Source organism: Ammospiza caudacuta, chromosome 1, assembly GCF_027887145.1.
Source record: "Ammospiza caudacuta isolate bAmmCau1 chromosome 1, bAmmCau1.pri, whole genome shotgun sequence".
NCBI classification, from domain to species: Eukaryota; Metazoa; Chordata; class Aves; order Passeriformes; family Passerellidae; genus Ammospiza; species Ammospiza caudacuta.
Window position 1 is genome coordinate 149,199,155 of NC_080593.1, and position 72,089 is coordinate 149,271,243.

Consider the following 72,089-nt stretch of genomic DNA (forward strand, 5'->3'; position numbering starts at 1 on the left):
TGCTGCTATCTCTCTGTTTAAACAAAAGTATGCAAATATTTGTGTAATGACTGATATGGCTTTTACTAGATGTTTCTAACTCTTTCAGCAGCCTAATTGCAATGTGATTTTAACCTAAAGTAATTAATTTCTTATGAATAACAAATAATGATCTGTGATGACTTAGCTCTATTTCATTAACATTTGCTAAAGGACTTTCAAGTCCCCAGGTGGAAACTACCACAGAGATTTTATAAAACACACATTCCAAAGCAGTTTTTCTCCTGTACTGAACTTCCACCTACATATTTACACTTACCTCATGCTGCTGTTTACATTTTTTTCTCTAAGGCAAGCTGATATTTTAATGACCTGAATTCTAGGATTACATTTTCTAATAAACATTTGATAAAGATTGCATTCCTGGCACATCTCCCTTCCTTTGTGTGCTTTCCCTGGGCTGCTGGGAGGGTTTCTGCACCAACAGGGCTCCCAGGACTGCTGGGGAATGATTCCTGCTCCAAACCTGCAGCCCCTCCTACAAATCTCCTCTTTCTGCAGCCCCCCTTGGGTCCCTTTGCTGCTGCTCCCTGTTCAGCTCCTTCTCTGCCCCCACCTCCTTTGGTTTCTCAAGGAAATTTTCCATACAACTGAAAAACCCGATTTGTGTCACATGCCAAGTCATATAATCCATCTGAAAAAGCCACTTCTTCATTGCCTGAACTTCAGAGATCAGAGAATGGTTTGGGCTGGAAGGGACCCCAACATTAAAATTATAGAATCTTGAGGCTGGAAAAGACCTCTGAGGTCATCAAGGCCATCCTGTGGCTGAACACCACCTTGTCAGCTAAACCACAGCACTGAGTGCCACATCCAGTCATTTCCTGAACACCTCCAGGAATGATGACTCCAGCAGTGACTCCCTGTGCAGTCTGTTACAAGACTTGAAAACTAATTATGTTGTTCTGACCCATTCCAAGATTTGAAAACTCTAATTATCTTGTTCTAACCCCCCAACCATGGGCAGGGACACCTCCCACTGGATCATCTTGCTCAAAGCCCCATCCAACGAGATCAAGTCTCTCCAGCACAACCCTGACTTCAGGTGTTCCACTGAGCCAGCTGACTTCAGTGGAGGCCAGGAACAAGATTGGCAGCAGAAAAACACCTCTCTGCTAGAAGACACAAAAGAATATGGTGGAATTGGTAAATATGACAAATATTAGAATCTGACGCTTGCAACTTCTTGCTCATCCTGTGGTGATGGTGAAAGGTTTCCATCGTAGGCATCACCCACCAGGTGGCTTGGAGGGGTTGACAGAAAAACCTGAGCCCCTTAACTGTGCTAGTGCTTCTTGAAATGGAGAAAGTCCTTGGGGTAAGATAAAAGTAAAAGAACTTTTGCCTTTGTAGAACGATGATAAGTACAAACCAAAGTCAAGCCTTTAACATTTGGGGGATGTCGATTTTGAAGGCAATTCTGTGACCAATTTTCTAGAAACATATGGTGTATGAATGCCTCAGAGAGGATCTAGGCAGACATTTCAGCACAGTTGCAAATAGAGCTTCTCATTATCACTTACAGTTTCACTCACTTTATAATTGTTTGCATTCAGTGAGGTGCAACTTGGGTGTACGTCCCTACTTTTCCAATTAACAAAGTTTAAAAAGTTACAAAAGTGTGTATGTTTATTAAGATATTTCTTGTTAATTAAAACTTGAAAGTGAAAGCTTGTTTTGCTCCTTTCTTCTCACATTTTTAGCAAAAAATGGCATAAAAGGGAACACATAATATTTTTCCTTTGTTTGCTTTGTACTGAATTTTGTAATGTTAATTTTTCAAACAGGTTTTATATTTCCATTTGTCTTTCATGCATTTATTTTTCTTTACTATTCTTTATTTCTTTCTTTTAGAGATCAAAATGAAAAGAAAAAATATTGGAAAAAAGGTGAAAATAGAATATTAAAAAATAAAAAAGAAGTGATACATCAGCACATAAATAAATAAAAACATTCAAAATGGTATAGATAAAACACACTTTTGAGAAATATGACACTATGCATATTTCAAAACTGGGTTCTGCACATTAAATATACAAAAAAGTTCTCTACAGAGATGCTAAATACACCTAACTCTGATATGAGTGTACCAAGTGCTGGAGGTCATGTTAGCTTCTAAAGGAACATTTTTCATCTTGGTTATGTCACACAATGTAGCCCAATTAAAAATAATAAATTAATTTTAAGAGGTGCTCATAAGCAACCAGGTAAGGCAATAGTTATTGGTGACAGATAATAGAAATAGAAATAGAAAAGGTGGTTTTCCTGTTTTCCTGCTTTGTGCATATGATTTTTTTAAATTCTTTTTTTTTTTTTTTAGAAGGCACAATGTTCAAGAGCACAGAATCAGAGTGGTTTGGTTTGGGAGGCACCTTAAAGATTATTTTGTTCCAAGGCCCTTCCATGACAGCAATAAACTCCCCTAGAGCAGGCTGCCTAAAGCCCCATCCAACCCCTGGCTTTGAGCACTTCCGCAGATGGGAAATGTTCTTCTTATGGCAATTTCTCTGGGCAACATCCTTCAGTGCCTCACCACCCTCACAGTGAAGAATCTTTTCCTGATTCCAATAAAAATCTCCCCTCTTTCAGCTTGAAGGTATCCCCTTTATTCTAGCACTCCATGCCCTTGCCAGCTGTCCCTCCCCAGATCTCTTGGAACTCTTTTCAGGTACTGGAAGGCGCTAAAAGGTCTCCCTGGAGCCTTCTCTTCTCCACACTAAGGATGAATAGTTGCTACTTCAAGTTCATGACTTTGCCTGCACCCTATCATGTCCATTTAATAAACCACGTGGGGAAATAATCTGTATTAAATTTTGAGAAGAAAAAAACAACCTTAATATTTTATGTTCAGTGTAAAATATTAAATGCATCTATAAGTTTGTTGCCAGACATTCTCCAAGTGGTTTGTACTACCTGTACTACATACCAGCGAATTGTTCTTTTTTGCAGCTTTCCAATCTCATTAAAAGAGCAATTTTGGGGTTGAAGAGCAGAGTTTTTAAACACATCATAAGGGCAAAAGTAATTTCAGGCATTCTGTGTATATAACTGAATTATTTAGTGCTCACAAAGCAGCCTTCCCCTGCCCTATTCACCCCCATAGCTGCAAGAAATATGGGGATAGGTCAGAAGAGAGAGAAGAGGGAGTGAAAATGCTGTTATTACTTTAATAGTCCAAAACAACTCTGTAAATGCTTCCCTGGATCTTCCTGCTACTGGTCTACATAGCAAATTCTCCCCAACAGGATCTGACATGCTGTATATTGTCTCTTTCATTCAGGGAACTCAAAATGCTTTAAAAGACATCAGTTTCAAGGCCCATTAAAATCAGTGTGCATCTTCTCCACTAATATCAAGAGGCTTTTAATCAGACTTTAAATTACCCCCCTGTTTCAACTGAGTTTTGAGCTGTTTCTTTCCCACAAATACAGTTTCCCTGCTTGAATCTCATTTCCTGCCTCTCCTTCTAATCACCTTTTTAGGGCTCTTCTGTTTTTTTCTCTCTCCTTACAGTATATTTTGAAACATTTTCCACCATAGTGTCAGCTACAAGGCCTGCTCTGTCTTCCAGATCATTAACACTGAGAATAATCCCAGGTGGAAAATGCCCATAGCCACACTGTAAGGAATGACCTGCATTCCTCTATTCCCCAAAGGATTATACGGGTTCTCCAAATTCCTCACTTGTAGCTCATCAAGCTCATTCAGGTCCTCTTTTCTCTCTCCACAGGAAGATCTGTACACACAGAGACTCACATAGATAGGCATATCTATATTATATTCAAGAGATGAGATATGTTGTATGGCAGAGCTACATAAAATTCATTTTTTCTTCTGAATCCAAACCACAGCTCTGTGCCAGCTACCACAAAGCAAATTAATTATATCCCAGTACCCAGGATGGTAATGCTGGTAGAGAAGGCTCTCTTTATGTTTGGTATTTATATACTCCATATTCACCTTTAGTCAGATAAGAAATCACATCATTACTTGCCATGCTCCACAAAAAAATGATCTATTTATCTATGATACAGATAAAACACTGCACTTTATTTTCTTAATTATTTATTTGAGTGGAGGAAATTTATCTGTTATTTTGCTGAGGAATATCAATGCATGTGACCCTCAGAGCGCCCTAACATCATGGAATAACTCACACCAGGGAGGTTTGGGGGAGCAGGGATGGTGTTTTGGAGGCACTGTGTGTGTATGTATTTACTGCCATATAGATATGCAGGCACAGAGGGGCCTCTGCAGGGGTCAGGAGCATAAACCTGGCAGTAGACCCAGGATCCTTCACCTGTACTGCTGGCAGAATGGTGTGAATAACTGATTTGCTCATTTTCTGCTCATCTGTGTCTGCTCTGAGCTGAGAGCAATATCTCCTCACTAACTCTGTTCTCTTTATTCAGTCAGTTCTGCAAGAACTTTCTTCATGCCATCAGAAAGGGGTACATTTGGATTTAATCTCCGCTATCCACCTCATCCATTTCTAATTTAGTTATATGGCTATTACATGGGTTGTGTAAGTAAATGGCAGCAAAGTATTCCTGCCATGTAATTATATTTTAAAATCCAAGTAATAGCAGTTACTTTTATTAGCAAAAACAATTATCATCCCTCCTAGCACAGTCTCAGATAAAGAAATTCCTTGTAATGATCTTGTAATGACAGTCTTACATCCATGTCATATTGACATGAATAATAGATTTAATATTAAAAGAAAAATTATTAACTCTTTCTTCAATAAAAGAGCAAGGATTTTTATACAGCTGTGTACTTACACTCAGCTATCCTGTCTCAGTAGCTGTGAAATATATTAGAATAATATAATGATTAACAAATTCCAGGTTTTAGGCTTTTAATCAATAGAAGTTCAGAAGAGATTTTTTTTTTTTTAATGAGCTGAGTTAATAGGGGTTCAAGGCAGATTTACAGAGATTGTGTAGAAGTAGACATTGAGTTAACTCCTAGGAAATTGGTATGTCTAGATTTATGAAAGGCTGCTGGGATCCCAAAAGCAGCAGAAATGTGCCCATAAGGGCTTCCTAGCATCTAATGAGCCTGTCTCTCTGTGCACTTAATTAACTCTGGCACAGCTCTGTTTATGCAGCTTGTGGTGGCAGAGGCAGCTTCCCCAGCAGGGTTTTGGGAACCTCAGTGGCAGAATCACCTGCCCCACATCACCTTGTTCTTGGAGCCAGAGCCGAGGGATGTGTTTCACAATGCTGTTTGCATGGAGTTTGTCACACAAAAGGGGCAGAATCTGGTCCTGACATGAGGGATGCAAGGGGAGACCAAGCTCTGACTGTTTAGAAGCACATTTCAGAGATGGGCATCCATGGGAAAGACAAACAAATGGTGAAGCACCAGTGTGGAGTTCCAGCTTAGACAGTTCCCCAAAGACACCACTGGAAGTGAGCTGGGCAATCTTCCTGCAGAGCAAACACTGATGTCACAGCCCCATGAGCAAATTTGGTGTGCAACAGCCAAACCTTGGATTTGTCCCTTTGGACAAAAAAACTGAAGTTAGTATTGCTCTGATTCCAGCTCAAGAAGAGTTATTAACCTCATGATTAGCTATCAATATTAACTGTGAATTAGTGAATAATGTGAAAGTGCTTTGTCCCAGAATTGTATCCTGGGCTGTACCAAAGGCCGTGTGGGCACCAGGGAGGTGATCAAGGGAAGAGATTCTACCCCTCTACTCTGCTCTGATGAGACCCCATCTCCATCTCCAGTGTCCCCAGCATAGGAAGGACATGGAGCTGCTGGAGCAAGTCCAGAGCAAGCCACCAAGTTGATCAGAGGCCTTTTACACTCTTTAGATTGTATGATTATTTTGTTTAGCACATATCAAATACATATGAGCTTCTATAACTCAAAAATCCCAAAAGTTTTTGGCTAACACAATCAGTAATATTGTAATAACAGGAAAAAGAGATGCCTGTTTCCTATGAGATATATCTGTGTGTACATTAATGCAGAAGAAAACTCACATAGTTTGTCTCAAAGAATAGATAATCTAATACTGCATAACTCAAAGTAAAACACAGTATATAATTTCTTAAAAAACACCAAGTTTAAAATTGGAGCATTTAAAGAAAATTAAAGCTTGCAAGTGCCACTATTTTTGTTTCAAGAAATTCTTGTTTAAGTTCTGAGCCACATTTTTAAATCTTTGGGGCAATTTTTCATTTAGGAAATACTTCACAATCATCGCACATAATTTCTTCATTGTAATTGTTTTTATAATGGCAACATTTGAAAAAAGCTGTAAGATGTAGTCACTTTTTTATTAGAACTGCATACATGCACAGTGCATTCACAGTCAAGAGACAGGGAATAAGATTAAGTGCATAAAAACCAATATTGAAACATTTTTCCATACATCACTTATCTGTTTTATTTAACCTACAGCGCTAAAACTTAGAGAAAGGAGTGCAATATATCTATGGAGGATAAGGTACAGAGTTATTTTAATACATTTTATTAATACTTCAATAATAAAGCTTACTGTGGAGCCAGCATTTTTGATAGATTTTTCCTCATTTGAAGCAAAAGGTGAAATCCCATCCAGCAAAGGTCCCACTCCAACCTGTGCAACACATTTTTAACTCCCTCCTTGATGTGCTTGCTTGGGCAGTCAGCTCCCAATGTCAGTGGAAGTTTGCCTGCTTGTGTGCTGGGAAAGAAAAGAGGAAAATCTTCAAGATACGGTCTCAGGTTATCAGCAGCGAAGTCTCTGCAGTACCTTGGTGCCTCTCAAGTCTAATTATCCTGAAGCTAAGCAAAGTTCACAGATCTGGCACTGGAGCTGAGCCAAGTCTAGCACTCCTAACCTTAGCAAAGTTCTTGCTGAGGGATGGGAGTTCCATTGGATTAAAAATTTCAGGGTCTGGCCTGATCTCTTTTAACTTGGTGTGTGTTCACTCACCTGCACTCAGGAAGCAGAGGGCTGAAAGATCTCAATCCCTTCACGGAGCTTCAGTTGAAATAAATGTGAACAGCTCCTGTGGCTTGAAATATGGGACATAATTTGAGAGATGCTTTTGAATTATTCTTTTAAACAAGGTAGCCCAGCACTGCAAAGATTTGGAAACCTTCAAATGGGAGCTATTTTTAAAAAAGCTGCTTTCCTCTCTGTTTGGGTTTAGATCTGAATGCTCTTTTTTGAGAAAATAATGAGGTTAATCATGTCCAGATCCTCGGATCACAAACTCCTGTAAAGGACAAATCAACTGGTGATGAGGTTTTCTTTCTAGGGACACGTGTTCAAATAGGCTTTAGTCAATGTTGCTTCAGCAAGTTTGTTAAATGCAAAATGTTGGAAATAGCCTTACTGTTCCTCATGGAGGGATGGGGACACCAAGGTAAAAAAGCAGAACAACTGGAAATCTTTTGAATTTTGAAGAAATGTGAGTTCTGCTCTCATTACTCTTTCAGAAACCATCTTTGTCTTGGTTTTGCTTTGGGATTTTCTAAAAAATGTAGTTTAAAAGTATAAATTAAACATCTTTCCAAGGCACACAAAAATCTTCTGCATATTATTTGATATTATCTATTTAGGACCCTATACTATACCCAATTCACTTTTCATCATTTCCACATCCAAAAATATATATTTAACAGCTTCCTGCAGTCCTTCAAAGGATTCCACCCTCTCCCTGTTTTATGCATCACCACCAAGGCTTAGTGGTGTGTACTTTCTTGTTAACTAGACCTTGATTGCATCCTTCCATCTTTTTCTTGATTTCTGTCTGTCAGTGATTGATCTGTCATCTTTATCGGAGTGTTGTTACCTGAGATTTTCTCTTGCTCACATGATACTTTATGCTTTTGTTCCCTCTGTTTTATTCTTTGACCTCTTGAAATATTTTCTTTTTGTATGCATGAATTCTTATGGCAGTTTGAAATTAAGCGTTTTGCCACTTCAGCATATTATAATCTCTTGTTTGAATGCTGATAGCTTTTCTTTTATTTTCTATTGCTTTCTCAAACTCCTTCAGATCTTTCTTAAGTCCTTTTTATGAGTTATCCTCACTTCATTGCTCTTCTTTTTATTATTTGCTCAAAGAGCTTTTCAAAATGCTACCCAACTTTTCATTCAGAACTGAAGATCAGATGGCCTAGAGCTCCTCAGACACTGAAACATCATTCTCAGAGTAGCAAGAAACTAAATTTTCTCTCATTCTTGATGTTGTAAAATAGAAAGGAGAATTATGTTTCATTTGAATTGTAAAAGGCCCAGTTGCAGTGATCAGTGTCATTTGTAAGCTCACGCTTTGGCAAACAGTAGAGGACATGGATACCAAACCTTCAGTCTGTTTAAATATTAAACAGTTTGAAAAGTAACAGAAGTGTGCAAACAGTATTGTTACCTGTCTTCTCTACATCCAAACACACATTCATTGAAATTTTCCCACAGTCCTCCAAACATCAAAATCCAGTCTCATAAGTCAGCACAAGTTATAGTTATACTGTTGATACTTTAAAATAACAAAGAAATCCAGCCTGTCTTCTGTTGTTTTCAGCATTTTATCCTACGTGTTGAATTTTGTTGTCATTCTTTGCAGAGAACTGCTGGACGTGGCTTGTAAAATTCATGAGAAACAGGTTATGTATTGCACAATTACAACTCTAAAATGTTATTTTCAATAAATAAATATTATTGATATAATAGAGTAAATGTAAACAAAAAAAAATCCACAAGAAGATTAATAGAGCAGATTCAACCCAGCTATGCCTCTGGTCTAGTATTTCATTATTGAGTGATACATATTCATATTTTATATTTAAGATACCATTAAATTTTAAAGCAATTTAATGAGTTCTTTACATGGCACACAGATATCTTCTGATAAGATGCTGTTTTCAAAAGCATGAGACTTTCCTGACTTTAATTGTTAGCTATAATCTGATTTATGATTCAGTTGAAATGACCCATCTGTTTTTGAGAGCTAAACAAAAGAAATGCAAAATAAAATAAAGCATAAAACAAAATAGAACTCTTACATCAGCTGTAATAAATAAGAACTTTATGTTTTGTTGGGTGCATTCTGGAGATAGTGAAAGAACCTTGAATGTCTGTGAAAATCAACTTAAAGTTGAGTATGTCATCCTGAAATCCCTCTTTGCCTGTGTTTGCATTTGATGTTTTTCACATCACTACATTAAAGTTTCAGTGCATAAGGAAGCTGCTACAGATCTAAACCACCATGGGAGGTAAAAAAAGCCATATCTGCTGTTGTAACCCTCTTCTGGCAGGAGCTCCAGGAATGCTGAGAAAAGGGAATGCATCCTCAAGCAAGATGACAAAGATGGCTGAAGAGGAGTCAGGGAAAGGTTGGGAGCAGAGATTGGACTTTGCTGAAAGGATGGCTCTCTCTCCCAAGGCTGCACATCTGCACATGCAATCTGCATCTGCTTTGGGAGTCCAAGCCCCCACTGCAGCCAATCCGTGCTCAGTTCAGCTGATCACATCTCAGGGTTTTCTGCCATTTACATTCTCCAAAGACATTCATGTTAGCAATTCAGGCATGCCCAATACTTGGATCTATGTGGTAGTTCCATGTCTTTCTTGGATCAGCAAAATCCAAGGGAAGGATACCCTAGAGCATGTCAAATGGCCAAGATGAAAACTGCTTCATTTGAGCAGCTAAACCATCTTCCTTTATTAGGAACTGGAGTGTTGAGAACTGCTCAGCTGATTAGGCAAAAGAGTTTGGACTTAGCTGCCAAAATGTAGACACACAGCACCTTTTGAATCCTGTAGGTTCCACATGATCATAAAATGGGATATCCATAAGGGATCAGAGACTCCTGTGCTTTTGGAGCCGCAGTTGAATGCAAAGAGGAGCTCTGTAATGTGTCTGAAATGTGGTTAGGTGCATCTCTTTAAATAATTTATTGGGGCATCTGCCCCATTCCTGGACATTTGAGCTCAAATCAACTGTATTCACCACCAAGCCTCACTGGTTATATTCCCACTGGCTGTAATGACACCCTCCTTGCTCGCATCTGACCACCAACACAAGCATGCAGCAAGCCAGGTGCTTTAATCTTTCCAGAAGACTGACCCCAGAAAATCTATGTGGTTTCTGACTTTGGAGCCCCTTGAGAAGCTCTAAGGTATCCAGGAGGCTGAGAGGGACATGCACATGAGCACGAGGTGCACTTTCTCACTGGTATGTGCGATAGAGGATTGTGGGGAGAGGCACAGGTGTAAATAAAGCTAAAGAACTTGTATCTCAAAACAGAGATGGGTCTAAATGGGGACCTGCCTTTCAGAAGAAGGGATGCTCTGTAGCTCACACTGGCTGAAAAGAAACTGGTGTGAGCACAGTTCACTGTGTGTACTGGCACATTGAAAGGTGTTCAGGTATGTACAGTTTTATGAGCAAATGAGTTTCTAATATTCTGATTCATTTGTTACATTGCTGTTATTGATCCCTAATGTCTGGTTCACTGTTTGTGAGTTAACTAAATATTATTAACAGATAAAACTTTTTTAAACCTGATTCTGCTAGAATTCCATGAACTGAGCAATTTTTCCTTGGTGCAGAAACTCATAGTGGGGCACGGTACTGGTCTGAAGGACAAAATCTGTACCACTGTGCATATTTATTCCATAGAAGAGATGCTCAGATCTTCATTGTTTTCCTGTATAAGTTATACCTCTGCAGCAGAAGAAGGTGTAAAAAGGTGTAAAAAATGAGTTCTTGAACTATGGGAAACAAATGAAAAGAGGTTTTGTGGGGCTTTAATTCAGTTCCTTTTTAATTATTTTGCAGTATGATGATATTACAGCGACCTGAGTGGGCCGCTGCTGGTGAGAGAGAGACGGTGAATCTTATATCTTGATCAGAAGACTTATTTATTAATATATGATATATAATACATTATTACTATACTAATAGAATATAGAGAGAGGTTTGCAGAGCTGCTAGCTAAGCTAAGAATAGATAGAAAAGAATCCACAACAAAGTTGTGTCCAGGGACTCAGTCCCCTGGCTTGCACTGATGATTGGCCCTTAATTATAAACATAGAAAATGAGCCAATCAAGGTGAATCCTATTGCATTCCACAGCAGCTGATAATAATTGTTTACCTTCTCTTCGGGGGCCCCTGGCCTCCCGAAGATGCAGAAATCCAAAAGGAAGGATTTCTGTGGAGAAATGTCTGCGACATGATGATAGAGCTTTTAATTACCCTAAAGATTTTCTGGAATACAGAGAGGTAGATACTCAGCTTGTTTCTCAAAAGTGTGTTTCCTCTTAAGAAAATCTAAATCAATGTTCCTAAATATCTCCTAACCTGGCCCTGTGAACTGTCAGTGTAAACATCTCAGTGACACAGGGGCCAGGTCAAAGTGTAAATGCAGACAGCATCAACATTTCTGGAAAGAAATTTCTTCCTCGTCTGAAAACCTGCAAGTAGAGCTCTGAGTTCACACAGAACACTGAAGAGCCATTTGTGCACTTAATCTTTTATGATAAAGCACTTTTCCCTATCTTTTATTTTTTAATTCCCACACCATTCTTTGTCCTTACTGTACCTGGTGGTGGTGCTCTCATCAGGGAGCAGAAGATTAGAGGCTGAACATATGTCACATTTTACATTAATAGCTGAGGTCTCCTTAAACAAAGCTGGTATGTGTGACTTTATGTCTGCTTTTACCTTTGCTTCATACAGTGCAAAAATACCCAGGATACCCACAGAGCTTTGCTGTGTGTAAGGACTCTATGTTCTGTCAAAATAAATGCAGAGGAATTGTGCAAACTTCTGAAGGATAAATCAGAGCTCTTCTGAGAGCTGTTTTGTTTCTAACTCTTGATAATTCCCTCAGTGGTTACCAAAGTACCTAAATGAATGAGAGCTATATTGAGACATGTCAGTATTAGCTGTGGAAGGTGGAGATTTAATCCAGGAATAAGTGGCACCAACCTATACAGGATTTAGAGGTTCTGTTAAGGATACACCAGCTAATCTATGAATAGCTCCACAGGAATCACATTCTAGATGGACTCCAGGGAATCAACTGAATTGAGTCATGTTCCATTCAAACTGAATTCTGACAGAGCCATGTGAACCCTAGAAGCAGAAAGGATTTTTTAAAAAATAGCAAAAGGAACCACAGGTTAGCTGCTTAATGCTTATATTTCCAGCTTTCTGTCATGTAGCTTCTGCATTTCTCCTAGGAAGGGAAAAGGGGAAGGAAAGAGGGGGCAGGGAAGCTCTCTGGAAAAGATGCCAAAACACCATTAGACTTTATGAGATGTCTTGACTCCCCAGTGGACTCTGATGGTAGTTATGGAAAAGACTACATCACCTGACCTTCTGTTGTGTTGAATAGAGTGACCTTGAAAAGTCTTTGAACCAGACACTCTGTTGACTGTTTCTTGCCTGGAGAGATTCATGGTTTCTATGAGAAAAACTATAAACCTGTCAAATTCAGATGCAGAAGTGCTGGAGACATATGATGGGATTTAGATAACATTCCTGCTTCTCTCACTGAGTGCTTGTGTTAATGTAATCTACCTGCTGAAATGTGAATTGTAAAACAAGAGATGCCAAATAATTTTTTTTTTTCCTTTTTTCCCCCTTTTTTTCCCCAAGGTGGAAATACAAGATCAGTGAAAGGATGTAAATTTGCTTCATTTGTAAGTAGTGATTTCTTGGCTGATATTACCTAGCTTCTGCCTGTGGGAAACAACATTGGTGTGTTTTGGGGCTTTTTTTCCCCAGTTGTTGTTCACATATTGCACAATATTTTGTTGATGAAAATCTCAAAGTATGTTGTACAGCAGAAGATTTGGCATTAACATACCACTGAATGCTGAGACTATCTCATCTAAGGATATCTATTTCTAAAAAAAAGGCTGTTTGAATCTATAGTCAATCAAGAAAATGAGCATGTGCATTTACCAAGGAGTAGGAGGATGTTAATCTACAGTGAAGAAATATAATTTTCAGTCATTTAAAGCCATACATCTGTTCTGTTTAGCTATGAAGGACTGATTCCCTTCTTACTTAATAAGTAAGTCAGGAGTGTAAAGGATGAAGTCTTTTGGCATACGTTGTAAAATCAGGATTGAGGCAAAAACATTCAGGGTCTCCTATGCCATGGACACAATCTTCCCAAAATGCATCATGGTCAATTCTTAACCAACTATTTTATGTGAAATTTATGGCTATAGATACACTTGCAATACAGCAGATGCTTAATGAGAAAAAACCTTTTTCTAACAAATTTCTCCAAAGCAGTGGGCTCAGTACAGGATTGCTGTTGCCACTGTTTTTTTCATGGAAGAGACCAGTAGGTATGGTCTGAATTTAGAGACAAGAGTCTTTAGATGGCAACATTTGCTGAAGGAGATTTTGAAGAATGAATTTCATTTTTCTAACAGCATCAAAAATGTATTTGAAATAAGAGATTGCATTGCTAATGTTCTATCATCTGCTTTGCCTTGGTTCACAGAATCACAGGATTTTTAGGGAAGGGAACTCTGGAGTTCATCAGGTCAGAGCCCTCTGGCAGGGTCACTTAGAGCAATTTGTAAAGGGATATGTCCAGGTGGGGTTTGAATGTCTCTGGGGAGGGAGACTCCATGACTGTTTTGTGGAGATAGCTAAAAACTCCACAACTTCGTGAAAGTTGCAAAGCCGGTATGTTTATAATTACAGCTCCGGATGCATGCGGACATTAGTCTCCTTAAAAGGCATGCGTACCTCTGGGAACTTCAGGTCCCTTTTCATCCCCCTCTCAGATACATATGCATACAATTTCACAATAGGTTCATACATATTCATTTTTATGAATTTCGCGTGACATTTGTCTCTAGTTCTTCTTTATCAGAAAGAATTCTTACGTCAGGTTGACCTGCTCTTACAGCAGTCTCTGTCTCTCTCTATCACCCTCTGTCTCCCCCCCCCCCCCCAATCTCTGTTCTTCACTGAAGCAACTTCACTAGGTTCTATGAGCCTAGGGTCTAAATAGCTATGGTTTCTAACCACAGACTCAACTCAAAAATGTGCATTTCACCTAAATCAAAATGGATTTCTAACCTAGAAAATTTCTACTTTGCCTCATGACCTCCCTGACCACCTGTTCCAGAGCTCTGCCACCCTCAACAGGTCCCTCAGCCACTGTTGGTGTGTCCCATCAGTCCCTGTGGATTTATGGCTGTTACATCTGTCTAGCCAGCTCCTAACCCAGCCCTCTATGACCAAGGGGAAGTCTCCCTTTCTCCAACCTCCTTCTCTTACCTCCAAGGTTCAGGATTCCTGAGGAGCAGTCTAAACATTAAAGTTTGAGGCAAAGAAGTCTTTTAGTAATTCTGACTTCTGTTTTTCATCACAAGGGCACACATTTGATTCAGAAGCAGCCTCACATTTCCCCAAATGTGTGCTGACTTCAGTCGCAATTTCTCTACTTCTTTACCTACAGTGGCAGAGGGAGATGGGGAATGAGGACTGCAATCAGTTCATCACTCACAAGGTGTCTCTGCTGCTCCTTCCTGCCCAGGGTGAGGACTCCTCACCCTCTTCTCCTCCTTCAGTCTGGGGTTCCTCCATGGGAGACAGTGCTCCATGAACTTCCCCAAAATGAGTCCTTCCCATGGACTGCAGGTGTTCACAGGCTGCTCCAGTATGAGCCCCTCGCAGTTGGTGCAGTCCTTCAGGAACCAGCTGCTTCAGCATGAGTCTCCCATGGGGTCACAGATCCTGACAGAAGACCTGATCCAGGGTAGGCTTCCAAAGGGTTCCAGCCTCCTCCAAGCACCCACCTGCTCTGACATGGATCCTCCATGGGCTGCAGAGACAGAGCTGCCTCACCATGGGCTGCCCCATGGGCTGCAGGGGAATCTCAGTCCTGAAGCACCTCCTGCCCCTCCTTCTCCACTGGCCTTGGTGTCTGCAGAGCTGTTTCACTCACATATTCTTCAGCTCCCCCACAACAGTCCCTATCCCCACTTTCTGTCCTTAAATATTCCCTTCCAGAGGCACTTTCTGCCATCCCTGAAGAGCTCAGCCTTGGCCAGCAGCAGGCTCATCCTGGAAGAAACTAGCATTGGCTGTCAGACATGATGGAAGCTTCTGGAAGCTTCTCAGAGAAGCCACCCTGCAGCCCCCAGCTACCAAACCCTTGCCACACAAACCCAATACAAAAGATATTTTTCTCTTCATATGCCATTGCGGAGAAAGTTAATCCTAGGTTACATGGGTAGCAGAAAGATGAAAATCTGTTTATTGCATGACAGATTAGGGTTGGAAATATTCATAGTAAATTTGTTAAGTGTGGTATGCTCTGATTAGAAAAACGGGAGAAAATTAATTTTAAGCAATCATTTCTAGCAACAGACAAGGCACAGTTCTGCCTTAGCAGGACAGCTGGCAGCTGGGACGATGTCAGTAATTCAGTGCCAGTCTGTAACAGCTTTCTTTCATTGAAATAAAGGTGTTACAACCAAACTGGATTTGCAACAGGGAATGCAAAATATGAGCATGTCATTGTCTCTGTCAGCATCACAAATGGAAATGGGGATGTGTTTCCCTCTTATTGTTGATTTCTCATCACTGAAACCTTTTTCAGGAGGTGAACCATTTTAGCAATCCTATCTGGAGGTCTGTCTCTGGAATATTCTCAGTTTCTTTTACCTGACAGACCCCATAGCTCTCTGTTCAAGGTGATGCCCATCTTCTGATGGTTGTTACTGCAGCTCTTCTTTATCCCACGCAGTGGAACTCTTTTCCATCAATCACTGGTGCCATTTTCTGTTCATAATTTCAACACCTCATTTTCTCCTTCCTAATTATCTGAACTGCCATTACGAAAAGATGTCTTTTTGTAAGCTAATCAACTGGCAGTACTAGTTTTTCTCCAGCAGATAAACATGGTCATTTTTGTTCTTTAAGAATCATGTTGTCTGTCTCAGGGTTAAGGACTTCTTACATGTATTGTCTTTCATCAATCAACTAAAATTTTCATTGCTCTCTGTTGTACCCACTCCATCAGGCTTTTTTATATTTCCATGGAGATTTTCTTTCATATATTGCATATAATTAATCAGTCTAACTTATTTTAAATTCAAGAAAAGAACTAGCAAATTGGTTTGTTTCATAAAACAGGCAGTGGTGGGGAAGGTGCAGGTCTTTAGAAAGTGATTCTACAAGAAAAAGGTAGGAGATTAATTATTTCTATTAATGAAATCTATTGGAAATAATTTATGAATAATATTCATAGACTCACAGAATCATAGAATGGTTTGGGTTGGAAGGGTGAAGCAAAGTGAAAATTTTCCAGGACAGAAATCCATTTTAATTTAGGTGAAATGTACATTTTTGAGTTGAGTCTGTGGTTAGAAATCGTAGTTATTTAGCCAGACTGCAAGGCCTAAGTTCAGTGAAGTTACTTCAGTGAAGGGGAGGAGACAGATGATAGAGAGAGACAGGGACTGCTGTAAGGGCAAGTCAGCCTGACCTCAGAATTCTTTCTGATAAAAAGGAACTAGTGGTAAAAGTCACACGAAACCCATAAAAATGAATATGTATGAACCTACTGTGAAACTGTATGCATATGTATTTGAGAGAGAGATAAAAGGAGATCTGAAGTTCTCAGAGGTACTGTCAGGGTCCATCCTAGTGGACAGATGACCTGATGGTTCGTAGGAATGATCTCAGAGTGCAAAAACCAACACGGTACAAGGGGGTTTGCAGTGATAATCAAATCAAATGTGGTTTTATTGAAATAACTACAGCAAAAATGTGATAGAGGGATTAAGGGAGAGAAAAAGATAGAGAAAGAGAGAGAGAGAGAGGATATATCTACCAAAGCAGAGACAAAGTCCTCTGGTGCAGTCCAGCCGAGGGTCCGCCTGCTACACTGGGGAGATCTCAAAGGCTCTAGCTAACTCAGAGGCTTTTATTACTGAAAATTGTGAGGGGGGGGGAAACAGATGCAATAGGGAACAGATGTAACAGGTAGTCCATGCTCTCAGCAGTAAATGAACTTGATAGATGTAACAGGTAGTCCATGTTCTCAGCAGTAAGCGAGAGCCATTGTATTCTCGGTCCAGTGGTCACAACCTGCAGGCAAACATCTCGCTTCGGTCAGCTTGCCTCCCCACACACCTCCCCCGGGCTGGGGGTTTCAGTCCCAGTCCTTGGAAGGAGCAGAGGGGCCTTTTAGGAGTTTCACGTCTCAGTCCTTGATGGAAAAGCTTCTCACATTTCCGTCTGTCTGTCACGGTGGTTGTAAAACAGATGAGGGTCTTCTGTGGGAGACCACCTGAAACTCAGGAGAAGTCCAGCCAGGCCGAGAGTGGGACAGCTTCCAGAGCTGCTACTGTTGCAAACGGGGCATGGTGCCCGCTTCTTAGCATACAGCAAACACTCCTGTGAAAACAGTAGCTCAACACTGAGCTCTCAGGTCTCAGGGCCCATGGCGTGTGACTTTTCTCCTTCAGAGCCAGATATAGACGGGGGGGGTCTTCTCTTCAGTGGTCTCCCAAAGACGATCGTGAGGCAGATGAGGGAAAATTCTGACAGACTCTCACAGGTACGCATGCCTTTTTTGAGGAGGGCAATCTCCGCATGCGTCCAGTGCTGTAATAAACATACCAAGCCTTACAACTTTTTACAAAGTTGTGAGGTTTCTTCTTTTCTCTGCAGAGCAAGGGGTATGAAAGACCATCTAGTTCCAACCCCCTGCCATTGGTAGGGACACTTTCCATTAGACCAAGTTTCTCCAAGCCCCATCAAACCTGGCGTTGAACACTTTCAGGGATGGGACATCCATGACTGTTTCACTGCTTCACCACCCTCCTAGGGAGATGTACATAAGTGTTACACTTTGTAAAGAAGCAAAGCATAAGCCTGTGTTTACATCCAGATTTTGTACAGCGGACAAATGCAAAGGTGCATCCAATGTTATGCACATTAAGTCCTTTAGAAGATTATCAACCCAGTTTAAATCCTCTTTTATCAGGGTTTTTACTCAATTTTTCGTCTCTGGATTTATGTAAATGTAATGGTGAGTGGGGTTTTTTTTTGGAGCTGATTAAGGCTGCCTTGAGCTGAACAGAATTAACTGTATGATCACTGGGCACAAATGTCATCTCAAAATTAACATTGTTTAACTTTTGTTTTTCTTATGAAATATAGAATGCCATTTTTTCTAGTTTCTCCACTACTCAACTGCATGTGGGAGAAGACCTCTAGTAGCTCTATTATCAGTTAAAGTAATTTAATTCATAGTGCTTATCCGTTTGATTTTTTAATAGGTAAAAAAATTGTCATGGATAAAGTAATTTTTCATTGAACGGAGAGTAATTATTTTATGTAAATATATGGATTTAATATATACAGAATACGTAGCATGCTTTTGTTTTAAACAAAAAACAGATGAAGAAAAAATAAGAATCAAGGAAAGAACTTTAATGTTGAAAAGAAAGTGAGTTTAGAGTAAAGCTTCTGAGTATTTCATACATGATTAAGAAGAAATTATGTAATTCACCATATCCTTGCCAGATATAAAAGACATTCAGGGTAGATCAATATGTCCTGGTGTGACCATCACTGGCCTAATGAGAAGGTTGCCATTTCCAGCTTACCTGAGCAAGTGTCATCTGTAGTTTTGCAGTTTTAAATCTGCCTCATGCTCAACAGCCACAGAGAGAATCATTAAATTTTGAATACAGTGAGTTTGCCAACCAGATCAAATGGTCACAAGACCTTTGATGTTTTCACTAATACAACTACATTTAATTCTGACTGTTTTGTTTGAGTCAAGCCTAAATACGCCCCTAAAATCGTAAACTAAACTGACTGTGGGGCCTCACGGAGTAATTTTCAACTTTGCTTTGTTAAAAAAGGCACAGCAGCATCACACTCAAATTCTGCCACTCCCTGGCTGGTTTAGCACCACTCACTGACAAAGCCTCAGCATGGTGATCTCATTGCACACTCAAAAGGAAATACAATGATAATTTGCTTCTTATCATATGCATTGCTTTATCATTTCATTTCCATGGATTCTTTTTCAAAATTACACACCCAAATTCTTCCTTTCTTCAAAAACTAAGTATCTCTCTATTTTTTGAAAACACTGAAGAATAACTGGAGGGCAGACTGTTGCAGGCAGCTTTTTCTTTAGTACAAATATGCATAGCTGATTGTAAATTATGTCAAAAATTACTACAAATTCAGGAATAAAGGTGAATGATCTATCAGGATGTGGGCATTTTTGAAGTCCCATTCTCTTGATCTGCAGCTGCAAATCATGTAAGCTTGACTCAAATTTTACATTTCTCCTTGTTCTTCTTCATTTTTCTTCTTATCTGGAGCTTCACAAATGGGTTGTTCTGCTTCAGCCAGTATGGCAAGAGACCAAATGAAAGGTCCCATTTGATGGGACAGTTCAAGGAGATATCACATCCAATGTAAATAAATAATGCAGTGCAAGCCCATAGCTCCTGCTGGACTGAAACTGAATATTGCTGTTATCCCCAACCTCTTTGGCAGCTCCTCATTTAATTAGTAAACAAACTCTTCTGTTTTCACCCCCTTGACATTATTACAATAAGGTTTGATTTTTACAGATGTAGCTGGGAATAGAGTTTAATTTAAATTGATAGTTCCCACTATGTTTTTAATTGCAAAAAGAAAGTCCTTGGTGCTTCTTTCTCAGCTTTTTCTTAAAGAATTTAAATAAATGGATCTAAATACTCATCTCTGCTAATCAGAGAGTCCAGATTCTTAAATCTTAGACTGCTGTATGATTTTTTTTCATACAGTTCAAGTGTGTGGAAGCAATTGTTAATGAAAATGTGATTCATGCACTCTTGTTAGTGTTTAAAATATTCTGTAGTTGCTGGATGAAACCTAGAAACATCAGGTGAAGAGTAAATGGCAAGGAATCTCCAGCTTCATCTAGTGAAATGCTTTTTTTCCTGATGTCTTGCTAGAAATAACACAGACTAAAATATATTTTGTGTGTGCTTTTCTGTATCTATTCAAATATAGGGAAGTAGTTTCTATTCAGATGTATACTAAACATGCAGAGAAGATTTTGTTCTTGTTAGTTGATTATTTGCTGTTCATTAAGATTTTAATGAAAGCTGAATATAAAATAAATTGTTTCACCCTAAATGGACTTTGCTTCCATAAATAGTCTTTTTGCTGGGCTTTTTGAGGCTGAAGAAGAGAAGGCTCAGGAAGATCTTCTCAACATGTGAAAATATTTAATGAGAGGAATAAAGAAAATGGAGCCACATTTTTATTAGTGACAACCCATAAAGGTACAGTAGGCACAGAATGACACACCAGAAATTGTACCTAAAAATCGGAAAATAATTTTATTCTGTATGTGGTCGAACAGGTTTTCCAGGGATGCTATGGAATCTCATAACCAAGATATTGAAACCCACCGTGGCATGACCCTGAGCAACCTGCTCTAGCTGCCTCAAAGTTGAGCTGGGGGTTAGACTGGATGACCTGCAAGTGGTGCCTTAAAAGTGAAAAATATTGAAAAAAAAAAGTCTGTTTTGTTAACATAAAGTTTACAAAAGTTGAAGTTGCCTCTGCAACTTCCAATACTAGAAGCAAAGGCATGGCTAAGACAAATGTCTTTTAATAACATTACTTTAACATTGTTGTCTGGAAGAGGAACTCATGTCTGAAAAGGCATAAAAAGTAATTATCTTCTGACCACTCCTGTTTCTTTTTTTCTTTCAACAACTCATCATGATATTGCATATACCCCCACTCCCATGGAGAAACAAAGCCTGTCCTTGTTCATTTAATTAAATGTCATTTTAAATGAAGCAAACAGTGAGAGAGAGAGCTCAGAGAGACTGGGGAATCCTGTCTGGTAAGTAAACTTGTATTTTAAAACAATTGTTTGTGAACATATGGGCAGCCTAGCTTACAAGGACCAGAAAATATGTCTGGACATGGTGAGAGACATGGAAAGCATATTTAATATTCACAGCTATTCAGTGACTATGTCTCTTCCACTCAGAGTGCTTTCTTCCCATTTTCCTTTTCTTTTTGGTCTTCTTCAGGGACACAACAACAATAGTGATATTCTACATTGTACAACACTTCTCCTGTTCTCTCAGGGACCTGTAGAGATGTCTGAAGTTGGTTGTCACCGACATCTTTTCGTAAAAATCCTTTCCTTAGGATTTTTCCCCCTTCTGAGAAGCTGTGGCCTCAGCAACAAAATGTAAATAATGGCTATCTGCTGCTGTGGGATGCATCAGGTGGATCCGTGATTGGTCTCGGGTGGATGTTTGGATTTACTGACCACTCACGGCAGAGCTGGGTCTCACTCTCTGCTGAGACACAGCCCTTTGTTATTCATTCCTTTTCTATTCTTAGCTTAGCTAGCCTTCTGAGAACTTTCCTTCTATTCTTTTAGTATAGTTATAATGTAATATATATATCATAAAATAATAAATCAAGCCTTCTGAACATGAGGTCAACGTTCTCCTCTCTCTCTTCATCCTGCAACCCTTGTGACCACTGTGACAGTTGGTGCCATGGGTTAACCCTGGCTGGTAACGAAGTGCTGGCAACCCTCTCACCCCCTCACCTCCACACCTTCCAGTAGGGAATAGAATCAGAAAGATTAACCTTTTCAAATCTACGGGTTTAAATTATTGAATTGCTCAAACAAGAACCATTTAATAATTAAAACAAAATGTAATAGTGGTAGCAGTAGTAGTAGTAGTAGTAGTAGTAGTAGTAGTAGTAATAATAACAACAATAATAATTTAAAAAATAATAGAAAAAATAAGGGGAGAGAGAGTACCAAAACCCAAGAGTAACAAGTGACACACAGTACCATTGCCCAGTGCTCACTGACCAGTGCCCATCCCATCCCTGAGCAGTGACCAGTGGCTCCCAGTCAACTCCCCCCTGTTTCTATACTGGGCATGATGTCCTGTGCTATTTAGTATGCCTTTTTCCAGTTCAGGTCACCTTTTCTGGCTGTGCTCCCTGCCCTCTTTTTGGTGCACCTCAAGAATAGCTAAGTTTGAGATACTGGAAAGTCCTTGATTTAAAGTAAAGAGTACTTAGAAACAATCAAAGCATCACTGGGTTATACTCAATCCAAAACACAGCCCTGTACCAGCTACTAAACAGAAAATTTATTCTGTCAATTCAGAGTTGGTAATACATATTCTCTTTCCATAATGGTTCAGAACACTTGATGAAGCCCACGTGCAACCCTGGAACCCATTCTAAAGCCACTGTTTTGAATTTTTTCTCCAATTTAGAAGTCCTCAGCTGCTTCAGTGATGGACAGAAAAAAAAAAAAAAAAACTAATGGAGAAATAACTGTGCAAGTCTCTGATATAAATATCCCACCTAAGACAGTGATAGCTGTACAGACAGTGCATTTCCAAGTTTGATGTGAGTTTTAAAAGAAACCATAAAAATAGAAGGAACTGCATTAGTAACACTGAAGAGTGAAGACAGATAGATAGATAAATGACATATTTCCAGAAGAGCAGCAGTTGTTCCTTTTGACAGAGGCGTGGACATGTCATCAGAGACCACAGGGTAACAACAGTTCAGCATGTGATCTGTCCAGATCTGATGCTCATTTTTTGAAATTACTGTTGTGGATCAATACCTTTTATGATTGCAGATTACAAACCTTACTTTGCTTTGGCAGCTCAGAGTTCTCACCTCCAGCTGAAGGTAGGGGGGAAACTGCTTCTCTTCTCCATTAAACCACTATTTCTTGATACTCATCTGCCACCAGGGTAGTGAATGACACTGAAATAGTTGAATGCTGTTCACAGAACAGGTGGAAAGCCAATATTAGGACTAAAGCTGAACTGATCAGAAGATTGTTCAGCATGATCCATGACTATCAAGTTAAACTTACTGAGGATTCGCAATTAACTTTCTCACCCACCCAAGCAGAACACAGGTAATTTTGAGCTGCTTGTGTTAAGTCTGTCGGAGCTCCTTTGAACAGGTTGGACTCAGAGACTTGGAAAATGTTTTTCCTGATTCTGCTGTAACTTCTGCCACCAAAACTGTGCTGCTGCTCCTGCTAATGCAGTACCACATGTTAGTAGATAGATGTAGTTGCAGCCCTGATAGATGGGAGAAAGAAAAGACTTGGGTTTTTTTTAGTTCTAGCTGCTTAGAGGGTGACACAACATGGGATAAATAAATTCTGTGAGGCCTGAGAGGAGGTGAACTTGGAATGGTACAAAATTACAGCAATTTGTTCAGTGAATCCACGAGGATTATTTCCAGTCACACCATGACACGCTTGCATAATTTGTGATTGAGCATAAGCTGGCAGTGATTTTTATTATGTTTTTTGAAAGGGAGAAAATGTCATCACAGTAGGACCAGTGCAATAGGATTGTAGATGCAGACATGCTCTCTGTGATACAAAGGACTCAATAAAAATGTGAATATGGATGACTTAAGGTACTGCTCATGCATATGAATGAAGAGCGAGAAGAGGCAGAGAATGACACAAAGAAGCATATTTTTGTCCATTGTGAAGTCAATGGGAACTTCAGTGTTGTTTTCAAAGGCAAAAGAAATCACCAGACCCTTTCAAATAAGAATTTGTCCTGTCTATCTGGATTTCCACAGACTTTGTTTTCCTCTTCCATGTTACAGATCTTGGCTGAAATACAGAGAAATGGGTAAAATTATTAATTCCACAGAGAAATGAATAACAGAAAAGAGTGGCTTGGGTACAGAGCACAGAGCATTTCCTTTGGAGCTCAATATGTAACAGTAACAAAGCTGCTGTTCCAATCTGTTGCTGCTCATAATGACATTTTACACTATTCCTAGTGCACAAAATAGTAGCGCATTAGGTAAGTAGTTGCATAACACAATACACTGCTTTGTTTTAAAATTTGTTTGTTGTCATGGGCATACCCATGGCCTCAAAGGAAGTTCCAATGTCATCAGGGAAGTCAGGTTTTGAAGCAGGTCTTTGAATTTAACCTGAAAGACCTTATGCAAAGTAAAGGGATAAGCAGAAAGATTACAACTATTTCTCTAAATGTATATTTATTATATTTTTGAAATTGTGTTATATTTTTATTGTATTGTATTTTTGAAAAATGCACTAAAAGGATGTCCCTCTCTAGGTTAAGACATTCTTGACAGTGGGATTCCTTCTATGTCCCTAAATGTGCTGTTTTTTGAGCTGGTAAATCTTGTTAATTTTTCATGATGTTCAGTCAAATGTTGCCTGTTCCTAAGCCCTCCTTATTTTCTCAGTAAAGTTTTGATAGCACAAAAAATATCTTGAAGCCTAAGGTATCAGTAATTGTACTAATTGGCTGTGTTCTCCACACTCAGTTCAGACCTCTGCTCTCCCTGTGCACTAATGACATTTTAAAAGGCACATCTGAGCCTGAAAAAGAGAATTTTAGATATATGAACTTGACAGAGTGGGTAGATTTTAGCTGAGGGTGTTGACTATTTTCATTAATACTACTATGTTAAGTAACCCCATGCTACTAGTGGAGCAAATAATTGTTCATAAATGGATAAATTAGGCCTGGAAGAAGGGATCTTTTATTTTAAAATCTCAAGTCTTCAATTGTTTTCTTTCCATTTTGGTTCTTTTGATTTAATTATGATTCCTTGAATTAAACAACATGATAACTGTGAAACAAAAATGATGTTCAATGAGACAAAAGGTAAATGCAACCTTTCAAATAAAGTTCAAACTTTCTGCCAGGTCTCTGAGGGTTTTTTTCCTATGCCACTAATTCTGGTGCTCTCATTTCCTCCCACTTCCTTCTTCCCCTTCTTCTCTTTTGTCTTTCTGGCTTCCTTTTTATTTTCCTGCATATTTCATAATGCCCTTTCTGCTCCAGATTCTGTTTTTTCTTAAGCTCTAGGTGTTCCCTTCTGACCCTACTGATCCTGTTTCTTACTTTTTCTGCTCTGTGCTTTTTATATTCTTTATGAAACCTGTGCAAGAGTCTGGAGTTCTGGCCAGCAAGAATAGAATGGTTTGTATATGCAGCACTACAGAATATGAAATTTTAATGGCATCTGGTATTAAATTAATCCTCACTCTAGGATCCCAGACAAATTAAATAATTATCTGAAAAAATCCCCAAACTCTGCTGTTACTTACTCTATTTTGAAAAGAGATTTAGGAGAATGTTTTTTGGCAAGGATCATAGCAATACAAAGAATATTCTGCATAATTAACTACACAAGTGATCAAGATGCAGTGTTTGCATGATTTTTTTCAGTGTTTTAACTAATTTCTTTGCTCAGTTCAATTTGCTAGCACAAGTGTGGTCAAGAAAATTTTCAAAAGATATTATTCAACATTTATTTTGTTAAATTTAGTGAATCAGACTGTTAAAAATCTATTTGATCAATAATAAAACCAAACCAAACTAACACAACAAAAAAAAGGTTTTTTTAGTTTCAAGGGTCATGTACATTGCAACAAAACAATACTTTTATTTTCCCCAGGCCAAGGATGTTTCAAAGGAGATAATCTTTCAATGAATGCCAAAAAATAAAGCATATAATTTCTAATTTTTAGAAATCAAAATCTAAGCTAAAATGTCTCAAAGTTATTTCGAAGATTCTGAGAGTCTAATTATTACTGAAGCAATCATGAGCTACATTAGAATAAGTATAAATTAAAAAAAAATCAAAATGTCACAATAACCAACTTTGAGGAGGCCGGAGCCTGATGTGGAGCATTTACAGAGCTGGACATCCCCAAGCCAGCTGCATAACCATCAACATCCTGGCTGATAAAGCTCCTAAAGTCAGACATTGTTCAGGCATGGCCATGATTTTACATTGTTTTCCAAGGAAAGAGATTTTATAGAATCTCATTGCCCATCTGCCTCTCCAGTCATTTTCTGTCTGCCAGTCTGATCATAAGACTTTGATTAATTGATATGTTTCAGCTCAATTTTATAGAACAAAAACCTCCAAACTTCTAAATTCCTAAATGTTCTTTAACACACAATGTCTAGATTGTGGAGAAAGCCCATAATAGAACCATATTCAGACAAAAACGGGATTTTCAGTTAAAAATAATTTCAAGTAAACATTTTCATTCTTTTTTTGTTTGCTTTTCCATACTTGGCTAGCAGTTTTTTTAATAATTATTATTCACAAGGAAATCATCCCATATGATAATGGACAGCAACACTCCAGAATGCACAGTTCTGAGTTGGTATTGAAAATGAAAATATACTGGAAAAATGCAGCTAGAATGGAGCCAGAGATATGAAATTGCTTTTGGATGGGCTGAAAAAGGTGAAGGAGAAGGGAAGAGAAAAGAAGAGGATCTTTAGCCTTGATAATGGAGCCAAAAAGGAATATAAAATACAAGCACCCAGTAATGCAGAGCTGTCACAGTCATCAAACATATTTGTTATAAAGATTTACAGAGCATTTGTCCAGCAAGTTTGAAATTGGTTGCAAACACCCATCTGCAACATAGGCCCTATTACAGCAAGACATTGAATGTCCAGATGAGTTGAACAGAAAACTCAGAGAGAGAAACATGACTTCCTGCCTTACTCAAGGCATTCACCACAGGAAAACAGCTATTTCTCATTCCTGCTTTAAAGATAGTTTTGTTTTATTTTTACTTTAACTAAAGCAGTAATTGGATCTGTGGAGATGTTCAAAGCCAGCTTGCATGGGGCTTTGTGCAGCCTTGTCTAGTGGAAGGCTCTCTGCCCATGGAGGGCTTGGAACTAAATGCTAAGATCCCATAGCATCACCCTAATAATTTTCTTATTTGATGAATTACATCTCCAAACCATTCCAAAGTAGATCTAATCCTCATCATTGCATCATTCTCTTTCTCTTGTTAGCATCTTAATAAGAAAACTACAATGAAAATAAGTCTAGCACTCTATTGCACCTGCAAAGACCTCAGCTTTGTGCTGACTTTGTTGTGCTATTAACTCACATATCCCAATTGGATAAACCCATCAAGGAGTGTAATCTAACTCCAGAAACTTTTTGTATCCATAGGGCATTGGAAATGAGAGAGATCTAAGCTCTTCTATTCTTTCCAGTCTGGACAGTTCTGGGTGTGTTCAGAGGATAAAAGTATAAAATTCACACATCCTTATGGCAAAAATAAAGTGCGGGGTTTTGTGCAGACATGGGCCATGTTTCATTGTTTTTAAAGATTTTTTTGAGCATGGCTATATTAAATAATGGAAGGCAGTATAGAGTTCCTCAATACAGAAGAAGTTCTTTTGTTTAAGCCACAGAAGAGAATCCAATGTCCTACTGATACCACTTGGGGTGAAGATGGAAAGAAAAGTGGAGGACACTCAACCATTTCCATTAGATAATCTCAACAGTTATTCTCATGTAAAAGACACAAAACCAAAACAACTCTATATGTAGTACTTAGAAAACTTTTCCTTTTTCTCCAGCATGGAGGGAAGCGAAATCAGAAGTAAATCTGATGAACACTCAGTGAGTAAAGAAAATCATTCTCTTTAGAAAATCAGTATGTAATACAGATTGCTATTGAAAGAGTGAATTTTGAAGGTCTGAGAAGGTCCTGTAGAGACAGATGAGATTTTGTTACATACCTACCTTTAAAACTTACCAGGATGAGAGAAAAACTCTTCCCTGTGTCAAGATTTTTCTGTGCTGAGTGTACATATTGAAACCTACTATTTATTTTTTATATATTTTTGTTTCTTTAAGCAACAAAATACATCTCACTGAAGACTGTAGAATTCAACATTTTGCTCATTTTTATTTCTCCCCACTTAATGCTAACCTTCTTAACATTTAACCTAATTCTTACTATTGCCAGATATTAATATCCTTAAATTACCATGGGTAGTATAAAAATATTTAGATACTAAACAAAAGTTCCTTCCCTTTCTTTCACATCTTCAAAACTCTTATATATCATCAAATCACAGAATGATTAAGGTTGGGAAAGATCTACAAGGACATGAACTGAATACCAACTAGTTCATTAGTCAATATTTGGAAGTGCCACACCCAGCTGTTGTTTGAGCACTTCCTGTTTGAAGGAAATGGTAAAAATACATTTCCTTGTCATCCTTGCTGGTTAGCATAGCACCCTATTAGGAGCTGAACTGCAGCATCAGAAAATGATGCTCATCAGATATGCAAATAGCAGAAAAGAAGTTAAATGGATCTTTTTGATGCGAACCTGTGCAGGACTGAACTTTCCCCTTCCAAATCAGAAAAGCTCTGATGTGGATTTCATACCTCGTGTCATCTTGTGAACTTCAGCAATATGTCATCATTAACAGTATGTCTTCCCTCTTTTTTAAGCAGTGTGCCATCATCAATTCTGAGCTGATGCATTCTTCAAGACACTCATCTTGAATACAAGTTTAATGAGGTTGAAACACATAAAGTTAGACAGTTGTGTATGAGGAAAATAAAAATGGAGAAGAAAAAAAAAGAAAATAAAAGAAAAAAAGGGATGGAACAACACAGTTTTGCTAATGTGTTTAAGGAATGAATTGAGTTTAAAGACATTCCAATCCTTCTCCATTTGCTTTTATCATTAGGGCACCCAAGGCTGAGCTTGAATGTTTCCCGCTGATCTTGATGAGTTTTGTTTTGTTTTATGAAGGAGTTGATGAGGCATTCCATCATCTGATAGAATCTGATGAACTCTGATGTTCCTCCCCAGAACAAGTGATTTAAAAGGGGCAGGTTGACCTGGTAGGTTAAACAGTTAAGTGGTTAACATGAGCCTTCAACAAATGCCAGGAAATGGAAAAGTGATTTTTTACATTATTTTAAATATTCTATATTTATTTCTGGCAGTGGGAAATAATTTAGACTGATGCATCTGCTTCCTAGATGTAGAAATAATTCTTTAAGCTCTTTTAAGCAGGATTATTGCTGCACATTTTTATATAATCTGGTATGCTTTGAACATTAATGGTTAACTAATAGCGATAAAAATATTTATTCATGACATGGAAAACTACCAGCAGAGAGTTTAACTTTTATTTTTTTTTTCAGAAAGACAGAAATGATAAAACAATGAAATAAAATGGGGAAAAACTGCCATGCCAGTGAAATTAACTGAGTTAGAATTACTACAACAACTTTCACTGGGCTCACTTTGATTTTATGGCTTTTAGCTCTTCAGTACTGCCTCTGTTGAAGGAATCTAAAACTTTCTATTCTTTGTTTAGGTTGAGTTGATGAGGAAAGGAGACTTTCCTCTGCCTTCTTTTAAGGGTGGTTCCCACCTTGCTGCTTCAGCATTGTAAACATTCATGGTGGTGTATCTCAACTCCTGCTGTCCTTCCATTTCTTGTCAGCCTGAGGCAAAGGCAATTGCAGCTTCCCAGGGGTGGTATCCTTACAAATTTTTCTAAATTCAACATTTTTATTTACTTCAGGACAATGAAGTTTGGTAACAATAAAGGAGGAAAGAGTCATGCAAAATCATTATTAAAATTAAGCTTGATTTTAACATCTTCTTTGCTGTGAGTACATAAATACATTTTATTTAAATTAAGGCATTGAAATAAATGCTTAAATAAGAATTTTATCCAACCTTGGGAGAATTTGCTGCTAGTAAGGGCTTCATAGTAATAGGAGGGTTCTGCAGCATTTTAATAGTTTTGATATTATTGTCCACGCAGAGATGAATCTCAGTGCCCAGGAAACAGGTGTTTCTCTCCTGTCCAGTTAACATACTCAAAATGCTTGCAGGCTGCTGGAAGGGAACTAAAACTTATGATTGTTTGGAGTGTGTAAATAGTCAGTTCATTCATTGTTGTGTAGATGACTCCCAGCCTAAGTTCTCACCTGAGGGATGTCACATCTTGTGGGGACCAAAAAAGCTGAAGTGTCCCCTCTTTTCTGCTAATGATACAAAGAAATTGCAGTGTGAACACCATCAATTTAAGCACATTAACCACATTTCAAAATGCAAGAAGGATTCATGGGGTCTCCTCTGTTAAAGTTTGGAGGAAATCCTGTGTGTTTATTTTGCTGTTATTTCCTTCTACAGTTCTCACCCATCCCTCTTGTAGAAACATGTCATAGTCATTCATTTTAGTCATGACAGAATTTATTCTATCCTTTTTTTTCAATTATAACACCTCTGCTGAAAAAAATAACTTTTATATATAAATCTATCTGGTTTATGTGAGAGGGTTAAATCTATCTCATTTATGTTACAAGATTTTGTTTGCAGGAAGGCTACAGGGACTGCTTCTGTGAGATGCTGGAAGTTCTCTCATGCCCAACACAGTCAATACCAGCTGGCTCCAAGATGGACCCAGGGCTGGGGCCAGGGCTGAGCCCATCAGGAATGGTGGGAGTGCCCCTGAGAGAGCAAGTGTGAGAGAGGAAAAAACCCTGCTGTGCAACAGCAGCTGGATGGGAATGAGAACTTATGAGAGAAACAGCTCTACAGATACCCAGGTGAGGGCACAAGGAGGGGTAGGAGATGCTCCAGGTGCCAGAGCTGAGGCTGCCCTGCAGCCCCTGGTGTCACAGACATCTTTTATGAAAAATCCTTTCCTTAGGATTTTTCCTCCTGAGAAGCTGAGAGGCCTCAGGAACAAAATGTAAACAATGATTATCTGCTGCTGTGGAATGCAACAGGTGGATCTTTGGCCCATGTTGGTTGTTTCTAATTAATGGCCAATCACAATCAGCTGGCTCAGACAGAGAGCCCGAGTGACAAGCCTTTGTTATTATTTCTTCTTTTTCTATTCTTAGCTAGCCTTCTGATGAAATCCTTTCTTCAATTCTTTTAGAATAGTTTTAATATAATATATATCATAAAATAATAAATCAAGCCTTCTGAAACATGGAGTCAGGTCCTTGTCTCTTCCCTCATCCTAAGACCCCTGTGAACACCGTCACACCCTGGTGCTGCCCGTGGTGAGGCAGCTGTGCCCCTGCAGCCCATGGGGGTCCATGGGGGAGCAGAGATCCCCCTGCAGGACCCCACACCAGAGCCGGGGATGCCCAAGGGAGGCTGTGACCCTGTGGGAACCCACACTGGAACAGGTTCATAGCATGGACCTCTGGAGCGAGGAGCCCACGCTGGAGCAGGTTCGATGCCAAGACTTGTGACTCCACAGGGGACTAACTCTGTAGCAGCCTGTTCCTGAAGGACTGCACCCCATGGAAAGAACCCATTCTGGAGCAGATCCAGAAGAACTGCAGCCCACAGGAAGGACTCACATTGGAGAATTTCATGCAGAACTGTCTCCCATGGGAGGAACCTCACACTGGAGCAGGGGAAGAGTGTGCAGAGGAATGAGCAGCAGAGGTAACATGATGAACTGGTCATAACTCCCATTCACCACACCCTGAGTGTGGGAGGATAGAATGTAAGAGAATAGAGATAGTGCAGAAGGCAATCTCACCCCTGAGGAGTTACAGCTGTACTAATTACCAAAGACTAGGAACAGACCTGCCCTTAATAGGCCACAGCTGTGTCCAAGAAGGATGAGTGCTATAAAAGAGTGTGTTAGCTGGCTGAGAAGAGGGTTGGAGTTTGTTGGCTATGCTGTAAAGGAAGAAGGTGTCAGTACTGTGAGGAGGTGTCCATAAGAAGTCATCAAAGAAGGTATGGAACTTTTACAATAAGATGGCAACACCTGAGGCAGAGGATTAAGGAGTGAAATTGAACCTGAAGCAGGAGGAAGAGCAAGGGAGTCACAGGAAGTTGTGTTTAAGATTTGATTTGATATGTCCTCAGTATACTCTCAGTTCTTTGGTAATAAATTAAATTAATTTCCCCAAGTGAACTCCATTTTGACCATGATGGACATTGCTGACAGAAATTTGGACATCATGAGGACTGTCTTCATTGAAAAGGTTGTAAAGCATTGGAACAGGCTGCTCAGGTGGAGTCACCATCCCTTGTGGTCTTCAAGATACAATGGAATGTGGCACTCAGTGCTGAGATTTAATTGACAAGGTGGTGATCAGTCAGAGGTTGGACTCCGTGACCTTGGCAGTCTTTTACAACCTAAATAATTTTGTGATTCTTTGATGTCTCCCTGCCCTATCTTGAACCAGGAGCCTTTTGTTTTATTTTCTCTTCCCTGCTCAGATGAGGAAGGGAGTGACAGAGCAGATTTGGTGGGCACCTGGTGTCCAGCCTTGGTCAATTCACCACAATGAAATTTTGGAAAATATTGATGTGAAAACCTCAATAAGATCCATCCACAACATGGGCCCAGTGGAAAGAAGAAGAGGAAAGTCACACTGATCACTGTAGCCTCATTTGACTTGACCTTTCTGACCTCATGGGGCACAGTGTGTATGCATCAAATTTTTCTTCAGATATATACATTATATAATTCTACAGTGAGTCGTTCTTTGCACTCTAACTTTATTGCCTGGATGCAAATTCTATGCCTCAATATTCGGCACTTCACTTGGTTTTGGACTTTCATCATTTCTGAAGTGCATTTTTCAACTAGAAGAACCATTTTCCTTCAACAAACCAACTTGCAATACTTAAAGAGAAGTAATAGTTGAGATTCCATGCTCTTGGGTGCCCAGCAGAACTTAATAAAACTCTAAGGTTTGCAGTCAAAATTAAAAAATTTTCATTACATACAAGAGATATAAAATTGCCATGTTTGCAAATTGCAAATCTTTGTGTATCTTATTGCTCTTAATAATGACTTGATAATGACTAAACCTTTCTGCACTTCCATGGGCTGGGAAAAAATTTTGTTCAGTTCATCTGATGAAGTAAATTGAGAACAGAGCTTCCTGTAAAGAGGATACCCAGACTGCATGTGAAATAAGAGAAATGCCAGGAATGATGAAATGTTAAGTACTCACTTGTTCACATTACAACTGGTATCTTTTATGAACGCTCAATTAATCAAAGTTTTCTGATTGAATTTCTCCATTGATTCTTCCGTCTCCAATTTTTGTGGAAAGGGGAACAGGCGGGAATGAGGAGCAGAATTTTTAGGATTTCCTAATGAAAGAACAAGACTAAAACTGAAATTAGTTCAATTTTTTTTATGTGAATATTTGACTTCAATTTGGCATTTTGTTTAATAATCTTAATCTTCATTCCAGCAATTGAATGTCTGCTCATTTTTAATGTTTCACAAAGTAGTCATAGTCCTGACTGTACAATAAGATTATAATAAAAAAAATATTTAAGAAGTTAGCTATATTTGCAGCACTTGGAGGAAATATTTGGTTGCCTAATTTGAGAAGTTTTATATTATATCTATATTATATATATATCTGGTATAAGAATTAATGATATTTGCCTCTAAAGTTGAAAATTTGACTTGCATAAAGGATGCATGGGATTGCAAAAAAAGGAACAGAAAGCAGATGCCAAGCTTCTCTTGCTAGTCACCTACCACACCTGCAGAAAGTGACCTTATGTAGTTTTGATTTTGCCTGTATGAAAAATGCAAATCAAATTCAGCAAAAATTATGCAAGAACAGAAGAGCAAAGATTATGTAGTATAGAGGAAGGGAAACTCACTGAGTCCTCATTATAAATTAAATTTTATTAAAAAAAACAGAGAATGCTCTATGCCCTTTTTCTGAGTCCAATGATAGTAAGTCAGTGTTTCTTCAAAGGGTGATGTCTTATGGAAATTTGAAGTAGAATTTTTTTTTTTCTGCAAACATTTTTCAGTTTCTCATTTATCTCAATTGTAAAGTATGTTCTTCATTGATATAACTCCAAATTTTAATCCCATGTAGGCTTCTCACTAATAATGTGAAAGCTGATAAATTAGTGAACTAATGACAGTAAATATTTTTACATGGTTATGGAAAAGACACCAGGAAAAATGCTAAGCATTTGTCATTCTTGTTGTGATGGGCATACTTTAACTATAGAGATAGAAAGAAGTTTTCCATAATTTGGAGAAGTAAGATTATGGATTGCAGAACCAAACAGAGATCAAGACATATTCTCTCAGACTTCCAAAATGTATGAAATGTGTCTAAAGTAATGTGACAACGAGGTAAGAACCTCTTTATCTCAGTGTGAAAAATAACAGGGAAGGGGGTGTTTTTCTTTATAGGACCTGTACTGTTTTAACACCTGTAAATATTTTTTAAGTCAGTAGGTTTTCTGTTCCTCACTGCAATTTTTTAGAGCTCTGTCTTGAGTGAAACCATTTTGTAAATTGTATGATATAACAGCTGCCCCTTAGGATGCTCTGGAGCAGGAACAGAGAGTCTGTGTTGTGGATGAGGACTCAAGCCAAACCAATGTTGTTTATCCTAAAGGGAGTTGGTTTCCCTTGCACATTCATAAGATCAGATGTGACCTTCAGAATTCTATAACACAGAGCTGTATCCCAGTCCACATCTCAATCCACTACAGACATCAAGGGTGGAATAAAGTTCTAATTTTGTTTATCGCTGGTGTAGATGTCTACATCTGAATTAGGTATCAGGTATTAGAATTCTCATGAATTAGGTATTAGATTCTCTTCCTGAAGAGTTGTAGAGAAGGCTTAGCATTTAGGCAAGATCCATCTAATTCAGGAGCAGACATCTTCAGCAGATTGGGTGAAGCATCCCCCACAGTTTCCTATTTCACTTCATGGATCAGGGAAATAAGAGCATCTTGTTCAGATGTTCTGGTGCAAAAGCCTTCACAGAACCCCCCTCCAAGACAGCTAAATGCAGACTTTACCTACAAAATAGGAAAAATAAATTCTGCCCTTATTGCACATCAGCTTCCATGGGAAACTAAATTCCATTTGAAAAGACAGTAAAAACTTTGACCCAATACCAGGAATTTAAGCACTCGGCAAGATATTTCCATAGAATAACTATTCCATGATTTTTGCATCTGAAAGTCTGAACACATGGGCCATGCATCATTATGTAGATCAATATTAGTCTGAAGGGCTTAAATAAACTTGTGGTGTTGTTTTTCAGCAGCTTGTAAACTGATACAGAAAACAAATTATCTAGGCTGGAAAAAAGAATGTAAAATATTGCTGCTATTCACACATTAACTCTAGTTGCAAAATTTATGCAGTTGTGATTTTAACTGCTCTTCACTTCAAGGTAAAGGTCAAAGGGCCACATTGGAACCTCTTGCAGAATAATCTAAACATCTATAATTAAAAAATATAGAACACATGCATTTTGTTTTATTTTGTCTGCTTAGATGGCTTTAAGATAAGTATATTTTAAATCGTTATCAGAAAACCTGTTTCACTTTGTCATTCCCTCTTTAAGTTCCTTTAACTAAAAACAGGCACTGCATTTTCATACTCAGCAATTATCAAAGAATATGAATCACAGAATTACAGAATCAGTCTGCTTGGAAAGGCCCCGGAGCACAGGTACAGGATTGCATTCACAGATGGCTCTTGAATTCCTCCCATGGGATACACTCCACACCCTCTCTGGGCAACCTGTTCAGTGCTTGGTCACTGCACTGTGAAGAAGTTCTTGCTCATATTCAGGTGGAACCTCCTGTGCATCAGTCCCTGCCCATTGCCTCTCACCTTTTTGACACAACCAGGCAGAGACTGCTCCATCATCAAAGAGCTGGACTTGATAATCCTTGTGGGTCCCTTCCAACTCAGGAGATTCTGTGTCTGTAGCTGGGAATTTCTGGGTGTAATCATGCTGACAATCACTTTGGAAGAAATCCCAATGAGTTCTTGTATTTTTCTTTCGTCTGAAAATTTTGTCTATTGTAGCGATAGCTTCTGTCAAGATGGTATCCTTTGAAGATTTACACATTTTTTTCATCTACCAGTTTTTCCAAGATTTTTCTTTCCTGTTCTAATAATTTTTCTGCTGACACATTTTTAGTCTTATTTCCTCAGTTCCTCACTTCTGTTTCTCACTTTTTAAAGCTCAGCAATACCAGTATTTCAAGATCCATGTGATTTTATGTTACCTAGCTATTTACCCTGACTTGTTTCTTTCTCACCCACCATGGCAATATTTTTCAGGAGTTTAACTCTGTTCATCCTCTTTGATCTCTGCTTGATTTTACAGCTTGACTATTTGCAGTGGGTGATGTCTTTGTCACCACTTTCAGGGGTTCTTTTTAATTTCTGTGAGCAGGCTTGCCTGAAAGATTTATCATTAGTGTCCAGAACTACCTCCCAGAATCAGCCGCTAAGACATGGTTTCTATTTGCTTTCCCTTCCTCTAAGCAATGTTGTAAACTTCTCAAACAGCCTTTACACCAGAAATCATGGAAAAATAAACATTCTCTTGCTTTATTCTATATTTTCATCTATTTAGCAGGGCTGCAAAAACAGAAAGTTGTTTTGTTTAGATCCCTCTAGAAACCACTATGTCTAAGTGAGGACAGTGAAAGGAAATGGTTTTAATTGCTAGGTTTTTGGGTTTTGTTTTGTTTTTTTAACCAAAGTGAAAACTTTTAATAAGGGATTTTATTCATGAGAGGAGAAACTTTGACTTTTCTTATGGCTGTAGGATCCTAGTAACTGTCTTTCTGAAATGACAATGTTCCTTTCTTCATTATTTAGGTGATTTGCCATTTAGTACAAAGTGGACAATCATGAAGTCTTTCAGAACACATACACACAGAAATTGTTCATAACAAGATCATATCAGGGTCTTATATGTTTGTTCTCACAATTTGCTTTTTGGCACCATGTTCCTTCTAAAACCTTTATTCTCACCCAGATTTCTCAAGTGCCTTTCTCATCTTTCCTAGCTTTTCTCAGCTGGGGTCTTGCTCATTCAGGTTGGAATCAAGACACCCACATTTATGATTGTGTCAGAGATGGGAGGTCTCAGTTTCCATGGTGATCAGTGGAGTTCAGGAAGTAAATTAAATAAAAAATAGGTAATACAGACCCAGTTTGTTTCTCTAAATATCATTGCAAAACTTCATTAAATTATTTGCAAATTATTTGCTTGAACTCTAGTCCTATTTGAGATATTACCATGTACTGGCACAGACACTGAGGGTTGGAAAAAACCTGCTTGAAGAATAATTTAAAAAGAAGCAAAAGGCACAGGAGAGAGACTATGAGGTTCTGCCCCTTGGGTGTTGGGAACTGTTCATGTTGTCAGTGCTGGATGGACTTCTCTGTCAGGTGATACAGAATGCTGGTCAGGAACCTGTCTGTGCTGCAGGAAGGTGAAGCTCACATCAGAAAATACATTGGCGACCATTTCCCAGTCTTATATCTCCATACCCATTAGTCCTGTTCTCTTCAGTGCCCAGTATTTTGCTTCATTTGTCATTTTTGTGTTATTTGTCCTCCTTCAAATAGTCAGACTTATTTCCTCTCCTGTTAATCTACAAGTTGAGCTTCATTCTCTTTTGTTGACTATGAATAATCAAGCTATATCTTGAGCTGCCATTGTCTGTAGTGTAGCTGCTGGGTTCACATTCCTGCTGGAGCACCACAGAACTGTGGAGGATGGAAATGAGAACAAAAAAAGCTAAAATGCCTCAAAAAATTAAGGAGCTTCAGCATTTCTTGGGAGAACACACCCAGCACTCCTCCTAATAGGAGGGTAAAGAGATAACTCTTACAGGGACACTCCATGTGTTATGTTCTGCTCATCTCTGAAGTAAGAAGTCAGCAAATTTGTGAAAAAGTGGGGCTCTTGACCTTGTATCTAATAGATGTGAAGACTTAGCTAAAAAGTATAAGTGCAAGCAACCTGAGGAAGCTGGCACCTGGGATATGTGGTCCTTGATGGCTTGCATTTTGAAGCCAAAATATCTATCAGTGAAGCAACTGTCAGCACAATTTCTTTTGCTTGATCTACAGTTTTAGATCTGTACATGTCTCTTGTGTTTATCTCCAGGATTCATGCTTTTCAATATTTTTTTCTCATTTCTACAATGGCATTTCAGAATGCCATTAAAAAGAATGATTTTTCCTCAAAGCAAATTAAGAAGAGCTGGGAATAAACAAAGAAAGGAAAATAAGGGCATGAAGTGGGAGAAGAAAACAAGGTTTATTTAACATGCAAGGGGCAAAACCAGCTTTCAACATGAGGCATTTTTCCTACACAGAGTTACAAAGTACCAACATCAGTGTTAAAGAATGATCACTAATCTGAAATATGTTGTTTTCCCCCCCACAGAAATCTAGTTACAGTATTTTTATTTATTCTCTTGGGTTCTTCAAATTAGGGTAAGTCATCCATAAAGTCTCATGTATAATTCATGTTAAGACTTTGTGCACTGTGTATTTGCCCTGCTTCAGTAAAATCACATTATTATAACTTGACTTTCAATATAGAGTGCTTATTTATTTAAAATTTTAATTAGAGTCATAATTATGTCTAGTGTTCACAATAGTCAATTTTAATAGTAGACCTGGACAAAAACAATTAGATCAGGAGGATGCCTTTTTATAGATTAATTTTTACCTCCCCCATCCCCTAAATTAAAGTGAAAGAGTATATGAAGAAAAAGAACATATATCCTGTTTTAAAGATACAGTAACATGAAATTAAAATTAAGGCGTCACTAGGAATTAATGGGAATTTCTGAAAATACAATGCATTATCAGGATCTTACTTGCATTCTTAGTAAATAGGTATATAATAACTCTATTGAAAACATAAGAATTTTACTGGTATGAATTAACAGGAAGTCTGAAATAAAACAAATTCACTGAATCTGTAAAAGCTGTAGGGAAGGATTTTCTGTGTTGCCAGAAAGTAGAATTAGTAAGGTTATTGCTTTTCCTTCTTCAAATATTAATTATGAACTAGTTCATATCTTAACTGAAGTTAAGAGATATCTGTAATTATCTCGCCCATAACAATAGCAGAACATCATAACAGGCATTTATTATTTCAGATTTGTATTACATGAAAGTGATGTTCAGACTAATAAAATACATACCAGGAAGTTTCTAGATTTTGTCATCCAAGTATCAAAACAAAAAGCATCCTCTTATCAGGTTTCAGAGCCCAGAACAGCTCTCTGATAGTAGCCAGCTGAGTTATTCAGAGCATCCTCCTCCTTGTGAGACTATTCAAATCAAACATTTCACAGAGCATCCTAATCAACACATTCAAGCCTTTCCTAAGGGATTCTATCCTGCATTCAAACTAATGATTACTTACTTAACTTTAATCAGCTGTTGACTATAATACAATGCTTGAAAATAAACCCAGCAAGCTCTGATGATCAGCAGCTTGACCACTGGGTCATTAACTGACACCTGTGGGTAAGCCTTAGTGCTGAGTGTGGAAGGTGTGGGAGAATGATAAAGCAGACACTTTCCTCTGGTAGATTATATCTTCAGATCTGGGTTTTCCACACCACCCTGAGAGCCAGTGAGAGGCAGATTTCATGTGTGCTGGACCACAAAAGTTTTCAGAATGCATCTGCATTTTCAAAATGCATTACTGAATAAGAGGGAAAGTTGTTCCTGTCTAACAGAACCTCAGAACAAGTGGGTGATGCTCCATTTATCATTGGCCTGGGTTGACTATATGATGCTTTTATTGCCTTATTCTGTTTATGCTGAATAATAAATTTTGCACCTTTAACACTCGTCACAGAGAGTGAAGGGGGGAGAGAAGTGCACAGTTTTGTTTTTTTTTCCAGACACTGCTCTCACTCCCACACATTCCTGCTCCTGGACTGTGTTGTCTGCGGATGGACAGACAGTGGGACAAAGCTCTTTTTTGTCTTTAGTTAGTTTAGCTAGCTGAGGCAAATAAGTTCCCTGGACTGTGGTTTTTTCCCTTTTCTTTGGACCTGTTTAAACCTGATCTGGCCTGAACACCCAGCAGAGCACCGGCAGCTGCACCTGAGGCCCACCGGGCCGGGCCTGGCCTGCGACAATTCCAGCACTGAGGGACTGATCAGAGACTGAGTGAGCTGAGCTGCAGCCCAGGGATGAGGTTTTCTCAGTTTGTCATCTCTTTTGGAGCAGCAAGGTGTTTTATTGGTTAATACTGTTTAGGTTTTATTGTTTAATAAACAGGTTTTTTCCACTTTTCTCCAAGGAGGTAGTTTCTCCCAGACCAGTTTTGGGGGAAAGGGCCGATTGGATCTGCTTTCCTACCGTAGCCCCTTTGAGGATTCTCTCCCAAATTTGCTCTGAACCAGAGCAATCATATACACAAAACCCATGGTCCTCACAATGTGTTCCAATTTGATCCCATTCCTAAATGGAACAGGCATAGGGATGACAGTCTGGGGCTGCTGATTACTGACATGGCAGACCATGTGCTGAGCAAAGCCATTTGAAGATCAGTATCTTCACTTCTGGCAGCAGCTGTAGCACCCACCTAAAGACTGAAAAAAAGGGGAAAAGAGAATGATGTTTATATCCAGCTGTCTGTCATTTTGTGTCACAGGGTACTCTGGAGCTGGAGTGCTTAAGGATTGCTTTGTGCTTAATAGCCTTTCACAGACTTTTTCTTCATGAGAATGCTTAATCATTTTTTAATTCAATTTTATTATTGGCCTTTGCTGAGTCTTACAATGAGTTCCTCAGTTTAATTATTTTCTCTTTGAAACAGATTTCCTGTCATGCTCCCAGTTCAGTTCAGTGCTCTCATAGTGACACTATGCTGCTGCCTGCACTTATTTCATAACATTCACAGTTTCCATTTTCCTCTTCCAAACTGAAATCTACACAACTCCTTGAATGGTAACTCTTCTGCATAGTTGAGGGTATTTTTAAAGTTTTTTCCTCCTTGTAATTTTGCTTTTGACACTATACTTTTTGAGATAGGGGTGTATAAATATGAATGCACTGGATAATAATAATTAAAAAAACAATCTTGTATTTTTTTCTAAAAAGGTTCTGTATCATATTTGTCCTCATTAGTCAACATCATGATTTATTAATCAACAATGGCAAACTGAAAAGACTAAAGTCACCAAGAAATCTAAGTTGGTTTTCCATCGCTTGCAATTTTTAATTTAACAGTTCATTCTCACCTGAACTATATGCAATTTTTGCTTTTCTGGGTCTTCCTCATCAGCTGAAAAAACAGAGATCTGTATTATTGAAAAAAAATGCCCATAACTTCTCCTATATAAATGCAAGTCCACACTTTAAAGATCCTTTAGGTCTGAAATGTCCATTCTCAGTACAGAATTTTTTTTATCAATAATAAAGGATGTCCGAACTTACTCGAAATAGAATTTCACTCCTTCCGAACTTACTTGAAATAGAATTTCACTCCTGTTAAAAGTCAAAGAAGTATCTCGGAAAGTTGACTGAATAAAAGACTAACACATTTTAAAGGTTTCTTGAGAACATTCCACCACCAAGACAAAGACAGTGTAAGTACTAAGCTAAGGAGAATTACAGTGCCACAGCATTTGTCAGCACAGATCCCTCCCCAGGAGCCCAAAGCATTAACAAGGCAGGCTGTGTCAGTTTTGAGCTAATCAGAAGTTGACAATGGGTGGATTACAGAACTGAGGAAATATCTTGTTCTCTGCCCTCTTCCTCTGCATTCTACAACTCCTTAAAGACATTTCCTAGACCACGGCAGTTCAGGAAAGAGCAGCATCCCATTTCAGATGGAAATGCCAAAAGAACTTCAACATATGTTGTCTAGATTTGTTGTAAAGCTCTGACAAGGGATTTTGTTTACGTTTTCCTTCAGTGATTGCACTGGTTTGTTGAAATGTTATTGCATTTTCAAGCACTAACAGTCTTCCCTGGTAATCAACTTATACATTTAGGCTCTGGGAGAAGAGATATGAGCTGACATTGATCTAAATGGAGAAATAATGGTATTTAATTTTCTATTTAAGACATTTGGTATTTATTAATTTGCTTGTTGTGAGTTTATCTTTTCTGATATGGGTTTACATTTTTTGCAAGATGATGTTAGGATTATTCATGTTTACCCATGTACAAAATTCTTACAGGTATTAATGGAGCACCAGATTAGACTATCCTTAAATAAAATTAATTACCATATGTAAGTGTTTTTTCAATTATCTATGACACACTAAATTACAAACCATGACAAAATGTGGAAATAAGGTACATGTCTTACTCTAGCCCATTTCACCTCTCAGAATAGATAATCACTAAATTTCTCCTGAGAGGCATGAAAAGGACATTTTAAAGTCACACTGTCAAAGTTGTATTACTGTTCCTTTTATTTCCTGGCTGGTTTTTTTTTTTTTTTTTTTTTTCCAAATTTCTTTCCAGTTAAAAGGTATTTAAATTAAAACTTGATTTCTTTTAGCCATTTTTCATTATTTTCACTTACCCAAAACAAAAAACTATTCTGATTAAACTAATGTCTGCAACTATTAACTTAGACCAGAAATAAGAAATGCAGTCACTGAAATACTTTTTGTTGCTTATTCTTGACAACTGAACTACTGCTAAACAGTTAAGGATTACAGGGGAGATTCTGGAGATTAAAACAAGTTTTACTTATCTAGTATGACTTATGAGGAGAATGTGTGACATATTGTAATTCTAGAGAATATTTTGTGATTCACTGAAAGACAACACATTACTCTTGTGCTTGAATTAGCACATCTGAAAAGCAAACCCTTTTGTTTTACAAAAAAGTTTGCTGCCCTTAGAGATCTGTAGAGATGGATAGAGAATACCTTCAGTGAGCTGGTGTTACCTGAAAATCAAATTTCACAAGCAAACATCAAAAATAAATCTCATAGCTGACTTTTGTCAAAGCTTAAGTCAAACACCGGTTGCAAAGGCCACCTAAGAACATTTCTCCATGGAAAGGTGAGAGCTTTCCTGCTTTTCCTAAGGACTTTCATTCTGCCTGTTCTTTTGCAGAATAAATTTCCTAACTCTTGCCAACAATGGTGCAGAATACAGATCCCTGTAAGCTACCTATGAGTCAGACAGAAGGTTGACAGGAACATAGAAAGTGAATAACTTGCCTCAGATATATAAAGCTGTCTCCCTACCAAATCCATATTCCCACCGTGGGTGAAATAAGGCAGTAAAAGCAACAAGGTTATTCACAAAACCTTTCTCATGCTGAAATTTCATTTTTGATAATTATTATTATTCCCTTGTATTCAATACTTCTTGCAAATCCTGAATGCTTATCCCATTCACATGCAAACACTCACCTTGAGGATGCTCTTTACACTCAGGGCTAAGTCTGCAGATTGTCAGCAAATTTGCAACCTTGCCAGTCTTTTGATTTCTAAGGACTGTGGAGCCCTGCTCCTGCCTCATTCTGATAATGATCCTTTAGAGTCATCAAAGGCTGCACCTGAATAACATGACTCAGAACAAATATCAGTCAGGGAAATGACGGGAAATGATTGTCCAGAACAAATAGAATGAGATTCATATTTCCTACCTTTAGGCATCTGCCTCATTGCAGACATCTGTGCCAGAGGTGGGTAAGCCCTTTATTGCAGTCAGTACAAAAATAGACATTTTCAGGATGAGATTCCCATCTCCTGAGGCAGCTCTTTCTAACACAGGTTGTGTCAATGAGTACTTGGAAATGTCTAGTTCTCTATTAGAACCCAACAACAAAAGAGCTTTGACAGGTAGGTCATTCAAAGAGGTTCAAACTCAGGCAAGGCAAGCCTTATCAAGAAATCTGTCAAGGACAAACTCAATGACAGAGCTGCATTCTGTGGTGATTCTAGAGATGACAGGCTTTGTCATAACATATTCAATGTGTTAATGTTGCTGAGAGGGGAAATAATTATTGGTATAGATTCTTTCAGCAGCAGAACTCAAACTGTTCACAAATATTACTTACAGATTTTATTTCTCTGGAGCTACAAGAATGAGAAAACATTCAAAAACAAAAATAAAAGCTAGCATACGTTTTAAGAAATGAAACCACTTATTTTAGGTTTTTATTTGCCTGTTATTAGTGATTAACTTTTTGTGATATCAAGGCAAGTGGTTTATTATGAACAAGTCCACAGATTTTAATAGCTTAGTGCATTTGAACACATATTACTGCACTGTGCCCAAATATGCATCCAAAACACATTATTCATTACCCATTTATTTGTTATTATTCTCTTTAATAAATATCAGTAATGTAGTCAAAGAGCAGAGAAAATTTCACTTATCTGACAACTGAAAACACAACATGAACGGTAAATACTTTGATGTGCAAATTAGACTGAAAATTATCTGGATAAATTTTTCCTGTATTCTAATAATTCTGAAAGAAAATAAGACAGGTTCTCTTACAATTTGCTTAAGACACAGAGAATGAAATTATAGATACCATTAATAAGTATAAAAGAAATAATTTTAGTCCTTCTAAATATTTCACAAATTGAGTTTGCAAAAGGTTAAACTGAGATGCAGAACATTATGATGTCCATTCACTATTGATTAAAGAGTAACTGTGAACAAGACTAAAATCTTAGTGTGCACAACTTTGTACAAAAGCATCTCTATTGTGTGAGGTACACAAACCAAAGACAATCTTTTCAATAATAAATATACAATGCCATGTTATTTTTCTAATGGTGTTGTGCTTTCAGGTAATGTCACTAAGCATCAGCTGCTTTCTTATTGCAGTGATATATTCTCTTAAGCAACGACAAGAAATGTTTGAGAGTTTAAATTATCGCAGTAGTGTTTTGCTAGTATGAATAATTAACTTCTTGCCTGTGAAAATCACAACTTGACAAAGAAATAACATTAAAACGAAATATTTTAAACTATTATGAAATATAGAATGAGGCTTTTGAGACAAATGTACACCATCTTATTTGGTTTCATCTGAATCTAGAGGAACTATTTTTTTGTTCAAAGATAATGCCAGTGAAGTAGAACTGAAGTCTGAAGCCTTTGAGAAGTTGATGCATTTTATTCAAAATCAATTAATTAATGTATTTACATACAGGTGGGACCTGTCATTTTCTGTAGCATACAGGTTACTTCAATAAAGAATAACAGAAATAGACAAGTATGTTCATGTGTGACCAAGATCAAAAGGATGAGAAGAGTAGGTTTGCTATCAGTGAATGGGTAAGATAAAATACCCTGATATTTTTAATCCTTGAGTAAATGCCTTTTTGAGTGCAAATATTTCTCTTTTCTGTCCTGTCATCTCATCTCCGTAATACTTCAGTCAGCATCAATTTTGTCTGAAAAGTTATATAGTGTTTAAATATATTTATTGAAAAAAATCAATTAATATTGTCCTATATTTATTTCTACAATAGAGTGTTATAGAGTGTTACCCCAGCCAGAGGTACATGTAGACTATTTACTCCTTAAACAGTCACAAACAGGAACACATTTCTCTCCAGAATTTGCAAACCACTCTGTCAAATAAAATCAACATAATTCATCTATTTGGTAAAACCTGTATCAATTTTCCAAAAACACTGCGAGGAATTTGCACTCACTCAGCTCTGCAGTTTTTAACATTTTGTTGTACACTTTTAATCTGCACAATTCTGTCTAGCTCACTTTCTCTTTTTTAGATTTTTTTTCTTTTTTGGTTTGATTCGGTTTTAGGGGTTGAGTTATTTTTTTGGTTTTGTTCGGTTTTTCTTTTATTATTTTTTCCTTTTTTAAAAAATATTTTTACTTTTGTGTTGTTCCTTAAAAGCCTTTTCAGCAGGATCGTCTTTAAAACTGCAGCTTCAGCAGATGTCCCAAGACAAAGATGGAACAATGAAATGATGAAGCAGGCCCTTCAAAAGGATGAATGTTACTAAACAATTTGTTCACATACATCTTTGTCTAGCTGCTTAACTTGCTTTTAGAGGGGAAGATTGACCCAATTTTCTCTTCATTTGTATGCCTTTAGTGCACTGATTCATGCTTCATAGAATTTAAATTATCTTCCCTCGCACTGCGAGCAAAAATGTTGTCTTATCTGGAAACCCATTTCTTCTTAAAATACTCATTCATCACATATACCAGTGTATTTCTAAAATAGTATATCCATAAAATAGATATAATGGACTCATGTCCTGTTATTTCAGAGAAGTTAATTGAAGCATTGTTCTGGCAGCAAAAGCTATGCTATAAAACCTGGAGTTTTGGAGCCATGCTGCAAAACCTATAGAAAGATGAAGGGGCATTCCTTAGGCAGATTCCAACCTTTCACAAAATCCTGGGAGTCTCTTTTAGCTGGGCAAGTCCTGATAGAAAGTCAGCTCAGAGCTGGTACTGATCTGTTTGCTGGTCTGAGCTGAGCAATGTGCACAGAGAAAGAAGAAATGGCATCTGTGTTCAGTCTTGTAAAGGCACAGCCTTGGATTCAAGTTGTTTTTGGGGCACAGACTGTGTGAAGTTGGAGGGCTGCCTCACAGGATTACTGTGACTTTTTTTTTTTTTTTTCTTCACAAAATATCCCCTTTTTGTTTAGTCTTGGACATGTGAAAGATTATAGATAGATGAACAGTTCTTAACATGTTTCACCACTCTTCTGTGCCCTAAACAAGGAAATTTATTTGGTGTTTCACACATGTTGCCTTGTGCTGTATTTCTAAGGATCAATGCATAGAAAACTAAAGATTCTGTACTTTTAGAGTTACTATTTAAATCTAAGTTTTGAGGAGGCAGGTCCATGCAATTTTCAGACTTCAAGTTTACAGCATTTCTAGCTGCTCAATTTGTCACAAATTATTTTGCAGCATTTAATGTTGCAAAACCAGGCAATTGTCTATTTAATTAAGCATTTTCTAGTCTGGAATAAGTCCTCTTCACAGAATCATCTTCACAGAGGGCCAGGTAAAACACCCTTCTTTCTTACAAGAAGGCTGCTTAGTTTTTTTCTCTGTTTTTTGACTATTTGTTTTATTTCTTTGATTTTGGAGAGGAAGAGGAGTTAGCCTCAAACAAACCAAAATTTTGTACTTACAGGGACCCAAGGAAACAGTGCAACAGTTAGGACATGGCAAAGGTAGAGCAATATATAAATTTAATATTTAAAGGGAGCTGATAAGAGTTTCAAGTAGAACCTGTAGTAATAGCACAAATGGTGATTACTTTAAGCTGAAATAGGGTATATTTCGATCAGGTATAAGGAAGAAATTTTGCATTATGAAACACTGGAACAGGTCACCCAGAGAGGTGGTGGCTGCCTGTAAACATTGAAGTTCAGATTGGATGAGCCTCTGAGTGACTGATCCAGTTGAAGAAGTCCTTACTCGTTGCAGTGGGGTTAAACTAGACAACTTCTAAAGGTCCCTTCAAATCAAAACTACTCCATGATTCTATGAATCGGACAAGAATTTTCTCATCAGTTTTGTACATATTTCTCTTATTCTTATCTTTGCCTTGAGGATGTCCTGTATGTTAGTACAGCAACCTTAGACACAGAAAGTAGTTTATTGCATAAGGACCCACATTTGGCTCAACAGGATAAAACACAGATTAAAAATTGCTGGTTCTCTGCTTGTTCTTAAGGTTACAAACCAACAGAAATAGTCAAAGGTGGAAAGTAATGAAACATCAGAGCTATCCCAACTGTTGTGAGAGGGCTTACTTCAGATTTCATTTCATATTAATTTGGAAATTCAAATGAAATGAAGCAGTTAATCTACCCTCAAACACCATTACAGAAAACCAAACTTACATTTTCATCTGAGTAGCTGAGAAACACAAAGTATGAGGGCAACAAATAAAAACAGTAGAATGATCATATGATGCCAGATATGTGGGTGTAAATATATGAGTGAACCCTGTTTTACCTGAAATCCATAAATGTTTTTCCAGTGCTGATTCAGTGCATCAGCTCCCAACTATGTTACTTTGCATGAATTTCTCTCAGTATGTGCTGCCTTTTTGTTCTAATCTGTGTTATCAGCACTGCAAGACTAGATTTTAGGGTTAAAAAGAAAGAAAAGCTATGCAGAAAAGAAAAAAAAAATTTTTTGCTTGACTTTTCTTCTGGAGATGGATAGACAATGAAAAATGAAGAAAATATTCTTTAAAGTTGTGTCCTAAACACTTAATGTCATATTTCGTATGACATTTAATGTCATATTTCACCTCAGTTAGCTGAAGTAAAATGTGTGAAATACACAAAAGGAAAGAATAGGGAGCTGCCAAAATGCTATTCTGCTGGACAAAGGAACATTTTTCTTAGAACTCTCTCTGCAATGAAACTCATAATGGATGAGAACTGTGAGACAGGAATTTACTGTCATTTTCTCCAGTCAAGCAGAGGAATAAGGTAAAACTGACTACTCTAATCAGTCCTGTCTCATTCAAATCATCTGATCGTGTTTGGTTCAGAGCACAGAGCCTCTGCAAGAAAACACACAGGGAGAAGATGTCATTTTCAAAGAACAGCTTTCTTCTTGCACACCCTGCAGCAGATTAGCTTCTTGCAGCTAAAAGGGCACTGGGGCTCCTCAGTTGCCTCTCCCAGCCCCAGAGCTGGATGTGCTATTCCCTCACTATCAGCTTTGTCCTCTAAGAAAAGTTTTTACCCAGTCCTTGAGAATGGTAAATGATGGAAGAACAAGAAGTTATTATATCTTTGTTCTCTGCATGAACACCTGACATAACTTTGTCTCTTGTATTCAATCTGCTACTTCTGGCATAAGAAATTTGAGCAGTGTATTTTTGTCAGCTATGTTTTTTCAAGATGCCATTATTGCTGAAGGCAATCAGCTTTAACTAAAATGACTAAATGTAAGAAAGGAGTATATATCAGAAAAAAAGAGGGGGGGAAATCCATGTTTCAGGATAAGGACATCTCAGAAGTCAGGGAAAAGTGAAATCTAACTTCACACATCTCTGTAAAAAGCATTTACTTAGGCATTCATTAGGATTTATACCAAAGAATCTTTAACTCATCTTTCAGGAAGCAACAGGGCTATGTCCTGAAAGAAATCATATCAAACAAACATGCTGTAATGCAGGGACAAATTATCTTATTTGAAAATGGGTGTAGGATCTTCCTATCTGCTGGGTTTAATTTAAAAGTATAGTGATGCATTATGGTAGGGGAAAAATAGAGCAAAGAAAGAAATGAACTGTTTGGCTATATGGTTTTGTACTGCTTTATTTTCATTTCATCAATAACTGAAATAGCAGAAAAAATGTTAGGGAAGGTCATGTCTTCTCTACATTCCTGGAATTATTCTTTTAAAATGATCCCTTACACATGCTAATTGGGCTGTCTGGAGAGACTTTGCCATGATTGCTTACAGGAACAATGTCACAGTGTCTGCTCACTTATTGCTTTAGGTAAGGAATCCTCTTCCTACTGAGAATTATTATTCCTTCATCTATGACCTGCCATTGGGTGTTGAGGTAGAATATTTTAGGACACATAAAATAGCCCTAGACTGCCTGTATTTTAGCAAAGGAGCTGCAAAAGAGATCCCTTTAGTTACCAAAAATAACAATTGTCTCAAAAATCAGAGTGCTTGCCTTCAAACGCATTTTAGAAAAATCTGTTTTCCTTCAAATCAGGGACTGCCTTTGAACACTGTTCAAAGACAACCAGCTGCAAACGAAACCTAACACAATGCATTAATTCGTGCCCTGCTGAAATGTGAATGCAGTTCAATGGGCCAAGATGGAGAATTGTGTACTGCCTTCTCTTTAGGAGTTTTTCAGTTGTGCACCTTCAGGAGTTGCAATTTGGCAAGTGGCAGCAGCACTGATGTATTAATGAGCCGTGCTTTACGAGCAGGCGGTGTCAGTGGGAGCTGGTGTGGAGGATGGAATGTGATTCACTGAACCATAGCTAGACTAAGAGGACAAATCTGAAGCCGGGCTATCACTGAACAATTCTGATTTTTCCAAGTGGAAATTTTAAGAAGAGCAGCCAACACTGGAAAGCACTGGGAATTTTCTCAGCCTCATGATAGAAATGATCAAAGCATAGAAGTCCTGAGATTAAATGCCAGTGTATTCAGCCATGAGACCTCATTTCAAACTTCTGCTTAATATGATTCAGATCAAAGTCTCCTTCATTCTAGCTGAATGCCCTAAATTCGACATTATAGAGTAATTCTCTCTTTACCTAAGTGAATTTTTAATTATTCTATACAGAGACAAAATCAGAGAAGTTCAATTTAAAGTATAAAATACTGAAGAGAGCTTACACCACAAACAGCCCTGAATATAAGGTCTATTTTTTCATGAGAGACTTGGCTGTGGGTTTTCCAGCCTGTTTTAGCATTCTGGAAATCTAAGATCTTGTCTAAAGAGGCAGTTTCACAAAATAAGGGCTTGGTTTCATCCTGATATAGAATGTAATTTTTTTTTTACTCTGATGGATGGGATGTGAGTTTGCAACCCTTCTCTAACTTACATACATATACATATACATATACATATACATATACATATACATATACATACACATATACTTATACATATATATATATATATATATATAATTTTTTTAAGATATTCCTGAAAACATTAAGCAAAATGGTGCTCATTATTGCAAACCAATTATCTACAACCTCAGGCAACTTTATGAATTACATTTTAGTTTAATTTTGGACTCCCTAGCTTTCCTTCAATTCAAGTGCTAAATTGAAATAATTCATGCCTGAATTATCCTCAGCCCCCAATATCTGTCCAGCTTTTAAAATATTTCCTGAAAAAGAAGTTTAGTAATTGTCTGTTTAGCAAAATAAGTGGTTACAACAAAACATTTTTTCCTGCTTCTTCCTTTTTTTCAATCTTCCCTTAAACCATTTCCTTTAATCAGAGTTAGTAACCAGGACATGCAAACAGCAACCTATCTACTTATCAATGGGGAGTTCTAACTATACATTTACTTAGGCATTCAAGCTACATGGCAGGTCTCAGCTGCTTATTGATTTTACTGCATTAAAATAGATGGTTTTGTTTAGCATTGAAAAAGTGAACAATTTTTCTGACACCAACCACTTGTTTAATAGTCTTGGAATAATCTATATTTCATTAAAATGATGACTTATAACACCCAAGCACTCTCCTGTCTTCTTAACTATTGATTTAAGGCAGTTTAACACTTCTGCACCATATAATAAATTGGTCTGGACTAGCAGCACTTTGTTATAAAGTCATTCTTAACTATATAAACACAAAATTGGCATATTTTAGAGATGTTCTTCAGATTAGTTTCTGGGAAAGGATCTTTCCCACCAAAACCAAGTCAGTATATTTTTTTTAAAAGCCTCATAAAACTTTTAGGTAAGTAGAAGTTACCACAATCAATATTCATAGCATGATTTATAGGAGAAAGAAGCTTTCCACTAAATCCTGACCGTAAACCCAGTACTGTAAAGTATTTAGTACAGTAATCCATCTCATAGATATTTTAAACTGGGCATTAATGGTGCTCAAAAGTCGAGTGACAGTGAATCAGCTGTATTGCAGAGTAGTTAGGAACTTTATTATGGGAAATGATTCAAACATACCTAAGCCCTTCACCCCTTTATTCTCCAATCAGCGACGTCTTATTTTCCCATATTTTTTCCTGATCACTTTCTTAGCTCCTCAGATCACTAAAGCCTTGCTTTGACATGGCAGAATGATTCATCCTCCTTGAGCTTATGAGGAGGCAAACAGCAGAAAGAAGCAGGTTTGAAACTTAATCTGGTTTATGAGCTGTCAGCAGGTACTTCCCTGCTATTGTCATTCCACTCCAATTCACCTGAAGAAATCAAAGCAGATGAAGTTAAGAGATTGCAAAATTATTTTCAATGAAGTCTTCAGTGAAAATTCAAAAGAATGCACAGGAAACTCCACTGGAGGAATTAGTTGATCCCACATTTACAACAGGATGACAATACTCCAAATGTGTTGCTGTCTTCCCTCAAGGATTCATGTCTTAATTCAATAGCAGGATTTAGTCATATTAAAAGAGCAGCTACAAATCTGCTGCTCTTTAATAGGACAGCTAGTATTCCAAAAGAGAAAAATATTCTCTACAGAATAAGGCAATGTTTTGTAGACACATATTTTTGCTACTTCTCAGGATGTACAAATAGTTATTTCCTCCTTTTGGCCATCTAGAAAGAGAAACAAGGGGAAGAAAACAGCTCATTTTAAGTAGAAAAATGTGATGAATAAAGTACAGAAATGTTCAGGAAGATCCAGATGTGATTTGAAACCTTTTGCCTTCTAAATTGGACTTCAAAATGATGACAGCCCTGAGAGGCAGTAGAGTGATATTATTATTTTAGCTTTTCAGAGAAGAACTGAAAAGAAGAACTGAAAAGAACTCTGCACAAGAGTGCAGAGACTTGAAGCCAAGCAACAATCACTTACCCTTTGATAAATCTGCAGACAAAAATTACTGTTGTGCTCTAATCACCCAAGATATATTTTCAACTTTCCTGGACAAACAAGCACACACCTTTCTCCTGTGAAGTGGAAAAACATAATATCAGCAATTCTTCCACATAATCTTCCTCTTACACTCACATGTTTGCAGTAGGTTTGATGTTACACTACTGAACAAGATGTAATCAGATAAACAGTGCTGTTCATATAACACAGTTTGGAAAGTTCTTGGAGGAATTAGCCCTGTGGCACAAGAGCCAAGGAAATGCAGAAAGAATAGAAAAAAATGGCACAACCAGTGTGACTCATGAGACTCACTACAATACAGGTTTTTTACATCCATCAGCTGATGAGAACAGAGCAGTGTGATGTCCCACCCTTAAGGGGGTACTCAAGACTTGTTGATGTTCATGATCAAAAGGAATGACAAAAGTCAGGGGGCCTGTAAAAGCTTACAAAGTTTTATTAATAAATTATGCATTTACCATGGAAATTCGTAGCAGTTAGTATCTTATCTGTTAGTATACGTACAGAGCAGTGGGGTTTGGATAAAGGAGTAGGGTGGGAAGAATTAGCGAGGGATGGATTAAAGAGGGGTGGAGAGAGTAAAAGAAAGAGTGGAAAAACGAGAGATCACCAGTTCTGGCTCCAGCATCAATCCATCTGATGGGGTGCCCAAGGTCCTGAGTCCTTTTATAGATGTTCTCCAGCCCTGGAGATAAGTTTCTTGCTTTCTGTGAAAATCAGTTCTCATGCACTGTCCATTCTTCTGGAGTTTTCTGGAAATGGGTTGGAGAGTTTCAGGGGTCTTGGGTGGTCCTGACACCCCCTTACAGTCAATGCCCAGTTCTAGCCTCATTCCTGCACCTGCATTGTGCTCTGTTATCTCCAGGAAACAGAACAAGGAAATTTGTTCTGGAAAAGTGCTGCTCTGCTTCCATTTGGCCCTGCTCCAGCCACATCCTGTCTTTTCTCACAGCATGTTCTTACCAACAGCCCTTGGCTGGCTCCACAGCCACCCAGCTATCTGTGCTTTGGACATGAGCATTATCTCCCTTACCTTCCAGGCTTCAACAGAAGGCCACAACCAGTCCCAGTTACTCAAATGGGTTTTATGCAATTCATATTTATCACAATGATGACTCCTGTACTAAACCAATGCAATGAAGCTATTCAATATTACTTCTTCAGTCAATCACAGTGAGAATTAAAAAATTTAATCCATATATTATCTACTTACTGTAAGGAAAGCATGTGAGGTATATATTTCTGGATTTAGTTTACTAAATGACATATATATTAACAACAGGAGAACAACACTTAGTTGTGTTTGCACATCTGAAACATAAAGTAAAAATATGAAAAAAACAGGTAAAGCACTCACCACCAGCTTGAGCAAAGTGCAGACATATATGGTTCTGTGTATATGAACATTATATGTCTACAATAATGTATTTAGTCATACATTATAGACTATTTACATATAAACACTATTTACATACAACATATGTATGTTATAGAAGTCCGCTTCTTTCTTTTGGTCGTTTGATGATGGTAACTTTCTGTCTATATTCTCAGACTCTTTCCTCATCATATTTGCTTGGTTTTTCTCATCTACCCTTTTCTCATCTACCTAATCTGCTATGGTGTCCACACATTCTGGCCCTCACTGTCAGGAAAATCAGACATCTCTTGGCCCTCAGCAGGGCTGCTTTTCCATTTGTGTGGGGCCACATTTTATTTGTTGGAAACCTAAGGCATAAGGAAATAATGGGACAAGGTTTTGTCTGTGCCTTGGCTCTGGATGGGAGATAAGAATAGTTTCTACCTTAAAGTCCTTGCCATTAGATGTCGGCATAAGGATGTTGACACATGAGCAAAGAATCTCAGTTTCTGTCTCTGCCAGTGGACAGCCAGGGTTTGACTCAGCTCTCTAAACGTCCATTTGGGATGGGTAGCTTGACTGAGGGTTTGCAGGAGACCCATATGGCTCTGAAGCAGTGACTGTAGGACACACAGGTTATCTCAGAGCATTTCAGATGGCAACACAGGGCTGGTTTTAGGTAACTGAATAGCACACCTAATTAGTGAAGCCTGGGGCACAATTCCAGCTCCTCTAAAATAAACATCTACACTTATCTGTATCATTATCCCGACTCCAGTGACTGAATAGAGCTCCTTTGAGTAAAGTTGGAACTTGCACATCTGGTACAGAGGTAGGTACCTCACCTTAGAGGTCTTAATCTCTCATTGAATCTGCTTTTTGTATGAAACAGGGCTGGGGAACATGAGGATTTTGTAGATGAAGCAAAGCCTACATAACTACTTCCCAAAAACCCTTTCTCCATGACCCAGTGCAGTGACCTGAATGAAAGCATATGTCAGCTCTGAATAATCTCCTCTGGGACCCAGCAGTAGGATAACCATAACAGTATCGTGCTCTTCCCGGGCTTATATGTCAAGTTTCTCATTCAGAGCTTGTTCAGGTGCAGCTCACATTACACTATACCTTTGTGATATACCCTGAATGCCTTTCAGTGGTGTGTTAAGTGATGTAGCTAACATCTGTCACATGTAATTTGTCCTCTGTTTTTAACTCCCCAAGGGAGGCATTATGCATGCAGTGTAGCATTTTGTTTTAGTTAAGAATTCCTGCTTGCTGTTTACACATAAAAGATGCTGGGGCAGAGTTGCTGTAAGATGAAGCTGTCCTGCTGTGAATTCAGAGCTCTGAGCTTTTACCCCATTTTGAACCTTCACAAAAGACTGACCTTCTGCTTGGCCATTTCTGAGTGACTTCCCATGAACCGTAGTCAAAAGTGATTTACTACTCACAATGTTTGCTCTGTTTGCCTGACTGAGAACACTAATATGCCACTAATTAGCAGTTTGCTGGAAGGTGGTAAGACCTTTTGACTTCTTGATCCATCTGTGATAGTTGCTGTGCATACAGTGGGAAGGCAGAAGACAAAATTTGTGAAAGGAAGAGAGAACAGCAAGCTTTGTGATGATCCTAATTTTCTGTCACGGCTTGTTCCATGGTATCATACTGGGTTTGAAAACAACTCTGCAAAATGTACATTTTAAACAAAATCTTTACTCTTTTTTTTCTTTTTGCTACTATTATGTGTAATATTAAAACACATGGCCAATGCTAGAAGCAGAATTTAAACAAATGGTAAATATGGTAAGTACAACAGATCTAAAGGGAGAAAACCCACTCTTCCGAGCTCAAAACATCAACTTAGAGATTCTTATGCTTTCCAGGAATTGCATATTATGTGAAATTAATTTCAAACTTATTCCGTTACACATTTGTATTAATTGGAATTTAACAAAGTCCTGTGTAACTTTCAGGAAAGTGAAACCACATTACTTGGTGTTGGATCCTGTCCTACCTTTCACAGATTTTGTAGAATAAGAGAATAGTTTGTGTTGAGAGGAATCTTAAAGATCACCTCATTCCAACTCTCCTGCCATGGGCAGGGACACTGTCTACTTGACCAGGTTGTTCATATATATAATCACAACCATGCCTGAAAGGATGAGGTTCCAGTATCTACCACCTTAAACTTTCTTGGAAGTTTCTCTTTTGTACCTATGCAAGTTCTTTTTTCTCTGCATCCCATGAAATAATTTCCCTCTAGTCTACTGTTGTAACCTCTTCTTTCTGCCTCAGAGGATGGTTTGAGAGGGAAGAAGATAAAGAAGTTTATTATTTTTTGCAAATGATTCATGGGCATTTATAATATAGTTTGCTGAAATGATAACTCTGTCCTTTAGAATGAGCTGACATTTAAAAAATAATAAAAATTAAATTCTCCCACATCCACACCTACCTGTATTCCAGGAAAAAAACCTCAACTTCTGCAGTTAAGATTCATATCAAAATTAGACCCCATCAACTCAGAGCCATTTGCTTTTTTAAGAATCCATAATCAACTCTGCAACTGAGTGTAGGCAGCAAAATTGTTATGCAGGTCTGCTCCATCTCTCTATACTGAACTTTTTCCTACCTTTTAACCTCCCTAAAATGGGAAGGGAGGAGAAAATACAGTCAAGGTCTTCTGCCTGCTTTTCTCAGCATAATGAATCCTCCCCCATGTCCATTTAGTTCATCCCCACTATAAAAATGACTTTTTCAATCAAAGCATTGTACTCCTTCCAAAGACATTAAGCCAAATGACAGAACAGGAGCTGGAATGACAAGGACAAGCCAGCTCAGTGCAAGGTAAGAGGGGTTTCTAAAGTGAATGACTGAAAACAAATACATACCAGCACTTTGCTCAAGGACTTTTAGCAAATTATTCCTACAGAGAGCCTGATCTTGGATCAGGACACAAGAAAAATTAGGTAGTGAAACAGAAAACTACCACTTTGTTACTTTACTTTTCTTGCTCACTTGCCACGAGTGGTTCTGTCCCTTATTTATGGGGTTTTGTAACTTTCAACATGTGCTCAAAGCCCAGAGAAATTCAGAAGTTGGAATCAAAAAGTGAAGTTTAGTCTACAACAAAAGGAGGCAGTTTGGTATCTCAGAATGAGAGTATAGGAATAGCCATAGGGAATGGGTGGATTAATAAACAGAAAATCAAAACTGCCTTTAGGAGGAACATGCCTGATACCTACACGCTGCCAGAATTAGGAACTTATCTAAAGACCTGAGGTAAAAGCCTACACAGAAATTAGAACTCACATACCAATACTGCTGGTTTTTTACCAGGTGACATTCTCCCACATCTTCTATTTGCTCTGTCCTAAATAGATGATCAACTGATTTTTTTTGGCCCCTCCCTCAGGTTATCAAACGCTGTAGCACATCTCTATAAATTCAACAAGATTCAATTTTTGTTAAAAAACATAAAATTCTATTTCCTTTTGCTATTATAAAATATTTTATTTTCAATGGTCATAATGAAACTTCTTATTTTTAACTATAATTTGTCATTTTCACACACTTCCTCTCTTCTTCTCCCACAGAAATCAAGTTTCTAGATCTTTTTGTGTTCCTCTATTTCTCTAGTTTTAAATACCATTTCAGAAAGTGTTGTTATCAACTCAATTTATTATAGCTGAAGTTCTCAAACAGACATATTTCTAGAGTTTTCTTGAGAAAAACACCCAGAACAGCAACAATAAAACCTCAACCCTTAGAAACAGCTTTATATTCTTAGAAAATAGCATCAGTTGATCAAAAGGTTCAGATCTCTATGACGTGCAGAACAGAATAAATATTGACAAATAAACTTCCTCATAAACAGACTAAACCATGGGGCTTTAACCAACTTGTGATCTTCAAAGGTACTTGGTGTCAGCAATCCATGAATGAAAATATCAAATATTGTCTCCTTCTCTGAGTTATTTTTTTTTTAATTTCCATTGCACTCATCAGAGATCTGCACGTTCATTCATCACTTTACAGACACAACCTGAGACCCTGATTCTGCCCTTGAACTTCAGGACTGTCTCCTTTAAAGGAGACATTTTTTTCCTGAGCTACATAAAAGCAATAAGAGTAGACAATGAATGGGAAAAGGGTGACACTTTGTGGCTATACAAGAGAACTAAGGTCTCTTCATCCTTTTATGTATCATTAATTTTGGGTCCACCTTCCTGATACCATTATAATTTAAAGGTGACAAAAGTAGAATGAACTTTGACCAATATGATACATATTTATTTCTAAAATCAAAACAAAGTCTTCAAACTGAGAACATGAGAATGATTTTGAGGACATGCTTCTGAAAACACAGCTAAGAAATTCATTGTAAGGGTTACCAAAAGTTTTCTTGAAAATCCATCACATGCTATTTAGGCATGCTAACAAAAGTCAATTTATGAAAAAAGACTTTGGGGAAGATTTTGCCTCTTCCCAAACCAATTTAACTCCCTTTATTTCTACAGAAAATTAATTTCTAAACAACTTCCTGTGAGCTTAGACACTTTTACCAGATCTCTCATTTTATGAAAACTAATGGAAGAATCACTCTTTCTGCTGAAAGCTTGGTCTGTAATCAGAATTGCTAAAAGCCATCAATGCCTAAACCCAGATTTAACTATGAAAAAAGGACAGATATAAATTGTGTTATTGAGTTTAAAAACCATATACAAGACAATGAAAATAGTGAAGTCTAAAGAAACCTATCAGTCCCATACTGAAAAGATCCAATGTTGAAAGCATGCACCTTGATCTTGATTGCAGATTACAATTCTAGACAATCTAAAATTGCAGATTACTATTCTACATTTGTAGGAGTTAAAAAACTACAGTAGCATGAAAAGGAAGAGATGAGCTTTTCAACTCCTTGCACTCTTCACATATCTCTTTTTGAGCTGGTCAGCACACTCAATGCTGTCTCTATGCACCAGGGTGCCCAGATATTTTCACTTTTGACAATAAAAACACCTACACCTACTGGTGATTCCTACTCTACTTCACATGGTAAGATCAACCTGGAATGATGCAAGGCGCATTCACTGTGTACTGACTGCTGTGAGCAGCATTTCTGTGAAAGAGTAACTTTCCAGTTCCTTGTGCCATTGGTAGGACCATTTGACTTGGATCTGGTGCAGCTTTACTGGAAATCTCATTTGACCCAAGTAATAGAAGTGCCTTCTCATATTTACATACATATATATATATATATACATATGCATATATATATGTATGTACCAAAAAAAATTAAATAGTATTTGCTGTCAGTGGCACTGATAAAGAGAGAGAACTCACATGAAATTGATTTTCATGGGTCTCTTCCTTCTAGGAACAGTATTTCATACTTCTTTGCTTCACAACACCCATGAAATTAATAGCATAGTAAGTCCATTCTCCAGGGATAAAAATTTGGATGCAGAGTGATTTTAAGTGCATTTTACAATTAACATTGTGGAAAGAAGCAGTAGCTGTGAGCCCTACTTAAAGAGCTGCCTTTTAGCAGAATAGTAACTTTTGAGTGGAAATAAAAGAGCATTTGCATAATTATTGAGAGCTAGACTGGGTCCTTGTAGCAGGGTTGGACACCAGGCAACAAAACAGAGCACTAAATCAGGGGGGGAGCAGTCAAACCCTTCCATGTGTGCACCCATGGAAGTGCCAGCATTGCTGAGAAAAGGGAGATTAGGTGACATTCAATCCAGCTACCACCAAGCCCTGGCTTTATCTGCTGATCCTGTGGTCTGGCTGATTTCCCAGGGCTCCCTCTATTTAGTCAAAGCAAGAGAGGAGGTCCCAGACAGGAGTCATTCAGAGATCCCAGGATTGTGTCTTTTTTCAGTGACTCTCTGTGCTGAAGTACAGGAACATTTGATGTAGGTAGAAAAGTGAATGAATGGCTTCAGGCTCTGAGTCCCAGTTTCCCAGAGGGATTTAAAAGACCATTTATTTCTCCTCTTTGCCCTGAAGCATGATTAGTTACACACCAGCTTCATTCCTGAAACAAGCTTTTCCAATCCTGTTTAAGGACCTCCAGTGATGGAGGTCCTCACAGTTTCCAGGCAATCAATCCTAGTCCTAAACTGGAAATATTCTTGCTGTGCTGCAATTCACATCAAAACTTTCCATGTACTTGGGTGTCTGTAGAGCAGACGTCTTCTTCTGAGCAAGATATTTAGGAGCTCATTGCAGTCAGCAGAGCATCAGACAATTTTAATTTTAGTAACTGAAGAAGCTGTTCAGTCTTTTTGGTTTACAGGCTCATGTTTATTCTTGCCCCAGCTCTTGAGGTTATTATTTAATAACTGCACACTACTAGGTCCAAAAAGTTCCATCATCCCTAACACTGTACTAGGCCTGAAAGAGAGTGAATGAATTAATATCTTCTAGAAACTTTGGGGGTTTCTGCTATACAAAATAAAGTTTTCTATTTTAATCCTACAATATCTTTGGCTCATATTTGACGCATATTTTTCTCTAACTCACAGATTCTTTTTCTACAGATCTGCTACAGTCATACCCCATTCTGTAATTGTATACTTGACTATTTTTTTCCAATTTTGACACCTCACACTCTCTCTGCTCACTTAATCTCATTCAATCATTTCTTTCTGCAAGAGTGTTTAAAAAACTTTCCAATTTACTTTCTATACTATTAATTTAATTTAGCATATGTGTTTCCTCTCTCAGGTTCATATGATCGGCAAACTGAAAAAAATCCCACTTTTTAAATTGTTTGCACAGTTAGTGAATGCATTGACCAGTTAAATGGTATTTTTCTTCAAGACTCCAAAAATTTAATCTTTCTCTTTTGAAATCAATAATTTCTTTATATGAATGGTTATCAGACTCATGTAGTAGTGGTTCCATCTTTTCATGTTTCTATTCCTTGTTAGAATCATCTTGGAGCATGAAATAAACTTTTCTTAAGTTAAGGTTTGTTTTTTACTATTTACTTTTACTTTACTTTTACTTTCACTATTTTACTTTTAGTCAGAAGACCTAAAACTTTGTCTTGAAAGAAAATTGCAGTGGTGTGAGGAAATCATATAATTTGGTTTTGTTGGTTGCTACTGGTTTAGCCCTTCAGTTGTTAAGGTAGAAATAGCTACAAAAAAGTGTGAAATAATTTTAACTGAGAATTTATGAAGTGTTTGCAATTAATTTTTCATTTCTGGTTTCCGTTTTCAAAGCATAAAACTCAGAAATCTTACCCTTTTATCACAACATAAGTACTTCCAGACATCTGTTAGTCATTGACCTTTTACAGGGAAACTTAAAAACGAGAAGAACTTGAGTATCAGATCAAGATTTTCCATGATGTTTCACTTACTCTCAAAGAATTACATCTTGTTACCCTTGATGTCTCTTATGCATTGCACTCCATATTTTTTTTGATCTCTGTCTACATGTTAATTTCATTTTCTATTTTTTTATATTTATCCTCATTTTTATTAATCTCAGTTTCTATTTCTTGTTTCTTTTTGTATCTGAATTGAAGCTTTAACCACTTTGTTGCTTCATTAAAATACTGCCCTTCATGTGCAATGGAATTGTTTGCTTATGTAGCTGCTTCATCTTTTTTCAAAGAAATGTCACAATTCCTTCAGTCATCTCCCTTCAATTCACCTTTTCTGGAATTTTAGCTGGAAGTTACCAAACACTACTAATGACAGAAAATCTTGGTACACAGGGCTTTGTCACTCACTATTTTCATTTTCCCTTTTTTCTTTTGAATGATCCTCAGTCAATTCCTGTTCATAGTGCAGTCATATGTAATTGCCTCAAAGCTCTGCTACAGTAAATTAATTACATTATTAAAGTTTTCTCATCTTTTAGTTTATCTTCATACTTCTTATGTCAGTGTACACATACCCAAGATACTCAGCACACTGATTATTTTCTTCCTACCTCTGATATTCTAAATCTGATGTAAATGAGTCCATTCTCATTTTCCATGAGGTGAACTGCTCCCTAAGCAAACTGCTCATGGGAAGTGACCATGCAGAGGTAGAAGGTGCAAGTCTTCATTAGATGCCCCCACAGGTGCACCCTTGTACCCAATGTCATTGTTTGACTCCAGGGTTTGGTGAGGGGGCCAACTCTCTCCCAGATGTTCCACCCAGTATCCAGCATTAGTTCTCTTCCATGTGTCACTATTTGTTCAGAGTCATTCCCATTCATGATTTTGATAACTCCTAGAACACATTAAGAGAAAGAAAAATTTTGGTATCTTCTCAAATTGAGGATCTTGGGATTTCAAGTTCTGGGAAAAAAAGGGTGTTTCATAAATATAAAATATTTGAGCTGCCTCTTTGTGTTCCTTCTCAAAGACAGTTGCTCTGAATCTCACATTTCTGAAAGAATTAAACTTCTTCTACTGTATCACAAGGACATAATTTTAATCTTCAGTCAGAATAAGCATACCCATTCTTGATCTCAAGGTTGCTGATAAGGACAAAGTGCATGTTATACATCAAGAAAATTAGCATTCAGCTCCTTTTTTGGGGATTTAGTGGGTATATATAATTGGATCTTAGGCTCATAGCATTTTTTGATCTAGTCAATTCCCAGAATATGGTAGCTAGCTTTAACATCTTGTGTTACTGAGTGGCTGACTAAAAGCAACATGTTCCAAATATTTTAAAGCATCACTTCCCTTTCAGAAAGAAGTTATGGCCTCGTGATTGTACCATTATGTGACTGTATCATTTCAAAGAAACAAAAAAAAACCCAAAAAAACAAGCACCTCAACACATTATGATTTGTGAATTAAATCAGTGGGATCTATTTCAAATAACGGTATTTGCAAAATATCCTATTATGTAAAAAATTCAGAAATAGAAGTCCCAAATTTAAGGTATGGTTTGACTGTCCAAGTAAATCCTGATTTGGATTGCTCTGATTATTTGTACAATCTATCCTAAAGTGTCAGATTACTACAAACTTTGCTGGCAAGATAAAATTTATTTTTTGATTACAGAAAGAAACAAACAAACAAAAAAACTGGTTAAGATTTTCCTTTTTTTTTTTCTGCACAAGTGGACACGTGTTAATAAAGCAAGAATTCTTGTGTCACATTATTACTCTAAATCATCTCATTAGAAATTATTCACATGATAAATACAGGTAAATACAGGTGTTTAAATTATGTGGCTACATCTCCATATTCTCCTTTGAGAACTCTTATAAACTAAACACTTCAATTTGGAAGAACTTTAGATCACTTTTAAAATATGCTAACACACTAACAGTGGCAAACAATGTAAAGAAATAAGTAGCAGATTCTTAGCTGGAATGATCAACAAGAATTATGTTTCTAATAGCATATTTGCCAACTTTTTAATCAAAATTTCATTAAATTTTACCAGTAAGATTTGTCTTTTGTTAGCCTCAGGCTATGTTTCCATGGCAGCCTCACTGCTGGTCATTGCATTTCCCCTGCCAGCTGTACATTTTCACCTTTTTCCTTACAAGACTTTCTGTAAAGGTCTTATGGTTTTATAGTACAGAAGAAAAAAAACATTAAAAATAGTATCTTCCTGTAAGATTAATGTGCTGGTGTTACTCAAAGTGTTCAACTAGAACAAGAAACAAGGGAAATGAATGGGAGAATCAGCCTGGATAATGTTCCATAGGAAGAGGGCAAGGACTGTGGCAGTCAGGAGTTAGAACTGCCACAGAAGTACAGATTCAAAAAACTCAGGGAGTTGAGGTCAGTTGCTGACATTTAAATTATTTGTGTCATTTAAGAAGCTTGCACACCCTGCCTGACCTCCAGAGATTTTACTGCATCCCCCATGGGTCCTGCTGCCGACCAAGTGTGAGCATCTCCTGCACCCCAGGCTCCCCCAGACAGCAGAAGGGGCCCATGTGTGAGGAGCTGAGTCAGAGCCTGTTGAAGTGAGGGGAGAACGACCATCCTTTGATGCATCGAACTCCGATTTATTGATCGATCGGTCACTTTAAATAACAGTGCTAATTAACTTCATGCATATTCCAAAATCCAGGTTTACGATAGGCTAACAGAGAAAACTCTAACCACTCCTTTTGTTTTACAATATCGACAATTGTTTACACAAAACAAAACCAGTGTTCCCACTGTGATATGAAAGGTTCCCAAAACTTCCACATCTGTTCCCAGGGTGCCATCCTTTCCCAGAGAGGGTGTTTCGCTTGTTATGGGAAGACTGCCTGAGAACCTTATTGTTTATAAAGTGATGCCTGAGAGAGTCTAATTGTTTATAGAAATCAGGCTGGGAACTGCCTTTGGAACTGCTTTGCAACTACCTTTTACTTTTCTCTCAATTGCATGGCTTCATGGCCTTTTTCTTTAAGCCATGCTTGAACTAAACTCTCCACAAGAGCCCAGGTGTGCAGGCTGTCTGCCCTCTGCACTCCCTAAATCAAGGCTGTCCTCTGCACTCCCTAAATCACTGCTGCCTTCTGCAGGTACCTTCTAGGTCTCAGTGGTGGCTGCAGAGGTGACCATCTGCCACTGGTGCACCCAAACTCCTTCCCATCGCAGTTTCTCTTGGGTGGGAGTGTTGATCTGCTGGAGGGCAGGAAGGATCTTCAGATGAATTTGGACAGAGTGGAATAGGCTGAGCAGGGAAGAGGTGGAATCACCATCCCTGGAATTGTTCAAGAGATCTGTGGTTGTGGCACTTGGCAACATGATTTAGCGGTGGACATGATGGTGTTCTGTTAATAGCTGGACTTGATCTTAGAGGGATTTTCCAGCCTTAATGATTCTGTGATTCCAAAGAAGATTCTTGCACTAAAATAAGTGCATGATGTAACTGACCACATGTTAAGTTTAAAAGAATTTATAACATTGGAAGCAGAATTCTGCAATTTCAGCTGCATATACTCAGCACTGTTTACCTGGTGTGCAGAGCTTCATACAACCAGTATTGAACACTCATTTTCCACAGATGTTTTTGAAACAAAAAAAAAATTTAATTTTCCTCCTTTCAGTTTTATTATAATGAGCATTGTGACCACACTCAGACCAGGACATTTAATTTTATATTATAAGTTAAAGTAGCACAATCTAATAATAGTCTAAGCAGTGGTATTTAAAGAAATGAGACCCATATTCATTAAAAATTAGGAAGAAATTATTTTTAGTGAGTGTGATGAGACACGGGAACAGGCTGTCCAGAGAAGTTGTGGATGCCCTACACCTGAAATCATCCAAGGCCAGGTAGGATGGGGCTTTGAACCTGGTCTAGTGGAAAGTGTCCCTGCTATGACAGAAGACAGGAACTAGGTGATCTTCAGGGTCCCTTCCAACCCAAGCCACTCCATAATTCTAAGATTCATGTTTGCTGTGCACTTATAAGGAAATAAAAAGCATCTCAGGGAAAAAACAAAATAAAGCACAAAATAAAACAAGGGAAGAAAGGTTCATAAATTGCTAAACAGAACATATTCAGAGTGAAAATCATCAAAAGGACTAAATATAGAGCGGTGATATATCCTGGCTCTAGGAAATTTAGATTAACTTTCATGTTATTGGAAAGAAATAAAGTGGATTTTGATGGATTTAGTCACTGCACCCAAATCATTATTAAATGCATATAACGTTTCATCACTATAATTCTCTCTGCTTTGGAGTAGCTTGCTCTATGATCATGTTATAGTTTGACTCCTCGTGCACAGTCTATTCTAATCTATTTTACTTCCTCAGGAGATCTATCCCTTTAATGCAAAGGAAAGCATTCTAAGAGCAAGTCATGTAGAGTTTTTCCCAAGGTATAACCTTCCTCTACATGCCTGATCTATTGCAATTCTCTGGCCTATTCTTTCATTTCAACCATCAAGCTAATTATAGTCCCATTCTACCCCACTGTATAACCCTGCAAGAGTCTGTCACACTCTGCCTGGCTTCTGACTTTTCCTGGCACTTTTTAATCCTCTGTCTGCTTAACTTGTGAGATCTGAGCCTTGATAGGAGGTCACTCCCTAGACAGCAGACCTCTGAGGAGTGTTCAGGTGTCAGAAGGAACCTTTGCTGTCAGTTGTGAGCAACCTTGTACTTTTCTCCATCACCCAGAGTCTGATTCTGTGTGGCATGAACCCCCCTCCTTCTCCTGAGCTCTGCAGTGGGATATAGAAACTTCTCAGTGTCAGATCCCACACTTCAGGCCTGTCAAACCTCATACACTAAGCACCCAGCACACATTCCTGCCTTTTCTTCACAGTCCCTTACTGCCCTATCTGTAGCTCACTCATTAACAACCTGCAGCAATCTCGACTCTTTCCTGTCCCATATGCCCATATCTCTGCATCCAACTCACACAGGCAGGAAAAAATATTGGCTCTAAATAAGTCTGAAATTACTCTGAGGAATTAAACCTAAAGGATGCTTTGCAGCCATATGATACTATAATTCAGATGCTGCCAGAATTCCATGATAGACCACAGCTTTATCTCATTAATTAGGTATGGGTTATGTTTTTGAGAGATTTACACTCATTCTTTTGTTATGTCCCTACCACTTCTTTCTGCCTCATTTTTAAGGTGGCACAGAACTTACATGACCTGAAGTAAAGAAAACAGGATGTGCAATCAGGCCAAGTGTTACCCAGCAAAGTGGCAGAGAAATAGTTGGTTCCACAATAAAATGGAACAGAGTGAAGTAGGGACTGTGCCAGGCAGCATGTGAGAGTAGAAGAGAAAATACAGGTTAAAAAGTTGGAATAAAATAAGAATGTAAAGTAGACATTTTTAATGCAGCAGGCCTGAGCAGAAGAGCTGTAGAAAAGGCCAGATCACTGAGACATATAAGCTTACGGTTTCCAGGATATTAAAATGAACTACATCAGAACTAGAAAAATTGAAGTAGATGAGTTAATTGAATTGATTTAATTGATTGAACCAGATAAATTTACTGTATCTGAACCAGATAAAAGAAATGGAAAGATGTTCATCTTACTGGATGTTAATATTAAATTGATATCCGGATGCCAAATTAAAAATAAAATTTTAAAAATGCTAAACCAATTATGGTAGATCTAGAGACATCAGTGTAAACAAGCACCAACAAGAACAACAAAAATCAGAATTGCAGAATTGTTGAAATTCATCTAATATACTGGATACATCAGATAGAGCTAATAGAAGGGAAGATGTACAAGATACTGAAAACCAGACCCAGTCTTTGTTTTGATTTTATCAAAGTAAAACATAATAGCATTTAGTGTGACAGATAGAAGGTCATTAGATTTCTTTTCCCAAAAGCAATAATTTCAGTCACAGTATGAGGAAAGACAAGACTTTGAAATGTAAAAGAGACAAAGTCGTGGTGGCCACACAGGAGTAACAACACTGCAGTTGATCATCTCAAATGGTTGGGTTGAAAGGGAATTTAAAGACCATTTCCTTCAAACACCCCTGCCGCAGGCAGGGGCAACTTCCCCTAGACCAGGTCTTTCAGGGTCCCATCCACACTGGCCCTGAACATTCCAGGGGAACATCAGGATTCACATGGGGAGCTGTAAAAAACATATCTTGCAGATATTTTGTGTTTCTCTCTTAAGTGACATTGCTCAAGGGGGTTATTTTGCAGGTTTTGCAGAAGAAAAAGGAAATGTGTGCCAGTCTCCTGACCAATGGTGAAGGGGAAGTCAGTGTGTTCCCTTGGTCTGTTAAGATTTCCATCTTGAAAAGAGAGGGAGGCAAAGCTGTGTTCTTTATTAAAAATGCAAAATATGGAAGCCTGTTTTTAATTATCACACGCATGGAAAGTCATACAGCAATGCTAACTATTAGAAAGTAGAAATAAAGACTTTTAAAATTTATTTTGCATGAGTATTGGTAACACTGAGATAGCTATTGCTGTGTGAGAACTGTTATATGGCTGTTAAGGCACACATTTGTTGGTGTATGTTTTGCAACTAGAAAGTTGCATACTAATAACTTTACAACTTATTTATCAGCTCTGGATGATTTTGAGGTGGGATTTTGTTAACTCATATTTTCTCACATTTCTTGGAATATGGTGAGAGGGAGATTTATGGATAGGAATAAAATGTCAAAGATCTGTGAAAATCAATATTCACATCTTTCATAAAGAAGTGGGAGATACTAGAGAAATATTTTTGTATGTATATTGTGTTAAAGTATTTTCACTACAGTGAATCAAACTTTCCAGAAGTGGGGTGGTTCATTAACACCATTCTCGATTAGCTATGATCTCTTGCATCTTTCAGCAGTAACCAGGCCATTTTTAAATTCAAAAAAACACAGTGATCTCAGCCTTTCATCATAGCATGACATTATTTAATACAGCACTGCTGTTTCCTGATAGCAGTGTTTCTCCTGTGAAGGAGGCAGTAATTAAAAAATAATTATGTCTGTGGTTTAGGTTATTTGGTTAGATGCATATAGCATTTCAAGAGAGTAATCTGTTACAGGAGGTTTAAGGATATGCCTGCTTTATAGATACCAACTTTCTGTACAGTGAGTACACAATCAGGTCTGGCCTTCTATCTGGATTCAAGTTCATCCTGTCTTGTCACTCTCTTTGTGTAATTATTCCCAATCTGCCCAGGTTGCCCCACTCTGTTGTACAGACACTCTGATGCTTCATTTTCTTTCTTCCATGTTGAATCCCCATTCAGTCACAAGTTCTGTATCTGGCTTTCATAAAATCATAGAACATTCTGAGTTGGAAAGGACCCACCAGGACCATTGAGTTCAACTTCTGGCCCTGCACAGGACAACAAAAATCCCACCAAGTCCCTGAAATAATCCAAACACTTCTTGAACTCTGGTAGGTTTAGGGTCATGACCACTTCCCTGGAGCCCCTGTTTTGTTATTGTTAGGGTCTGGACAATTTTATTTCCTACTCATCACCATTCCTTACCTGTCTGCATGACATATAGCATGCTCCTTATGTGATATGAAACTGGCTTTAAATACACAGAATCCTAAACCAACATATTTCCAGGATGTTGGTTCTCCAGAGTTCAGATACGTGCCAGCCAGCTTTCTTCTCTTCTGATTCCATTAAAATGTGCACCACAGTGTGTCTTTAATTACCTACATGATACCACAGCTGAGTGTTAAAAAATGTCTGGACCCTCACACAATTGTTCAAATGAGCTTCCACCAAACATTTATTGTTTGTCCGTGCATATTTCAATCCTGCCAGATGGGAATCGGCAAAGAAGTGATTGTTGTCATCACTGATGCCAATCTAACATCACAACCTTAACTCAAACCTCATGATTCTTGATGGTTAGGAGTAAGCTATGGAAAAATATGAAAGAAAAAACCCAAAACAAATAGCAGAAAATCAAGTACTGTGTGGTTGTGTGAGAGGCAAGTGAAATGCAATGTAAGCAATCCATAGTCATCAAAAAGCTATGGACTAGTCAGATCCAAAAATATGGCCAGTACCAAAGTGATATCTCTATACAGAGGACTCTCAATGTGGAAGCTCCTTCTCTGTAATTTGGAGACAAAAAACCAATACCATATCCTTTATGTCCAACAGGAAAATAATTGTAGTAATCTTACATTTTTAGAAGTGTGTGGATTCTTTTAGCAGAAAATGTCAACTAGAACACTTAGTTTTCATTCAGTCAAGGCATTTTTATAGAAAATTTTTTCTTTTAGTAGTTTAGTACGTACTAGGTACCTAAATAAAGGAAAAACTAAAATCTCTCGTGTGTGACTCATCTAAGTTTACATGGAAAACAAATAGCAACAGAGGTTAGAAATAAAAAAAAAGTTCCTTGTCTCTTGACTAACAGTTTAACTACTGTTCTCATCTTTTCACCTTGGAAATATGATTTAGAAGAGGAAGACTCTTTCACTCACTTGCTGTAGGATAAAATATGATTTCCCTGTGTTATGGCCATTCCATTTGAATTTACTAATTTATTCACACACACATACACACATAAACAAAGCCTCAAAAAATTTGCAGAAATAAAATATAGTTTTTAAGTTTATAAAGAATATTATAAATAAATAATTCACTCACTGCCAAGGTAAAATTAAACTCCTGGGAATAAACAGCTAGGAAGGAAAGCTCTCTGACAGGCAAAAGAAGAGAGAAGAAGCTGTTTCTTTAGTCCAAACCTCCTACTAATTTTCTCTCTGTCTTTCACTCTGAGCTCCCAAGCTGGTTTTTTAAAATCTCTGGCAGAGCATCAACAGTGAAGTGATAAACTAAACCATCCAGTCACTTCCATCCAATTAGACCTGATTTATTCCCTTTTAAAGGGCCAACTATGACTATCTCAGCTTTAGGGGCTAATGGATAAGAACTCTGATGCAGTATTTGAACCATTTATATTGTATCAGAGTGTTTCACAGAAAAATCAGGTGTAGCCCTATTAGAATTTTTCTAAAGAGATGACAATATCTTTGATTTTTTTTCAGACTTTTTTGGTATATTCTTTTCAGAGGGAAATGACTTTTAATCAACTTAATTAAATGTACCTTGTTTGTGTGCTTTTTTTTTTTTGTAATTTATTCTCACTTGATGTCCATCTAAGATGACAACTCTTGCTTCCTATTTCCTACACTGGACTGTAGATTCCACTAAAAGTGTGCTTTGTCTTTCAGCATTTATCAGTGTCTTCATGACAGACAATGAATAACAATTTTTAAGCTTTTCACCAGGCTGTTTTCATGCCCCCTTAGACTCGACATCTCTCAAAGGATCCTGTCTTCGGGAGGATACATTGGGAAAAAAGTTCAGAATGGATATAAGGAAAAAGCTTTTCCTCATAAGGACCATCAGATTATCCTCTCAAGTCATGCTGTAGGCCACCATTGGAGAATTTCTAGACCAGGATGGACAGTGTTCTAAAAACTTGGTTTGGCCTCACATCTGACCATGCTTTAATCAAGAGGTGGACTAGATGTTTTCCTCAGGTCTCTTCTAAGCTGAAACTTCATGTGATCCTGCAAATGAGGGTCAGTAAGACCAGGGGACCAACCTCAGAGTTCTTTTTATTGACTCTGCCTATGTTCCATGAGGACAAAATATTCCCTTCATCAAAACTTATTGATTATTTTGAGGCAAACTCAGCGGGAAAACTCACAATTTTTTCTGTTGGAGGCTGAAGCAGTGATAATTTGCTAGTAACTGTTCAGGAGTGTGTATTTTCCCATTGCCCATCTCAAGATAAAAGTCAAATTGGAAAAATCTAGGGTGAAGCAAGACATCAAGATGGCCAGTGATGAAAGAAGTGAAGTTTTATTGAAGTGCTGTCTGGAACAAAGAGGTCTCAGACGAATTCTCTTCTCTCAAGTGCGATACCAGTGAAGAAGCTTTTAAATGTCTCTACAATTCATAAAGCCACCTGCAAAGCAGAAACAATGCATCCTTTCAGCTTAACACAATGAGACTCTTCCTGCAGCCTTCTTTTCCCACTTGTTTGCAGAGCGTGCAGCACATTAAAGTCTGCTCCACTCCTGTCTAAGCACTCCTGATGCTGCTGTAACACTCAGAGCCAGGAACTGGCCAGAAAGGGGCATTGGGCTCAAGCTAATAAAAAACCCCAAAAGTTTTAATATGAACCATCACTCTTTTATTGGTGCATTACAGCATTTCTGATAGGGAAAGGTTTGGAAAAGTTAAAATTCCAGTACCAATTTTCTGTCAATTGTATTTTGTTGCTACAGTTGTGAATGCTACTGAAATAAAAATAGAAGGGTAAATAGGGAGGTAGAAGACAATATAGCCTACATGATCCTATTCCTTTCCTCTAGAATCAATGATTATTTCTCTCAAAATATTCTTTAAAGTTCAACAGAGACTTTTTTTTTTCTTTTTGATCAATAAATGCATATTAATCTCAGATTAAATAACACAATACCTTAGTTATTCCAGAATTGGACAAAAAATCTGTGAGTATTTCATTATTTGCTATTACTATTTCTCTGCAGTTTTTCAGAGTGAAGAGAATAATGGCACTGATCTTCTGCATTGGGGCTTGGCAATGGAAATTGGTCATAGAGCTCTGTGACCTGGAGCTGACATTAATTATCATTAGAGTCTAAGAACTGCAGTGGCAGGAAGAGGGATGCTGTAATGTAATTCCAGAACCAGCACCTTTCTTAGATCTTTTTAGACACCTTCAACAAATTTTCTCCTCACTCTGAATATCTCACTGCATCCTTTTAGCACTTCACTTTGTATCATCCATCAGAACAAAGATGATGCATCTTTCTTCTCCCTTGTTTTCCTCTGGATGACCCTTGGTTTTCTCTTTCTTCATGAACTAAGACTCCCATGAATTTCTCCAGTTGTTTACTGTGAGGAGATGATCTTTAGCAGGCGTTTGGCCTTAAGGGGAAACCCTTCACTTATCTCTAATGATCTCACTACAGAGTACTATCCTTCTTCTCCTGAAGTGTAGAGTGGAGAAAATTTTTCAGTGCCCATTTCTATCCTCCTTAAAAGAAGTTT